Source organism: Carcharodon carcharias, chromosome 13 (assembly GCF_017639515.1).
Source record: "Carcharodon carcharias isolate sCarCar2 chromosome 13, sCarCar2.pri, whole genome shotgun sequence".
Classification (NCBI taxonomy): Eukaryota; Metazoa; Chordata; class Chondrichthyes; order Lamniformes; family Lamnidae; genus Carcharodon; species Carcharodon carcharias.
In genome coordinates, this window is record NC_054479.1 from 89,839,076 (window position 1) to 89,900,023 (window position 60,948).

Here is a 60,948-nt window from a genome sequence, read left to right on the forward strand (position 1 = left end):
CCCTCCATGATTTTACAGGTAGCAGGGGTAACATCATGTAGGTTGTCCACCCATGGCCCAATTGAGGCCCTTAATTGGGCAATTAATGGCCAGTTAAGGGCCTCATTCCACTGCCACGCATTTATATCGGGAGAGGCCTGCGCCCAAGGTGTAGCCATCCCAGTTTTGCCTCCCCATGTCCATCCTACTCCCCCACCCCCCCCACCCCGCCTTGTTCAATATGGCCCCCATCCACCTTTCTGGGGCCTGTTAGCTTGCCCTCAGGGATATCACGAACTTACCCAAATGTCCGGGTCCATCCCTGAATGCCCTTTCCTTGGCCTACCAGCAGTACCAGCAATGGCCATCACTACTGCTGGTGCTGCTGGTGTGCAAAGCTGTCAGTCTCCAATTGGCCGTCGCCTCATAGTAATTCAAGGGCCCGAAAGGAAAAATTAAAGTGGGGCAAGCTGGCTAAGCGGAGGCAAGTTCGCCCCCCAACATTTACACTGGGGTACGGGGAGCCCATCCTCAGCGTAAAATCCAGCCCCAAGTACCCAGGGAGATGCTCTGGTTTGTTCAGCCTTTGGCAGTCTCAGTTTCCACAGCTCTTCTCCACCGGACAGCCTTACCAGTTCTGTTGAAGAGTCATATGGACTCAAAACGTTAACTGTGTTCCGCTCCGCAGATGTTGCCAGACCTGCTGAGTTTTTCCAGGTATTTTTATTTTTGTTTTAGCCTTAGCAATTGATTCATTGTTGGACAGGGATACCAACTTAAGATCCAGCTGATGACCTGAGTGAAGAACCCCACCACAAAGGCACATAAGAGGTACAACTGGAGCCATCTTACCACCAGGGCCACAAAGGAACAAACTTTTGACATTCAGCATTTGCTGTTATTGGACATCAGAGCAATCCAACAACTTCCAAAGTGCATGCACATGCAGTGCCTAAATGCAGAAGTTTATGATGGGCCAACCAACGCTACTCCTGAAGTTTCATTATGTCTATTGACAAGCTAGAGATTTAAACAGCAGATAGGTAACAAGGGTGAATTTGGGCTAATTGCCCACTAATAACAATATATTTACACCAAAATATTTTAGACCTGGTCCTTCCAAGGGGCCTCCTCTCATTTTGCAAGTACTTAATGGAGGCCCACACTGGAAAGGATCTTTTAAATATGATGCTTTTGAGTTCAGTGCTTTGAGGTTGTGAAAGGCTGTACATAAAGGCAATTTTCTTCTTTCTAACTTTGTAATATATTTCCCTTGAAGTGTAGTTACCTAAGTCAATATTTGTGCGAGACACTCCCAGAAATGTTTGATCAAGCACTAAGGCCCTTTCTCCCACACCCTTAGTGGAATAAAACATAGTGTGTCACAACATGTTTTTTACTGCACATCCCTTAGACAAGAACTTAAGGAGATTCCAAAACCCAACCCATAGCTGTCATTTGGTAGCAAAAGAAAGGATTCTTCACATTTCTTCACGCCAAATCTTTCAGCAAACTGGCACCTGAAATAATTGAACTGCGAGCACAATAGGTGTATAATAAGACTTCAAAAGTTAAAATATAACATACCACCATGGATGAGTGCCAACCACGTCTTTTGACAGTTATGCCTTTTAATTGTTGACCATTGGGAAAAATACATACATTTTTCAGTGAAGTTCAATTTAACATTGTTGACATTAATGTTACAATATCTATCCACATCAGCCTTAAAATCTATTTTTGCAATGAGTTAGAAAAATTTCTTTTGAAAAGCATTCATTTTCCCGAGTAATGTGAGATATTCTTTTAAATCTGCTTGCCAGTGGCACGTTGGACTGTTCTTTAAACGTACCCGATTGAATTTTGATTCACAGTTTCTGTTCCACTATTAGAAGCCAATCCTTGTGTCCTTTCTCCTTTTTCCTTGCTCCTGTCCTGCATCAACTGTCCCACTGATTTGTGCATTTGTCAGGCTGAGGCAAACACGGCCTGGTGAAACGCACCGGAATTACACTATCCTATATTCTTCCTGTATTTGACTTCCCAGCATATTGTTTCTTTTGTCAAAACTAATACGACAACATCCCTGTAATGATAGCTCTGCTCGGCTTGAAGCCCTGCTCCAGACAGTCCCAGCAAGTAGAGGCTAGAATACGGGCTAGGTTTTTGTTCTGGGGGTCAGGACCCTGTCGGGGTCATTTCCAGGCCGACCCTGAATGGTGTCGATGTGACATGCCCGACACGATTTTTGAATGCCAGGCCAATTAATGAGCAAAGAGGGCAGGCTCGCTAAACATGGAGGCTGCGCTACCGATACTGGAGGTCCAATAGGGGGCCCTCCAGCTCCGAGAGAGGATCAGCTCCACTGTCAGATGTGGGAGCTGCTGCTGTAGGTAAGTGAAAGAGAGAGAGAGACAAAAACTTTCAAAAGTTCCGAAACTAAAACTGGTCAAATTTGCAAGAGCACCATTGTTAAGGGAGAGCCCCCTCCCAACAACAAGGTGGCCTGTAGCCACAGCTGTAATCATTTCTTAGTCGTCAGGGTTGGGGGTGGGGGGTTGTTTTAACAAGTTATTTGGGGTGTGTACTGGCACCACGTTAGGCTGCTAGGAGGCCACCTTGTTTCATTGGCAGTATTCTGGGTATTGCAGCAGGCCCACCTGCCAATTGGAAAATTCCAGTTGGTGTGGGAGACGAGACTCAAAAGGCCCTTTGGTGGGTCTAGTTGGTTATCCACTGCCTGTGGGCGGGTAACCATCTCACCCCCAAACCAGCAAATTCTAAAATGGTCCGAAGGCCGGAACATGCTGACAAATTGGCATGCTGGCTGGTGACAGGAAATTGTGGGCCACCCACCTCCCTCAAGTTCTGATAATCTGGAGGTGGTCTCTGAATCCTGGGTTTGTCCCTCCAGCAGGGATTTGCATCTGGACAGAATGACCACTGGCTCAGGGGTGGGATCCCCACTTCTGACTCCAGAGGGTTAGGTTCAAGTCCCACTCCAGATACCCCAGCAAACAGAGACTGGGGCATTAGCGGGGTTGATACCTATTGTGTCCAAAGGCTGCAGCTGCACCCGCTCTGAATCATAAAGAATGGGCGAGGCTCTTCAGCCACGGTTATAGTCCATATCACAGAAAAAACTTCAAAGATTAAAAATTGTAATAAATGCAACAGGAAATCACCTCAGCTGTTCCTCCTTGGTAAGTGGGTCAGTAAATTCAAGTTATTTAAGGACTCTTGTGCAGGGAAAGGAGATAGTTTAGGAACTAAAGTAAAAATAATCTTGAGCAGTCCATCTATTGACAAAAGCAAAAAACTGCGGATGCTGAAAATCCAAAACAAAAACAAAAATACCTGGAAAAACTCAGCAGGTCTGGCAGCATCTGCGGAGAGGAACACAGTTAACGTTTCGAGTCCGTATGACTCTTCAACAGAATTCTATTGACCGTTGCTTCATCAGGTCAGGTGTCTATCCTAAAATTTATGATCATCAATTTCTTCCAGGTTGTGTCTCAATTGTGGATAAAGTAGAATTTATATTTTTCTACATACCCAGGAATAGTCAGACTCTCAGTGATTCCATGAACCATTTAGGTGTTTCTTGGATGAAGTTGCTGTTTTGACCTGAAAAGATAGATACTTAAATAAAAGTAAAGTACTGTGGGTGCTGGAAATCTGAAATAAAAACAGAAAATGCTGGAAAATCTCAGCAGGTCTGGCAGCATCCGTGGAGAGAGAGAGAGTTAACGTTTCAAGTCCAATATGTCCCAAAGAAGAGTCATATTGGACTCGAAACATTAACTCTGTTTCTTTCTCCACAGACGCTGCCAGACCTGCTGAGTTTTTCTAGCGCTTTTTGTTTTTATTTAAGATAGATACATAGTTGAGTTGTAGATCAAAGCTTTGTGAGACTCTGTAGGATTGGAAATTGGGTAGTTTTTTAAAAATAGCAAAAGCATTTACATAGACTGTGATTTAAATTTCCCATTTAAGGGTCTCAATTGGCGGCAGGGCGTGAAGGCTGTCCATGGACCATCGCACCATAGACTTAATCAGGGTGAAGATGGGGATTCGATGGGGTTCTGGTCTGCCACCCTTCCGCCTGGTTAAATGCCCCATCACTACCAAACTCACCATGGGGGAGTGCATTATATTCTGCCCAAAGTGTCCGGTTTAGTCTGAAACCCCTCACATGGGCAATTAATGAGTCTATCAAGCTCCCTTTTGTGTGACTCATGCAGGTAAAAAATGAGTCATTAATCTGAGACCCCATCTGCCCTCACGGGTGAGCCTAAAAGACCCTGTGGCATGATTCGCAGAAGAGCCAATGAGTTCTCCCCTGTGTCCTGGCCAATATTCAACCTTCAACCGACATCACTGAACAAGCAGATGATCTGGTCATTATCACATTGCTGTTTGTGGGATCTTGCTCTGCAAAGCTTTGCTATCAGAGTTTCTGACATTGCTACATCAGTGACTACACTGAAAGAACTCATTTCAGGTCTCTTCAGGTTGTGAAAGGCAACATATAAACTCAGGTCTTTGTTCTGATTGCGAGGAAGAAATCCTATACGACATGTTCAGTGTTTGGAACTGTAAAATTACAATCCTGTGGCAATGACAACATATCCACTCACTAAGATCCCCCAGGCAAGATAACGTCATAATGAAATACTTGATGTAACATCAAGTACACAAATATTCAGGCCAACTCGGCACAAAATGGAACCTCCATAAATATAGACCGACACAGACAGAGGTAAGTTATCTCATTATAAAGGTTTGTTTTGGAAGAAAAGATTGTTTCTCCGAACAAAAAAGGCAATGTTTCATCAAACAATATATTTCATACATAACTGACCCATCAGAACTGTGCATAACTTTAAACTTGAGCATTTGTGAATTTTAGTCAACTAACGATATGGGCCATTTAAAGGAATGAAAGGTAGTCATACTGAAGGGACTCGATAGGATGGATACTGGGAGAATGTTTTGACTTACGGGTAAAACCAGAATTAGGGGACACATTTTAAGAATAAGAGGCCTCCCTTTTGAGACAAGGATGAGGAGAATTTTTCTCTCTCTCTCAGAGGGTCGTTAGTCTGTGGAATTCTCTTCCCCAGAGAGCAGTGGAGGCTGGGTCATTGAATATATTCAAGCTCAGTTAGACAGATTTTTGATAGACAATGGAGTCAAGAGTTATGGGGTAAGTCAGGAAAGTGGAGACCACAACTTGATCAGCCTTGATCTTACTAAATGGCAGAGCAGACTCTAAGGGCCGAATGGCCTACTCCTGTTCCTAAGTCCTATGTTCCTATACTCCAATTCTAGTTCCCCTGCAGTAAAGAAATGAAGAAGGGACATACGGACTCGAAAGCTTAACTCTATTCCTCTCTCCACAGATGCCGCCAGACCTGCTGAGGTTTTCCAGCATTTTCTGTTTTTGTTAAAGAATAGTGGCTTCATATTGCAATCATGATAAATAATCGTTATAACATTTTTTACCCTATTGCAGTTGAAAATTATTTGCACTTTTTGTAGAAATTGAGAAAAAGTTTTAACATTAATCTACCTGTTTTATTGTAAAGCGAAAAATATGCAGTGCCTACCAGATCAGAACATCAATGACTGGGAACACAGTTAACGTTTCGAGTCCACATGATTTGTGTTGAAGAGTCATGCGGACTCGAAATGTTAACTGTGTTCCCCTCCGCAGATGCTGCCAGACCTGCTGAGTTTTTCCAGGTATTTTTATTTTTATTTTTGTTTTGGATTTCCAGCATCCGCAGTTTTTTGCTTTTATCAATGACTGGGGACACCTGCTGGCCAATGATAAGAATTGCAACAATAAAGCTGAATAGCCCTGTGAACATAATTGCCAGATCAATTGCATAGAGGTATTATCACAAAACAGTACCGACTTTTAGAATCTTCCATGTGATTTTAGTGAATTTCCTGCATTATGAAGCAGGACAAATGCATTTCGTGACATAAGCCAACTAACTGAATTGCCTTCTGTAGTGGACCTTAAGCACTTGTTGTGAAACCCAATGCTCAAGTGATATGAAGTTTCCTGTTTGCAAACGGTGTACAATTATGTAGGGATTACTTTGTATTAAAATATACACCTTGTTCATTTATCAGATGAAAATAGTCTGAAACAAGCATGTGATGATTAATGAGGTGAGACTCCAGCTAATTATTGTTTCCTCCTGCAGTAATTAGGTTGGCAATGCTAATCAAGATGAATGTACACCCTGGCCCTTCATTCTCAATGTGGAAACGTGGGCAGTTACTGCTTTCGATTGTAATAAGATTCCGTTCTAAAGATGAAGCTAATATCGGGCCGCCAGCCTGATTACATGCCTTTGTTACACTAGGTGCTCAGAAAACAGGCGGGGATAAATATCGTCAAGTTAATGGTCTTATCATCCGCAATTTATTTTGTGTGTAACTCCTGATAAACAGCTTCCTGAGATTTTTGAAACATAGTTTTCTTTTGTAAGGAATCCAAGTGTATCCGTTTTGTTCGAATATATTAAATGATTTTCCGTTTGATATTTTAAAGCTGATTTATAATCAGATAGGACAACCCTTCAATAAAACAATTCATTAATTCCACTTCAGTTGTCTCATAAAAAATTACCGGTGCGACATAAAAATACTTTTATATAAAATAAAAACAGAAAATGCTGGAAAAACTCAGCAGGTCTGGCAGCATCCGTGGAGAGAGAAACAGAGTTAACCTTTCTAGTCCTGTATGTTTCAAAGAAGTCATATTGGACTCCAAACGTTAACTCTGTTTCTCTTTGCCAGACCTGCTGAGCTTTTCTAGCATTTTCTATTTTAATTTCAGATTTCCAACATTTGCAGTATTTTGCTTTTATCTTAGTATAAAAATGCTTTTTATTTGTTCATGGGATGTGGGTATCATTGGCAAGGCCAACATTTATTGTCCATCCCTTATTACCCCTGAGAAGATGGTAGTGAGCTGCCTTCTTCAACAGCTGCAGTTTACATGGTGTATATACATTGGCAGGATTTAGATGAAGCGATGATGAAGGAACAGTGATATATTTCCAAATCAGGACGGTGTGTGACTTGGAGATGATGGTGTTCCCATGCAACTACTACCCATGTTCTTGCAGGTGGTAGTGGATGAAGGTTTGGGAGGTGCTGTCAAAGAAGCTTTGTAGATGGTAGACACTGCTGCCACTGGAGGGAATAATGTTTAAGGCAGAGGATGGGATACCAATGAAGTGGGCTGCTTTGTCCTGGATTGCATCATTGCAGAATTCCCAGCCTCTGACCTGCTCTTGTAGCCGCAGTATTTATATGGCTAGTCCAGTTCAGTTTCTGGTCAATGGTAACCCCCTTGACATTCAATGGCATTACCAATGCTGAATTCCCCCAGTCAACACACTGGGGGTTGCCATTGACCAGAAACTGAACTGGACCAGTCATATAAATACTGTGGCTACAAGAACAGTTCAGAGGCCAGGAATTCTGCACTAAATAACCCACCTCACGACTCCCCCTCGCAAACCATCTAAAGTCAGGAATGTGATACAATACTCTCCACTTGAATGTGTGCAACTCCCCCAACAATCAAGAAGCTTGACACCATCCAGGACAAAGCAGCCCACTTGATCAGCAGCTCATCCTGCACCTTAAACATTGATTCCTTCCACCACCAATGCAGCAGTGTGTACCGTCTGCAAGATGCACTGCAGCAACTCACCAAGCCTCCTTCATTAGCACCTTCAAAACCCACGGCCTCTACCACTTAGAAGGACAAGTGCAGCAGATGCATAGGAACACCATGACCTGCAGGCTCCCTCCAGGCCACGCACCATCCTGACTTGGAACTATATTACTTGGTTACTGGCGCTGGGTCAATATCCTGGAACTCCCTTCTTAACAGCAGTATGGGTATACCTACACAACATGGACTGCAGCGGTTCAAGGCAGCAGCTCATCACCACCTTCGCAAGGGTAATTAGGGATGAGCAACAAATGCTGGCCTTGCCAGTGACACTCATATCCCATGAATGAATAAAGAAACAAACAGGAGTAGCCCATTGTATCCCTCAAGTTTGTTCAATTGTTAGTGAGGAGGACATTGCTGATTTAAATGGGTAGGCAGTGCCTAGGTTAATGCCAGCAGGTCCGTCCATTTGTATTCTTATTAAAGTTTTGTGCAGAGGTTCGATACAATCCAAGACCATTGCAGACGGAAAAGGTGTCAACCACATTTCAGGTGTGGTGTCACAGGAAGGCCAGAACAGTTAAAGACAACAGGTTTGCTTCCTTAAAAGGTTAAATGAACCAGCTGGGTTTGTGCTCTGCCTTTTACAACATCGGGATCCCATTGTGCTTTACAGCCAATGAAGTGCTTTTGAAGTGTAATCATGTTATAATGTAGGAAATACAACAATAACTTCAATCAGCTTCAATTATCTTCATCTTTGGTGTCTATGTCTTAAAAGAAGAGATAATTCAGATACAGTCAAGGCATATTCACGGGAGGGTGAAAGATAGGTCAAAGCCAGAGCTCCCTGGATGAGATCAAGATAGAGAGTAAGGAGAAACAGAAAAAATGATGCATAAGGCAACTATTAGGTTGATAATACAACTGAGACCAGGCTGAGAACAGGAAGTTCAAAAGCAAAGTGAGAAAAAAACTGTAAAAATATAATATGAGAAGAGACTGGTAGCTAACATAAAAGGGAATCCAAAGGTTTTTTACATGCTCAAAGTAAAAGAGCAGTAATAGGAGCAAGGCCGATTAGGGATCAAAAAGGGGATTTAAGCATGGAAGTATGGGCGTGCGGCTGAGATTCTAAATGAACACTTTGCGTTTGTCTTTACCAAGGAAGATGATATCAAAAGGAAGTAGATGAGACATTGGATGGGCTAAGGATTGACAAAGAGGTATTAGAAAGACTGGCTGTTCTAGTTGATAAGTCACCAAGACCAGATCAGATGCATCCTAAGATACTGAGGGAAGTAAGGGTGGAAATCACAAAGGCACTTATCATAATCTTAGATACAAAGGTGGTGCCAAAGGATTGGAGAATTGCAAATATTACAAGTTTGTTCAAAAAAGCATGCAAGGATAAGACCAGCAATGAGTCCATTCAACCTTGGTTTTGAGAAAGCTTTTAGAAATGATAATCCAGGACAAAATTAACAATCTATTGGATAAGTGTGAATCAATTCAGTAAAGCCAGCAGGGCAAAATATGTTTAACTAATTTGATTGAGTTTTTTTTCAATCAGGTAAAGTGTTGATGACAGTAATGTGATTCACGTGCACTTTCTTTTAGAAGTCCATGTAAACCACATGACGTGCTTGTCAGCAAAGTTGAAGACCATGGAATAAAAGGGACAGTGGAGCATGGATGCAAAGCTGGCTGTGACAGGAAAGAGAGATAGTGCTGAATGGTTGATTTTTGGACTGGAGGAAGGTATATAGTGTGGTTCCCTGGGGGTCAGTATTAGGACCAGTGCTTTTCTTGATTAGGTGTGTAGGGTACAATTTCAAAATTTGCAGATGCCACAAATTTTGCAAGTATTGTGAACTGTGAGAGGGATAGTGATAGACTTCAAGAAGACATAGGCTGGTAGAATGGGCAGACATGGCAGATGAACTTTAAGACAGAAGTCTGAGGTGATATATTCTTCATTCTTCCTACCAAAATGTAAAAGACAATTCTAAGGGGGTGCAGGAGCAGAGGAATGTGGATACATATGTAGGCATATTGTTGAAGGAAGCAGGATAGCTTGAGAAAGTATTTTAAAAGGGCACACAGAATTCTGGGTTTTATAAATAGACGTGTGGAGTGAGGAAGTGGGGAGGTGGTGGCATAGTGGTATTGTCACTGGACTTATATTCCAAAGGTAAATGCTGTGGAGGCTTGGGTTCAAATCCCACCATGACAGATCAGGAATTAAAAGTCTGATGGTAAAAAAGCCATCTGGTTTGCTAATGCCTTTTAGGGAAGGAAATCTGCCATCCTTACCTGGTCTGGCCTACATGTGATTCTAGACCCACAGCAATGTGGTTTACTCTTAAATGCCCTCTGAACAAGGGCAGTTAGGGATGGGCAACATATGCAGCAACACCCAAATCCAATGAACAAATAAAAAAAAAGTTAAGGTGAAGCTTTATAAAATGCTGGTTTGCCCTCAACAGGAGCATTTTGTCCAATTTTGGGCACCGCACTTGAGAAAGCATGTGAAGGCAGAGAAGTGGTTGCAGATGATGGTTCTGGGGGGAAACTTCAGTTATGGGGATAGCTTGGATTGTTCTCCTTACAGAAGGGCAGGTTGAGAGATGTAATAGAAGTGCTAAAATCATGAGGGGTCTGGACAGACTAAATAAGGGGTAACTGTTTTCATTAGTGGAAGGGTTAAGAACCAAAGGACTCTGACTTAGTGATTGGCAAAAGAACCAGAGGCGACATAAAGAGGTTTTTTTTTAAAAACGCAGCAAGTGTTTAGGATCTGGAATGCAATGCCCGAGAGTGTAGTGGAGGTAGACTTAATCATGGCTTTCAAAAGGGTTTTGGATAATTATCTGAAAGGATTTTCAGGGTTACAGGGGTAAAGACAGAGAAGTGGGATTAGCTGCATTGCTCTTGCAGAGAACCAGCATGGACACAAGGGGCTGAATGGCCTCTTTCTGTGCTGCAACTATTTTACAATTGGGTTAAGTATTGGATCCTTTTGAAAAAAGGATGCAAAAACTCTTCCTCTTCTTCAGTCTATATGCCCACATATAGATAGAAATTGCTACAGTCCTTATTGGTACTTAATTGACTAAGAATTACAATCCTTAGTGGTAATTATGCAATTTTTCCCCAAATACTTCACTGACTAGAATGCCTCCAAAGTTGCCAAGATGGGTTCTTAATTTGAAATGCTGGATTAATGCTGGACACTATCTTGGCAAAGGAGTTGAAGGTTGCAATAGGAACGACCATCATAGCATCATGAAGAGGCTGGTTGCCACTTATGTTGCCTGCTATGCTTATTAATGAGGTTGCATGGCATTTTGGAGGATAGCACTTGACCTAACATCCTCTTCCAACAACAGATTGGGAGTAAACAAGTGGTTACTGAGGATGTCCAGCACAACTTAAAAGGTACGTCATCTTTTATTGTTCACTTGCTGCCAAAGGTTTGAAGAGGACTTTTAAACATATCCAGGAAAGTTGTGTAATAGTTTGTCAACCAACACTCTTATCAACATTTAATGCTGCATGAAAATTGGCTGCCACATTCACATTAGTCTACATTACAGATACGCTTCAGAAATACTTAATCAGCGGTGAAACACATTAGGATGTCCTGAGGACAAAGTCTCAGCATAAATGCAAGTTTATTTCCTTTGACATTCATCTGTATAGGTCAATTCCAGTTCAAAGTTATTTAATTACGTAAGTGAATGTGGCAGTGAATTTAAAAGACTCCACAAACAGCAACTGAATGTGAGCTGTTTTGGCATGATTGAAGAGGTGGTGTACATACAGTTATTTCTTTTCTATTAGAAATGATCAGTTAAATTGCAACTAGTCCTTGTGATGACTACCTCTTCCATAGCTCCTCACAATAAAATCACACTATTCATGATAAGCACACAAACACAGCATAGCTTTGCCAGAATATGTACTGAAGTTTGTACAAACGGCAACAGCTGTCTGTTTCATTAGGAAGTTCAAATCTTAAAGGCCATATTTTGACATTCCCATCACCAAATTATTTTTTAAATCTCAAGATGGGCACTGTCTTCAGATGATGGTGGTCCACATTCAAAGAGCAAGTTTCTACAACTTGTTCAGAGGGCATTAAAAAGTCAAGCCATTTTGAGGTAGGCAGACCAGAGGGGGAATGAAGAGTGGAGGAGCAATAATGATAGGGATTTGACAGTGAGGGGAACAGACTGGCACTTCTGTGGCCAGTTGTGATTCAAAGATGGTACGTTGCCTCTTTGCTATCAGGATCAACGATGTGACTGAGCAGCTACAGGGCATTCTGAGGGGGGGAGGGTGAACGGTCAAAGGTCGCAGTCTATAGCAATACCAATGACTTAGGCAGAAGGAGGGCTGAGGTCCTCAAGAGTTTAGGGAGTCAGGAGATTGAAAAGCAAGACCTCAGAAGGTAGTAATCTTGGAAATACTTCTGGTGCCATATGCTAGTGAATACAGAAATAGGAAGATAGAATTGTTGAATATGTGGCTGCAGAAATTGTGCAAGTGGAAGGGTTTCAGATTCCCAAGGCACTGGGATTGCTACTGGGGGACGTGGGACCTGTACAAGCTGGATAGGTTGCACCTCAACAGGGTCAGGACCAATATCCTCGCAGAGTGTTGTGTTAGTGCTATGGGGGAGGGTTTAAACTATGTTAGCAGGGGGTTGGTAGCTGGAGAGTAGATTCAGAAGGGAGGAAAGTTAAAAATGGAAGGCAGAAAATTAGTAAACATGTTTGGAAGATAGAGGGAAAAATGATACTTCAATACATGAAGGAATAAGACAGATGAGCTGAGAGCACAGACTGACATGTGGGAGTATGATATTATGGCTATTGCTGAAACATGGCTCAAAGGGCAGTTATAGCAGCTCAACATCCTTAGTTAAAAGATTTTCAGATGTGATAAAAGATGGAGATAAAAAAGGGGTCGCGGGAGTCACAATATTGATTAAGGAAACAATTATAGCTGTGAAGAGGGATTATATGGTGGAAGGATCAAATGAGACCATATGGGTTGAACTGAAGAACAAAAAACAGGACAATCACACTACTGGATGTGTATACTGCAGAAAACCTAGAATATCAAAAGTGTAGGGGCAAAAATTAAAGGAAATTAGGAAAGCAAAGAGAGCACATGAAAAAATATTGGCAAGGAAAATCCAAATATTTTTAAAAATAAATAGATAAAGAGCAAGAGAAATGTAAGAGTAGGGCCGATTAGGCACCATAAGGGTTACCTGTGTGAGAAGATGGATAACATGCTACGCTTCAGAATGGAACTGCATCAGTTTTCACAAAACATAGGGACGATACAGACATTGCAATTAGGGAGGAGTATGAAACATTAGATGAAATTGGTATAGTGAGAGGAAGTACTGTAGCAAGGGATTTAACATCTTTAAAAGTGGATAAATCACCAAGCCCAGATTAAATATCTCCTAGGCTGTTAAAAGAAGAGAATAGCAGAGACTCTGACCATCATTTTCCAGTCCTCGTGCTATGGGTGTGGTGTATAGGACTGGAGGAGTTCCATGGTACCAATGTTTAAAAAGGAAGAAAGGGATAGATGAGCATTTACAGGCCAGTGAGCCTAATCTCAGTGGTGGGAAAATTACTGGAAAAGTTCTGAGGGACAGGATAAATCTTCATTTGGAAAGAATTTAATCAAGGTCAGCATAGATTCGTTATGGGAGGTAGTATCCGACTAACATGATTGAATTTTTTGGAGGACATAACAAGGAGGGTCGATATGAGTAGTACACTAGACGTAGTCTATATGGATTTTAGCATGGCAGACTGGTCATCAAAGTAAAAGCCTACGGGATCCAAGGCAAAATGGCAAGTGAGATCCAAAATTGGCTCAGGCGCAGGAAGCGAAGTAATTGCTAACAGGTATTTATGACTGATAGGTCGTTTCCAGTGGGGTTCTGCAGGGCTCAGTACTAGGTCCCTTACTTTGTGTTATTTATCATTACCTTAGACTTGAATGTTATGATTAATAAGTTTGCAGATGATACAAAAATTGGCTGTGTGGTGGATAAAGAAGATATCAATGGCATTAACAATGACAAATGTGAGGTAATACATTTGGGGAAAGCTAACAAGACAAAGGAATACACAATAAATGGTAGGATACTGTCCAGAGGTCCATAACCAGGAGTAAGAGGTAGGAGCATTAAGAGATTGGAGGTGCAATTATTTCACCCAGAAGATAATAGTAATTTGAAACTCTTTGCCTGAAAGGGTGGTAGAGATAAAAACCCTTTAAAAAGTACTTAGATATGTACTTTAAGTGCTGTAATCTACAAGGATACTGACAAGTATAGGGGAACAGAGGGATCTTGGAATGCATGTCCACAGATCCCTGAAGATGGTTGGACAGGTAGATAAGGTGATCCAATAACACATACAGGATAGCTAGGAGTACTATATGCAGTTCTGGTCACAACATTAAAGGAAAAATATTATACTAGAGGGTCAGAGGTTTGTGAGAATGTTGTCAGGGCTGGAGAATTTTAGTTCCAAGGAGAGATTGAATAGGCTAGGCTTGTTTTCTTTGGAACAGAGGAGGCTCGAGATCTAATTGAGTATTTTTAAAAAGTTGTTGAGTTCAAGTGAATAAGAAGGGTCTATTCTGCTTGGTTGAGTGGCCATAACCAGGAGTAAGAGGTTGAAGCATTAAGAGATTGGAGGTGCAATTATTTAACCCAGAAAGTAATAATGATCTGAAACACTCTGCCTGAAAAGGGTGGTAGAGATAGAAACCCTTTAAAAAGTACTTAGATATTTACTTGAAGTGCTGTAGCCTACAAGGCTAAGGGCCAAGAGCCAGGAAGTAGGGTTAAGCTGGATGGCACCTTGCCAGCCAGCACGTATACAATGAGCTGAATGTGCATGGTCTCCATAGCGTAAATTTCTACAATTCTAAAAAGACTTCTATGATAAGCAAAGCTGGTTTTATTCCCTGAAGGATGGAAATAAATTGGTTACGTTTTATGGCGTTGCTCCTTCACCCGAGCTCGCCCACATACTTACTGAATGGGATTTTACATGATGGGATCCAAACTCAGGATCTCTCCATTGCTGGTCCAATACCATGATCACTACTAAAACATACCTGGTGTCAGAAAACAGCGACAGAAATTGGGCCACTAATAGCAAATTATACAGAGACAAGAATTTTATTTACAAATTTACATTTAATTTTCAAGCAGGCATAACCTTCTCTATATAAATTAAGTGGTCACTTTTAGTAATCGATTTACATCACATTGTAAAGTTACTACAAAAGCAACAAATTCTGGGATGCATAAACAAAAATTTCAGCCAAAGTAAGCTCATACCCACAGAAGCAAAGTCAGAAAAGCACCTGCCTCATACTCTCCATTACCACAGGATCAATGCAAAAAACCCCACCATCTTGGTTATGGCTGCTCAGGACTTGACAGAAGCAGCAGGGGGGAGCTGAGGATTCTTTTTATGTACAAATTATGATCTGGAATGTACTGCCCAACAGGGTGGTAGATGTAGATGTATGAAATTGTAACATTTGTAAGGCTTTGGGGTAAAAGCATGGGAGTGGGATTAATTGGATAGCTGCAAAGAGCCAGCACAGGCATGATGGGCTGCATGCCCATCTGCACTGTATGATTCTATGACTTTATGGTAATAGTCTTGAATTGTGCTGCATCGGTTATGAATTTATTTTGAATTGTTATGTGACATTTCAAAAATAATATTGGTTTAAAACATCCTTTTGACAGCTGCCTTGCCATAATCTAACTACATCTTTTCTTTAAAAAGAGCTGCAGCACTCTGATGCACAAAGTGTCTTGCAGGGTGACAAATCAATGCAGCAACGTTTACATGAATTTCGCAAAAATGTATTAATACCTTTTGAGACCATCTTAGGAAACATTACATAGCTTCACTTTTGATGGTTAATCTCAACATTCTAGGCCACAAAATCAGATCCTCCAACTTTAATGTGACGGAACACATTCTCACTATCACTCAAATTAACTTTCATTGATGTCCTAAGCAGTCCCCAGCAGACTGATTCTCATTAAATAAAATAATTGGTCATATATAAATACACATATTTGCACAAGTTCTTAATTATATTTTAAAAGAAGGACGACTACTGAATTTGATAGAAGATGGTTTTCTGCACAAAAATGTAGATGTTGAAAGATACTACATTACTTAAAGCCTAATATTTGAATGTATATATTGGCTAGGTGCAAGGTGATTTTTTTTTTTAGAGGCTATTGCATTCAATTGATGCAATCGAGTTCAGTTTAAGACGGAACTGTTAAAAAGGACAATAAAAACAAATTGCAGGAAATATGAGAAACACAGTTAACATTTCAGGTTGATGCCCTTTTAACAGAACTGGATAAAGTTAGAGATGTAACAGGTTACTAATCTTAACATAAAAATGTTCAATTTCACAAACACCACAATTGTTCATTTCAATATACAAGCTTCAAGCAATGGGGTAAAACTGAATGTAGAGCCAGAGGGAAGAAAATGACATGACTTGTGAATTAAGACTATTGAATTGGAAAAAAAATTCCTATTGCTTTATTTGAATGCAAGACCAAACCTTTTCAACCAAGAGTAACCATTTAGATTTTATATCTACTCTTAAGTTTTAACATTTGGCAAAGAAATTATGAACCTATGCTTACTTCACAAGTGTTTCTTTATTTGTAACAGTTTTAGTATTCACAACAGTAATTATGTACCCATTCGGACCAATAAAAACACAGGTTTTTGGAAAACTAACTACAGGAATTAGATTCAGACTGTTTGCAAACATACAAAATGGTATCTGGTTTTATTCAAATGTGGAAATCCAACCCTTCCCCCAAATCTGCAATTTACTGAATTGATGCCCTCTTACACTTAGACTCACTGTAAAAATCCTTCAAACAAGTAACTTATTTTTCCCCATGAGGTGCAACTGGGTTTTAAGTTTATACCTATTGTTGAACAACCTGGGTGTCTAAAGGCACAGTTGTCAAGGTGGGGTGAAAGAAGTGGGGAATACACAAGAGACCAAAGTTGCAGTCAAACAGTTCTCAAAGAATTTTAAAATTGAGGTTCAGGGATCAACATAGGTCAAAAAGTTCTAAGCTAAAAATAAGACAGGATTGTAGAGAATTAAGGGAAATGGTGCAAACAGAATCGCCACTTACATATTATTTCTCTCTTCACATTGCTGCTTGACCTGTTATTTCCACCAATTTTCTGGTATATGTAAATGCTCGCAAAAATGCTCATGATGTGTATCCTCCACTATCCAATCCTTGATGGGTTACAAAACCCGCATATTGCCTCAGCAGCCAGCAGAATACTAGAGGATTCCACAAATGACTCATGGAACTATAAGTGCAAACAAGACCATTAGCCCAAAAGTCAGGTTCCTGTGTAAGCAGATGTCTCTTTAGAAGACTTAAACCGCTTTTCCTGCTATAGAAATTCCAACACTATTAATCATTGAATATCTTCCCACTTCCCCGACACAGCGCCCCTGTAACTTTAGATCTCACAATGCTTGTGGCATTGCTGAAAAAAATCTACACGCAGCCTTGAACAGGGTTTTTACCCAAGATTAGATTGGTGAAGATTTTATCATCTCTGGGAGTGTGTAAAACATTGCTTCATGATTTTGCCTCAGCACAATTATTAGCAGTGGTACTGTAAAGAACATTCACTGAGGAACCATTAGAACTTTTAGTTGCGTGTAATGGTAGTTTCTACTAGTTATTTAGAATTTAGAAAATTATCTAACATAACTAATTAGCATATTTCATACTGAATTATGAAACTGTGCCGTAAGCCACATTTTTGGTTGAGTCTCTCGTTTTAATACAATAACATGTTATTCTAGACATCATTAAACCTCTGGCATTCCAATACGACTTTGCAGTACTCCCAGTTCATTCAGCCTGTTTTATGTTCTTTCAGTAATGAATAAACTGCCGTCTCATTCAGGGAGTTTCAGGTTCATGACTTCAGGCTTCATTTTGAAATATTGGCGGAATCGTACAACTGCATACCTGAAAAGAATAAGAAAAAGATTTTTAAATTCATTTTAAATACACTAGAAGTACTGATACGTTTTCAGGACCAGATGGCATGTACCCATCTCATAATACCAAAAGTAGTCAATGAGGGAGGAGCAGAGGGACTAAACAAATTCATTAGAAACAGGAGCTGTGCCAAAGGATTAAGTTGGCATTGAAGTTACATCTCTGTTCAAAAAAAAAAGCAGAAAAGGCTAAGGCAGGCAACTATCATTTATCCTTGACTCAAGAGTAAGAAAACAACTATGGATTCCAATTACAGATAAAACAAATAAACATTTAGAATGACATGGGCCAGAGATAGTCAGTCAATGTGAATTTCTGAATGGGAGGTTAGGTTTGACTAATGTGAAAGAACAATCGAAAGAGAAGGATGCAGAAGAGGTAGTGTAACAGACTCCCATAAAAGCATTTGATAAGCATTTAAAGAATAAATACATAAAGAAACGTATGTTTGCAAATTAAGGCACGAAACCATACAGAAAAGGTGCTCCAACTGAGACTAACAAGGAGAATAAAAGGTAGAAACAAAAATTTAAAAACTCAGCAGGTAGTATTTGATCAAAGGAAGAGGTTTATGACGTTGCTAAAAATAGTAAGCCTGACAATTGGGAAGATTTTAGAATTCAGTAAAGTGGGACCAATAAATTGACAAGAAAAAAAGGGAATACGACAGTAGACTAAAAAACATAAAAGCAGGTTGTAAACGTTTCCATAGGCACGTAAATTGCATGTAAATTGGGAGATTAATGAAAGTAAAAGTGGTCCCATTTGAGGCAAAGACAGGTAATATAACAGGAAATAAGGAAACAGTAAAGCCATTAAACACAGTTTGAATCAGTCTTCTTGGAAGACGACACAAAAATCATTCCAGAAATAATGGGGAACCAAGGGTCTTGAGAGAATGAGGAACTTAAAATAATACTACTGGAGAAATTAATAGGACCAGGTGGCAATCCCCTTCAGCTGACCCCTTTCATTCCAGGGTTCTAAAAAGATAGCTGCAGAGATAGTGAATGCACTTGGTCTGCCAGAATTCTTTAGATTCTAGAACAGTTCCCAAGGATTAGAAGGTAGCAAACATAACCTCACTATTCAAGAAAGGAGAAAGAGAAAAAGAGAAACAGGGAACTATATGCTGGTTAGCCGAACACCAGCAATAGACACAAACTATTAGCAGCAATGTGGTAACAGGTCATTACAAAAATCATAATATGATTAAGCAGAATCAACTGAATGAACTTCATGAAATTCAAATAGTGTTTGACAAATCTGTCAGCGTCTTTTGAGGATGAAACTATTAAGGTGGATAAGGAATAACCAGTGGACATGCAAGACATTTGAATTTTCAAAAGCATTTGATAAGGTGCCACACAAGAGGTTAGAACACAAAATTAGGACATGGGATTGGGGGTAATATATTAGCATGGATTGAGGATTGCTTAATGGACAGAAAACAAGTAGGAATAAATGGGGCTTTTTTGGGTTGGTGTGCTGCAACAAATCAGATACTGCAAGGATAAATAATTGAGCTTCAGCTATTTATAATCTATATTAATGACTTAGATGAAGGGACTGAATGCAATGCATCCATGAATGTTGATGATAAAGTTAGACAGGAAAATAAGCAGTGAAGAGGATGCAAGGAGGTTGCAAAGGGAAAAATATATGTGGAGTGAACAGGCAAGAACATGGCAGGTAGAGCAGATAGAATACAGTGTGAAGTTATCCACTTTGGTAGAAAAGAAAAACAGCTGAATATCTTTTGAATGGTGGGTGACTGGGAAACGCTTGCATTCAGAAGGACCTGGGTGTCCTTGTGCATGAATCACAAAGTTTAACATGCAAGTAACAGCAAGCAATTAGGAAGGCAAATTATGTTCAATTTGTTACAAAGAGATTGCAGTATCAGAGTAAACACATCTTACTACAATTATACAGGGCATTGGTGAGGCCACATCTAAAGTACATAGTTTTGTCTTACTTAAGGAGAGATATATCTACCCTAGATGGAATGCAACGAAGTTTCACTAGACTGGTCCCTTGGATGAAGGGATTGTCCCATGTGAAGAGACTGAATAGTCTAGACCTAAAAACAAAAAAACTGCGGATGCTGGAAATCCAAAACAAAAACAGAATTACCTGGAAAAACTCACTAGGTCTGGCAGCATCAGCGGAGAAGAAAAGAGTTGATGTTTCGAGTCCTCATGACCCTTCCACAGAACTGATTGAATGTTAGAAGAGGGGTGAAATCAGTTCTGTCAAAGGGTCATGAGGACTCAAAACGTCAACTCTTTTCTTCTCCGCCGATGCTGCCAGACCTGCTGAGTTTTTCCAGGTAATTCTGTTTTTGTTTTAGTCTAGGCCTATATTGCCTATGGTTCAGAAAAATGGGGTGATCTAACTGAAACATATAACATGGGTTTTACAGGGTAGATTCTGAAAGAATGTTTTCCCTGGCTAGGGAATCTAGAACATAGGGACTTAGAATAAAGGAGTTGGCAATGTAGGACTGAAATGAGGAGAAATTTCTTCAAAGCATTGTGAATCATTGGAATTCTCTATCCCAGAGAGCTGTGAATGCTCACTTGTTTAGTATATTCAAGGCAGAGGTCGATTGGCTTTTAGGAACCAAGGGATATGGGGACACAGTGTGCAAAGGTGAAGTTAAGGTAGATCAGCCATGATTTTAAGTGGCAGAGCAGGCTTGACAGATCAATGGCCTACTCATGCTCCTATTGCTTATAAAGCAATGCATAAAAAATTGGTTGAGAAAATAGAGACCATGGAAAAACAGCACTATGAACAGAAAGCTGGCTGAAAGGTAGACAGTAAAATCAGTAATACTCTGGACAAAATGATTTAAGTCACATTTGAGATAGTGCATGTAATATGGAGTGTAAAGAGCAGGGATACTAGGGTAATTAATCAATAAAATAAACAAAATACAAGAATGATGGCAGGACGGGTGATGTGTTGCTGCTGCAGCATGTGGGAGCTGCTGGATACCAAGGTGATCCAGAGCAAACACATCTGTAGCAAGTATTTGCAGCTCCAGGAGCTTTGGATCAGAGTTGAGGATCTGGAGTCTGAGCTGCAGACATTGCGCCATCTCAGGGAGGAGGATAGTTACCTGGACACTTTGCTCCAGGCGGTGGTCACACCCCTCAGATTAGATAATTAAAATTTGGTCTGTGATTAGGGACAGGAGGGTGTGACTGCAAGTGAGGCAGGTATGGGGACTCAGGGGGTAACATTTGAGGAGCCACAGTCCCTACAATTGTCCAACAGTTATGAGGTTCTTGCAAGCTGTGTGAACGAGAGTGGAGACTGCAGTGAGGATGAATGAGTTGACCACAGCACCATGGTACAGGGAGCCATTCAAGTGGCAGGGGGAGGAAATAGGAAAGTAGTAGTGGTAGGGGACAGTATAATTAAGGGGATAGATATTCTTCTCTGCAGCCGTGAATGAGAGTCCCAAAGGCTGCATTGCCTGCTGGCACCAGGGTTAAGGACATCACCCTCAGGGCTGGAGAGGGACTTGGAGTGGGAAGGGAGGGATCCAGTTGTCTACATTGATACCAATGACATTGATAATACTAGAAAAGGAGGTTCTGCTGAAAGAATTTGAACAGCTAAGAGCTAAATTAAAAGACAGAACTTCCAAGGTAGTAATTTCTGGATTAGTACCTGAGCCACTGGCAAACTGGCATAGAGTAAATAAAGTTAAGGTGCTAAATACGTGGCTCAAAGATTGGTGCAGGAGGAATGGGTTTCAGTTCATGGGGCACTGGCACCAGTAATGGGGTAGAAGGGAGCTGTTACAGTGGGCTGGGCTTCACTTGAATCATGCTGGGACCAGTGTCCTGGCGAATCAAATAACTAAGGCTGTAGAGAGGGCTTTAAACCAAAGAGAGTGGGGGAGGGTTCTGTGGAGGGGATACGCAGGCTTACAAAGCAAAAGGATATGGTAGCATTGCAGGGCAGCTACTTAGGTAATGATTCCCAGAGTGTGACAGGAAGGGACAGAGTGCACAAACATTTTAAAAAAGCAGCAAATAGGGTCAAAGGGGGAAAAACTTGGTAAAAAGGCAAAATTAATGTCTCTTTACTTAAATGCATGCAGTATTTAGAACAAGATAGGCACAAACATATGTTAATGGGTATGATCTTGTAGCCATTACGGAGACACGGTTACAAGATCATCAAAGCTGGGAACTAAATATTCAGGGGTATGTGACTTTTCGATAGGACAAGCAGGAAGGAATGGGTAGTACGAGATGGAATAAGTACGATAGCAAGAAATGACCTTGGATCACAAGATTAGAATCCATAAGGGTGGAGGTAAGAAATAACAAATGGATGTAGTCTATAGGCCCCCTAACAGTATCTATACTTTTGGATAGTGGATATATCAGGAAATAATGAGGGCATGTAAAAAAGGCAGCACATTAAATCATGGGTGACGGTAATCTTCACGTAGATTGGGAAAATCAAATTGGCAAAGGAAGACACGAGCAAGAATTCATACTGTATTCAGGACAGTTTCTTAGAACAAAATGCTGTGGATCCAACCAGGGATCAGGCTATTTTGGATCTGGTAATATGGAATGAGGCAGGTTTAATAAATGATCTGAGTAAAAGATCACCTAGATAACAGTAACCATAACATGGCAGAATTTAGCATTCAGTTTGAGACTGAGAAACTTGGGTCGGAAACAACTATGCTAAACTTAAATAAGGGTAATTACAAAGGAATGAGGGCAGAATTGGCTGGAGTGGACTGGGAAAGGAGTTTAGCAGAAAAGACAGTTGATTAACAATGGCAGACATTTAAGAAAATAGTTCATGATTCACAACAAAGATATATCCCAATGAGGAAGACGGATTCTAGGAAGGGGATAAACCAACCATGGTTAACCAAGGAAGTTAAGGATAGTACCAAATTGGGAGAAAAAACATACAATGTAGCAAAGATTAATGGTAAGCCAGAGGATTGGGAAAGCTTTAAAAACCAACAAATAATGATAATAAAGAGGGAGAAAATAAACTTTGAGGGTAAACGAGCAAGTAATATAAAAACAGACAGTAAAAGCTTTTTTAAGTATAAGAAAGGGGGAAAGGCCAAAGTGAACATAGGTCTCTTAGAGAATGAGGCTGGGGTAATAATAATGGGGAATCAGGAAATGGCAGAGTTGAATAAATACTTTACATCAGTCTTCACAATAGAAGATACTAATAGCATTCCAAAAAAGCTAAATAATCAAGGGGCAAGGTTGGGGGAGGGGAGGAAATAAATATAATAACCATCACCAGAGAACAAGTACTAGGGAAACTAATGGGGCTAAAGGCCGATATGTCCCCTGGATCTGAGGGGTTGCACGCAAGGTATTAGAGGAAGTAGCTACAGAGATAGTGGATGCATTGGCAGTAATCTTCCGAGAATCCTTAGATTCTGGAAAAGTCCCAGATGATTGGAAAGCTGCCAAGATAGCACCCTTATTCAAAAAAGGAGACAAAAAAAGCTAACTTAGGGCAGTTAGCTTAACACCTGTCATTGGGAAAATGTTAGAGTCTATTATAAAGGATGTAATAGCAGAGCATTTAGAAATGCATAATATAATCAAACAGAGTTAGCATGGCTTCGTAAAGGGGAAATCACACCTGATAAATTTAGAAGAATTCTTTTGAGGTGGTAACAAGCAGGATAGATAAAGGGGAACCAGTAGATGTACTATATTTGGATTTCCAAAACGCATTCAGTAAGGTATTACACATAAGGCTACTTGATAAGAGCCCATGGTGTTGGGGGTAGTGTATTAGTATGGATAGAGGATTGGCTAACTAATAGAAGGCAGAGAATTGGGATAAGGGGGGGCATTTTCAGGATGGCAACCTGTAAGCAGTGAAGTGTCACAGGGATCAGTGATATGGCCACAATGATTTACAATATATATTAATGACTTGGATGAGGAGAGTGAATGTACTATCACCAAGTTTGCAGATGACATAAAAATAGGTGGGAAGGCAAGTGATGAGGATAACACAGAGTCTATAGAGGGATATAGACAGATTAGGTGAGTGGGCAAAAACTTGGCAGATGGAATATAATGTGGGAAAATGTGAGGTTCTGCATTTTGGCAGGAAGAATAGAAGAGCTGAATATTATTTCAATGGAGAAAGACTACAGAAAGCTGCAGCACAGAAGGATTTGGGGGTCCTTGTGCACGAATCACCAAAAGCTAGCATACAAGTTCAACAGGTAATAGGGAAGGCCTTTATTTCTAAGGGAATGGAGTATACAAATAGGGAAGTCTTTCTCTAAAACTATACAAGGCACTAGTTAGACCACACCTAGAATACTGTGAACAGTTTTGGTTCCCTTATCTAAGGAAAGATATACTGGCATTGGAGGCAGTCCAGAGAAGGTTCACTAAGTTGACACCGGGGATGGAGGGATTTTCTTATGAGGAGAGGTTGAGTGGGTTGAGCCTGTATTCATTGGAGTTCAGAAGAATGACAGGCGACCTTATTGGAATGTAAAATATTCTTAGGGGGCTTGACAGGGTAGATGCTGAGAGGTTGTTTCCCCTTGTCTAGGACTAGAGGGCATAATCTCAGGAGTAAGGGATCACCCATTTAAGACAGAGTTGAGGAGGACTTTCTTCTTTCAGAGAGTAGTGAATCTGTGGAATTCTTTACCGCAGAGGGCTGTAGAGACTGGGTTGTTAAGTATATTCAAGGCTGAAATAGACAGATTTTTAATCAGTTAGGGAATCAAGGGTTATGGGGAAAAGGCAGGAAAGTGGAGTTGAGGATTATCAGATCAGCCATGATCTCAAATGAATGGTAGGGGAAGCAGACTTGATAGGCTGAATGGCCTACTCCTGCATCTTATGCTTTGGGCTTCTCACTATAAGTGGAATGCAACAGCTGCGAAAGTGCAATTCTGATACATCAGAAATGAAGTCCAAATTACAGAACATACGAATCTTAACAGTTCGACTTATTTCTTCAGAACTCAGCGGGAACATTTGGCCTCAATTTTAAAGTACAATGAATCCGCAACTCTCAATGAATACTTGTCAGAGTCAAATTGGACCAATTCCATAAGTTATGTCTACAATTTGATCGTATCTGTGGGGATGGTTCACAGTCTCAATATTGAACTCCACTGCAGTGTAACTTTAAGGAATTGACCCAAGAAAGTCCATTCAACATAAGACTACTGGATCACTAACAACTTATATAGCATCTGTGACATGATAAAATGTCCCAAAGTACATCACAGGAGCATTATAAAACAAAACTATAACACTTAGAGTGGGTCAGGTGATCAAAGACGGTGGTCAGATAGGTTTTATAGAGTGTTGTAAATGAAGAGGCAAAGAGGTATACAGTGGAAATTCCAGAGTTTAGGGCCTAGACAAATGAAGGCATGGTCACCAATGGTGCAGCAATTTAAATCAGGGATGCTCAAGAAGCCAGAATTAGATGAGTGTAGTATCTTGGAGGGTTGTAGCGGCTGGAGGAGATTACAGAGATAGGGAGGGGCAAAGCCATTGAGGGTTTTGAAAACAAGGATAAGAATTTTAAAATCAACATGTTGCTTGACCAGGAGCTAATGCAGGTCAGCAAGCACAGGGGTGATAAGGGGACAGGACTTCTGGCATGAGTTGGACAGGTGTAGCTGCGATCTGGATGACCACTAATTTATAAACAGGAAGAATGTAGGAGACCAGTCAGCAGTGCATTGGAATAATCAGGTCTAGAGGTAAGAAAGGCATGAATGAGGGTTTCAAGCAGCAGATGACAAAGCTGGGGCAAAGTTAGAGGTGGAAATAGGCAGTTTCAGTGATGGCATCATTGTGGTTGGAAACTTATCTTGGGGTCAAACATGACACCAAGGTTGCGAACAATCGCATTTAGATTGTTGCCAAGGAGAGAGACGGAGTCAGCAGCCAGAAAACAGAGTTTGAAGTGGGGCCTGAAAACAATTGCTTCAACAGTGGTGGTGAGGTAGTGCTAATGTGATATTGTCCATCTCTCCTGAATTCTTTAAGGAGTCACAACCAGACAGGCCACTCAAGGATTATCCAGCCAATGACGATTTTCTCCCCTCATTTCCTGCTCCGCTCTCAAAGATAACTATTCCTGGGTGAAGCATAGTATCACAATATCCTACCAAGTGACTACCGTCAGGTAGACAGGAAATAACAGCGGGATCACTGCAGAAACTCCTCCTTTCCTCCGAATCAGTCTCACACGTATGTACACAAACATAGTGCCCTTCAATGATCATACAACTTTCTCGAAGACTAAACAGTTACATTACTTCAAGAGGGCATATGCCCTATAACATGCCAAAAATGAAAATCTGAGGTGCCACCCTAGAATTTAACTGCTTGGATCTTTTTTTCTTTTTAAACTGAACATCAGGGTTTGTTCCTTTAAAACATATCAAATCTGGTGCTATATAACTGTCCATCATGGAATGTTAACCAGTGGTTTTATTGTGTCTAGGTTTCTGACTAGGAAACAGGACAAAATGACACTCTCTGATGTCATTAAGAAACCATATAGGGCTGTGCTGTAGTGAACCTGCCGGTGCACCTGGATCACTCATCCTGTACTGTACAGTCTTTCATCTGGTAGTTCCTTCTAAATAGTGCACATTTACACTGGCTCATTTATTTCTTTAAATTTAGTAGAAAGTTTCAAGAAAACACCATCACTTTAATTACACTCTACTTATATTAGCCAATATCAAAGGATTAATTTCCAGTTTAAAGGATTCTGCATATACAACCTGAAAAAGCCGCCAAATAAAATATATTGCATAAGTATACTTGCAAATTTGAAGTAATTATGGTAATGCAAACAAATTAAGACATGACTTTGTATGTTGTATGGTAATGTAAACCAATTAAGGCATGACTTCACAGGTTGTACAAGAGACATATTTCCCAATTCTAATGTATGGCACAATACAGATAGCAAGTACTGCAACAAAAAAGGCGGCACATAAAAATTAGGGAAACACATTCCATCATTTTGGGGGACAGGCAAATGACAGACTAAGGAGGACTGCATCAGGAACAAAATTAAACATTTAAGTGTTTGTGTGTTTTTATGACACCAAATTTGTAGGGGGATAGTCAATATTGAGGAAGACTGCAACAAATTACAGAAGGACATTAATAAACTAGCAAAATGGGCAAATAATTGGTAAATGAAGTTTAACACATTTGGTAGGAAGAATAGGGAGGTCACTGATTAGTTGGAAGTGCAAGTCTAGGTTGGGTAGAGGAACTAAGGGATCCAAGTACAAACACATCAAATCACTAAAGTTCCGCCACAGATTAGCAAGGCTATATAAAAAAAAAGCAAACCAAGCTCCAGAGTGAAATTGAAATGTAGGGAAGTTATGCTAAATCTTTATCAAACCTTGGTTAGAACACACTGAGAACTGCCTATGAACACACGAAGGGAAAGCTAAACAACATTTGAGGGAGAAGGGAATACTGGTGATGGTGGTAGATTTAAATGAGAAAAGATGGGAGGCAGCTCAAGTGCAGCATAAACGCCAGCATGGGCTGGTTGGGCTGAATGGCCTGTTTCTGTACTATTTATCCTATGTGAGTCGAATAATGTAAAGCTTTAGGCATAAATGTAGCAATACAATACTATTGGCCAATGGTTAAAATTAATGTGAGGAGGCTACCAAGATGACAAATACCACAAACTATTTTTGCCCAAGTCATCCACTGACATTTCAGAAGTAGCACTTCATTGGATAATTTTAACTCACTGCAATCCATTCAAAACATTTGCTAACAGCTTCATCCCAATTCACTTCTACAGAAGTCATTTTTTCCCTGACATTCACACTCGCAATAAAGTAATTCAAGGCAGCAAGCTGAACATCAGTGCAATACTTCCCCAGAGGTAGATATCTTACCAGCAGGAGCAATGCTAAAGTAATGGATGCAGACAGAAGCAAATAGTGAACATAATAAATCAAGTATATAAAATGTAATAAATAAAGTCACAGTACCAGACTAAAAAGGGATTTGACACTATATCGTTACCCATCCCCTTAGATTTTAATCAACTCTTGCACTTCAATTACAAGAAAGACAAAGAACGGAATACATTTCATGTTGCAAACTGATTTTATAGCTTAACATCGATAAACAATATATCATAAAACAGGCATCTCTTTGGCAATGAAGCAAGTCCCAAATTTATAAAAATGGTATATCCATGGACAAATGCATATATGCAAGCAGACTTTAAAGCAAAATCATTATCAGATGTGAGAAACTTAAATGTTTGTCAGTCAAGTTGACTGACTGATTTGTGAACCAGGAATACGAGTTAGAAATGAAACAAATTACCAGCAAATCCATCCAAATCCCTGTCAATATTTAAATTAAAAAATCTAGTTCTATTATAGGAAAACAGAAGACATTATTCAAAAAAGTACATAAATAATTTGTCCTTGTCACACCTCATTAGCATTTGCATAAAATTAATGCTCCCCTTCAGCATTCCTCTGTATTTCACACACTTCCTATACATGTCAATATGCTCAACTAACTTGGCTGCCTTCTGCAACTGCACTTTTCAATACATAATTTTGGGAAATTTGTCACTCCTTGTAGTGATATTTTAACTCATTCCTATAACTTTAAATACCAAAGGAAACTTTAAACTGAATTTTCTGTTGCAGTCTCTGTATAATCAAGTTAGTGCAGGGTTAAAATTGTTCACACCTCTGCATTGGTTTCCAACTATAGTAAAGCCTGTGTGTTGTATAAAATTTACACCAAGTCACACCCTTGCATTTTTTTTTACTGTCATATCCATTATTTAAAAAAAACAAAAGCTACACATTTAAATATAATTTGAAGTATGCTATACAAGGCATTTGATTTAAGGTTATGTATGGGGGAAAAATGGAGAGGAAATTGAAACATCTTAAGATTGACTATTATTTCTCCCAAAGTAAATTTTCCAGCCAGGTAGGTTTCCTTTCCTTCTTATAATTAATGTCACAAGAACAGCATATAAGGACTGTCACATGTGTCCTACAACAGTTCTGTTAAAAACTGAGCAGGGGTGGGGCTATATGACTCCAAACCTGCCGAAGGGCTTCTCAAGTCTCCTCAACCAAAGAAATCACATTTGAGATCACTGCAAATTACCAATCCCAATGAACAGGTCAACTCTCTGATGCAAATGGCTCCAAGTTCTAACTTCCATCATGGAACTGTTTGCACAGAGTATGCAAACTGTTTGCACAGAGTATGCAAACTGTTTGCACAGAGTATGCAAACTGTTTGCACAGAGTATGCAAACTGTTTGCACAGAGTATGCAAACTGTTTGCACAGAGTATGCAAACTGTTTGCACAGAGTATGCAAACTGTTTGCACAGAGTATGCAAACTGTTTGCACAGAGTATGCAAACTGTTTGCACAGAGTATGCAAACTGTTTGCACAGAGTATGCAAACTGTTTGCACAGAGTATGCAAACTGTTTGCACAGAGTATGCAAACTGTTTGCACAGAGTATGCAAACTGTTTGCACAGAGTATGCAAACTGTTTGCACAGAGTATGCAAACTGTTTGCACAGAGTATGCAAACTGTTTGCACAGAGTATGCAAACTGTTTGCACAGAGTATGCAAACTGTTTGCACAGAGTATGCAAACTGTTTGCACAGAGTATGCAAACTGTTTGCACAGAGTATGCAAACTGTTTGCACAGAGTATGCAAACTGTTTGCACAGAGTATGCAAACTGTTTGCACAGAGTATGCAAACTGTTTGCACAGAGTATGCAAACTGTTTGCACAGAGTATGCAAACTGTTTGCACAGAGTATGCAAACTGTTTGCACAGAGTATGCAAACTGTTTGCACAGAGTATGCAAACTGTTTGCACAGAGTATGCAAACTGTTTGCACAGAGTATGCAAACTGTTTGCACAGAGTATGCAAACTGTTTGCACAGAGTATGCAAACTGTTTGCACAGAGTATGCAAACTGTTTGCACAGAGTATGCAAACTGTTTGCACAGAGTATGCAAACTGTTTGCACAGAATATAAGAGCAGGGAGGTTATGCTGGAACTGTATAAACGATGGTTAGGCCACAGCTAAATTATTGCATGCAGTTCTGGAATCTGCATTGTCGGAAGGATGTGATTACTAGAGAGTGCAAAGGAGATTTACCAGCATGTTGCCTGGGCCAGAGAGTTTTTGTTATGAGGAGCGATTGGATCGACTGAGGTTATTTTCCCTGTAGCAGAGGAGATTGAGGTGCACAAAATTATGAGGGGCTTAGATAGGGTAGACAAGAAGGAGCTTTTCCCTTTGGTGGAGGGATCAATAACCAGGGGCACAGATTTAAAGGGGCAGGAGGTTTTGAGGGGATGCAACAAGTTTTTTTCATTCAGAGGGTGGTGGGAATCTGGAACTCACTTCCTGAGAGGGAGGTAGAGGCAGATGCCCTCATAACATTTAAGAAGTATTTGGATATGCACTTGTGATGCCATGCATACAAGGCTATGGGCCTAGTGCTGGAAAATGGGATTAGAATAGTTAGGTACTTGTTTGACTGACGTGGACTTGATGGGCCGAAGGGCCTTTTTCTGTGCTGCAGACCTCTATGACTCTATGGAACAATGGAGGAGAAAAAAAACATGCATCTGTCACTATTGGGGTGCTGTTGAATTTTTCAAACAGATAAAATATATTACATATTTTTGGTCTAGACATCAGAATTTGACTAATTCAAGAGCAATGAAAAGATTTCAATACATACCTAGACATGTAAACATGGAAGGCTGACATTCAAGTGTAACACTAATTATTTCCACGTTATCTTACATATCCAAGCATAGACAAAGTCAGCCACAAAGCAAAGAAAACTCTGTGAAGGACAATGACCCCTAAGCTTGGTTGGGAGAGAGGGGGAAAAGAGCAGGGGTTAGCCTATTGTCCAGTTATTATTTCAAAAAGAGCCTCAAGGGCCACACAGAAATGTTTGACTCTATATTCCAAGTAATTCGTATATACCTCAGGTTGCTGACAATAATAACCAGTTAAAAAAAAAAGACTTGGCTGCTTAGACTTCTAGAACTGAATTTGAACACTGGTTTTGAGAAAGACTTCAAGCGGGGACCCACACATGTAGGTATTGTCTGGGGGAAGCAGGTGCGAATGGGCGAAGCAGGCGCGCCACAGTTAATACAGGGATTGAACCCATGTTGTTGGCGTCATCCTGCACCACATTCTAGCCAATTGAACAAGGAGGAAAATTAGAACTTTACCATATACTGTTTTACAGAAAATACTCTTAAGTCTGGTACTGCTGTTTTTAATGTTTGTAGTGGAAAATAAAATTGGGTGAGGGGGTGGGAAGAACCTGTGCAGCTACATTTGACATGGCTATGCACTTGCAATGCTCTACATGATCTGTTCCTGAGCATAGGAGGAACTCAGCACAGCAGGAATTACCTTCCACCCTGCCTCAGAGGAACTGAACACAGCAAGCAATCTTCCACAATGCCACTATTCATAAAACTATTTTTATCTTATATTGCAAGCACACACAAATGTGAATAAGCTTGTTTTAAAACACTGAAATGAGGAGACAACGATGAAGATTGTTCAAGTTAATAAAATGCAATTTTCTGTGATGAAAAGGTTTCATGTGTATTAAATATATTTTGCTCATTGCAGGCCCACTGCAATTTACAATGCCATCTTGTGGCTCTCTGGTACAACAAACATTCAAATTATTAAACAAAATCAACCTGGAGCCAAGTTAAAGAAATTCAACTGTACAGATCCAATTGAAGTCATATTCAATAAATGTGTAAATGTGATAAATGTTCTTCCATACAGCTTTTCTTTTCTAAAATATGTATTGCTATCCTACAAGTACATAATGTTCCACTAACAGATTATACTTAAATATTTATATTATCTTTTTAATTGTGACATCCAGGGAAATTTAAAACAAGAGGGCAAAAGAACAGAGCAAAAGAAAGAGAGAATGTCAGGATATTTAATTAGGTCAGGTTTCAATTAGTATGCAGCACTTTCAAGTTACTGAATAAATAACTGATAGCATAAAGCATTCAATATAATGCACATATGACAAGTTCAGAGATTATGTCACTATGTTTAGAAGAGGGGGTAAAAGCTAACCTTGTATTTTATTTTCTCAGTACACATTAAAAGCTACAGCAAGTTTTTTTTTTGTTGCAAGAAACATTAAGATTTCGAAAAGGTGCCAGCTATTTTGACTTCTGTAACATTCTTTTTCGCAGTCCAGACTAGTTTAACATGCTAGTCAAATCAGGAAGATGGCATTTCTAGATGCAATTGAAACCTATTGTGTATGTCATATTCAATTCATTTCAGAACAAAACATTCTCTTAAAAGACAGGTGTAGATTTTTAATTTGAAGGGAATTCACTCTGTTCAGTAGGTAAATCAAAAGAGCAAGAGCGTATATAAACAATTGAGGGACTCTACAGGGAGCTGCGCGTCACCATCACCTTCTCATGGGCAATTAGGGATGGACAACAAATGCTGGCCTGGTAAGTGATACCCACATCCTGCGAAATAAAAAAAAAAACATGGAATGCACTGAGATAATCTCCAAGAACTTTTCTCAAATTGGTGCTGGAATGAGGGACAGCTTGTGTTAAGGAAAAACCCATGAACCATTTATTACTGAAGGCTTAAAAGTTCAAAGAGCTGTATGATTATTAGCCAGTTAACTGTGCAGAACTATACAATTCTGTGTGCGTTTTTACTCATCAATAGTAATTTGGAGCCTAAAATTAACTGGAGTGCAGTGCATTGGCATTTCAGTTTCCCAGTGCGACTGGAAGCAAAGCAAGACTGCTCGTTATATTGACAACTAGGATCTGAGAGAGAATCCTAATGGTGCCACATCTCAGTAGGGACAAGAATCTAAAAAGGCTGTTTCAGATCAAGAGATCCAAGGTCTACATGTGGGAAATGAAGCAAGGCTTCTGAAAGCTCATTAAAAATCTAAGCACAGTATATCTCAAACTTTTTTTTAAAAAAAAGAGACACTCAAGCTCACAAAATAAGTCACTCCATTCCAACATAATCACTAAACATGAAGTTTAAAACTGCAGTCTTATTATGGAGAAACTTACCGAGGACATAGGAATGCCTCAGACGATAAAGAAACAAATTTTGTCCAACCAAGTTAAAGTCAAGTTTCCATAACACCATGCAAAACAATTTTTAAACAGAAAAAAGTTGTTCTCCACAAGAATATACACAATAATTAGTTATTTTAGCCAAAGTTATATCACCGTTACCTTTGATAATGGCACTGGATTTTACAGCAAATTAAAAACTCTTAAAACTTACCCCAAAAAATCAAAGTCAATTATTGAATATCTTGACTGAATTAATGCCCATAGACCCCAGAAGAAATGGGAAGCCTAAATAAACAGGAGAGAATAAAAAAAAGTTCAGTTGGTTGATTTTTTAAAAATCATTGTATATTTTTAACAAAAACAAAAATAGCTGGAAAAACTCAGGTCTGACAGCATCTGTGGAGAGGAAGACAGAGTTAACGTTTCGAGTCCATATGACTCTTCGTCAGAACTATTTTTAAGCTGCTTCAAGCTCAGTAATCCTAAGCTAGTGGAAGATAGAAAGCAGGAAACTACAGGCCAGTTAGCTTATTGCTTATAGGGAAAATGCTAGGATTTATGATTAAGGAGGTTATAACTGTGCACTTAGAAAATCTCGATGCAATCAGGCAGAGTCACCATGGTTTCGTGAAAGAGAAATAATGTTTGACTAATTTATCAGAGTTATTTGAGGAAATAATAAGCAACTTGGATAAAGGGGAACCTGTGAATGTGGTGTGCTTAGATTTCCAGAAGGCATATGACAAGGTGCCACAGTAAAGATTACTACACAAAATAAGAGCTCATGGTTTAGGGGGTAACATATAAGATTGGTTAGGTAACAGGAAACAGAGAATAGGCATAAATGGGAATTTTCTGGTTGGCAAGATGTAACAAGTGGAGTGGCACAGGGGTCAGTGCTGGAGCCTCAACTATTTACAATCTATATCAATGATTTGGATGAAGGGACCAAATGTATGGCTGCCAAATTTGCCGATGACACAATGATAGGTAGGAAAGTAAGTTTTGAAGAGGACATAAGGGGTCTGCAAAGAGACACAGATATGTTGAGTGAGTGATCAAAGGTTTGGCAGATTGAGTATAATGTGGCAAACTGTGAACATGTCCACTTTGGCAGGAAAAATAGAAAGGCAGCATATCCCCTAAGTGGGGCAAGATTACATAACTGTGAGGTACAGAGCATATGTCCTAGCATATGAATCACAGTTAGTATGCAGGTACAGCAAGTGATTAGAAGGTAAATGGAATGCAGTTGTTTATTGCAAGGGGAATGAAATTCAAAAGGAGGGGTGTTTTGCTGCGGTTGTACAGGGCATTGGCGAGGCCACATCTAGACTGCTGTGCGGTTTTAGTCTCCTTATTTAATAAAGGACATGATCGCATTAGAAGCAGTTCAGAGTAGGTTCACTGGACTAATTTCTGGGATGGGGGGGTTACCTTATGAGGAAAGGTTGGACAGGTTTGGCCTGTATCCATTAGAGTTTAGAAGATTGAAAGATAGAAACAAAAGATTCTGCGGGGGCTTGACAAGGATGCATGCTGAGAGGATATTTCCCCTTGTGGGAGACACCAGAACTAAGGAATAGCGTTTGGGTTTCCCATTTAAGATGGAGATGGGGGAAATTTTTCTGAGGGTTGAGAGTCTGTTGAACTCTCTTCCCCACAGAGTGGGAGAAGTAAGGACTTTGAATATTTTTAAGGCAGAAGTAGATAGTTTCTTAACTAACAAGAAAGTCAAAGGGTATTGGGGGTGGGGGGGGGTAAGCGGGAAAGTGGCGATGAGGCCTCAATCGGATCAGCCATGATCTTACTGAATGGCAGAGCAGGATTGAGGGTCTGAATGGCCTACTCCTAATTTGTCTGTTCGTATGTTCACTGCGAACATGTCATCAGGGATGACCAAAGGCATTCCAAAGCCATATAAAACAGAAGGTGTTGGATTCAATTCCTAGTTTGCACTGAGTTAGCTATCCGCAGCTGTGTCTGAAATTAAGCTTCCACAATTGGTTCAAGTTAAGGAAGGAATAAAAATTAGAGTTCCCACTTCTAATGTCCATCTTAAACTAGCTAGAAAGCATGCACATTGGCATGCTCATGTCAAGTCAATGGTTTGGACTTTTAAAAAATTTATTCATGGGATGTGAGCATCTCTGGCAAGAACAGCACTTACTGCCCATCCCTAATTGCGGTTGTGGTGATGGTGAACTGCCTTCATGAATCACTGCAGTCCATCTGGTGTAGGGACACAAGTGCTATTAGGAGCTCCAGGTTTTTGACTGCAGTGAAGGAACAGTGATATAGTTTCAAGTCAGCATTGTGTGGGGCTTAGAGGGATGCTTACAGGTGATGGTGTTCCCATACATCTGTTGCCCTTTTCCTTCTACTGGAGGTCGTGGGTTTGGAAAGTGCTGTCGAAGGAGTCTTAGTGAGTTTCAGTAGTGCATCTTGTAGTTGGTACATACTGCTGCTACTGTGCACGAGTGGAGAGAATGAATGTGTAAGATGATGGATGGGGTGCCAAACAAAAACTGCTTTGTCCTGGATGGTGGAAAATATCAAAAATTTTTCTTTTTAAAAAGTCATTTACCTCGTAGGGACTAAATTTTTAAAATGAAAGCATCCTCAACGTACATCAAAAGTATGCAAAGACTGGCATAACTGGAAATTTACTAAGATTTTGTACCTATTTAAGAATTTATTGGATCCCATCCCAACAGAGCAGCTCCCTCTTTCCCCAGTAACGTAGACCATGACAGCTAAATTGTTCTCCCTCCCAGGCCAATAGCTTTTCCAGCTATGAGATGTCATTCTTAACCCTGACACCACGAAGACAACACAATCTTTGGAACTGATGGTTGTGGTTGAAAAGAACAGTATCTAATTATTCAAAGTTTATGAATTTAATCAACAGCTTTTTTTTTAAAAACATACTTGATCAAGTTTAAATTATAGGCAAATTATAAGTATTTATTTGTAATTTACCCTGCCAACCCTCTTCCTGCTGTGATGCTACTTTGAGTTTGTTCTTGCTCTCAGGGCCACACTCTCAATCTCTCCTGCTGCTTTATACTCTTGGGGCTACTTTCTCTCTAACTGCTTTGTATTCTCGAATTGCGCTCTCCTAAAAGTGCTATATAAATGCATGTTGTTGTTGTTGTTGTTGAGGCGCTCTTAGTCCAAACAACATCTGTACATTCAAATTAGACCCATCAAATCTTTGGCAAATATATAATAAATGTATCACCATCATTGGATTTTCTTCTCATCCCCAGTTATTTCTGAGTCCCTCAGAATTTCAGTCGTACTTTCCTCTTCTACAACTCATGGAACCCCCTTGACTACATCATTCATAGATCCAGGATCAGCTTCTACATTTAAACTGACGATACCCAGCTCTATTTCTCTGCCAGCTCTCTTTCTGACCTCTCTTAGCTCTCAGTCCTGCAACATCTCAAAATTTAAATTCTCGCCCTGGTGTTTCAAACCCTTCATGGTTTCATCCCTTTCCATCTCTGTACCCTCCTCCTATCTTACAACAACAAGCCTCTCCACTTTCCATTCACTGACTCTGGCCTTCTATGTACCTTCTTACACTTGGTAGATATGCTTTCAGCCACTGAGGCTGCACACTCAACATCCCCCACTAAGTACTCGCATCTCTCCAACTCCTCCTTTAAAATTCTCTTTATGGCACATCTCTTCGACTATACTTTTGGTCATCCTTACTTTGGCTTGCCGTCAGCTTTTGCCCTATTATTCTGTTGACTTTTTTGTGCACTGTTTTTAAGAAATACCAACGTGAAGACTAGCACTTAAATCAAGGAAAAAGGTACTAAACATTAGAGCTACAAATCAGTTTATTTCATACACTGAAAATATCAATATTTAAGTGGGTTGAAGACAATTTAATCTCAGTTTATACACTGTTGAAGTGATTAGGTCATCAGAAATTCTATTAAATTTGACATGAACATTCCTGCCCTTCATCTATTCGCTTTACACAAAACCTACATATAGAAAGGCTGAATGAAAATATCTACTCCTAATAAATGTGAGAAGTCTATCACACCTTACTCATGGTTGCTTATATCCAGGGCCTGGGAAAGGAAGTTACGCACTGAGCTAATCACCTAGGTCTGTGCCCAAGGGGATGTCTAGGCTCATTAGCCGAACAGCTCGTCAATCTGGATGGGTGCCTTGGACACTGGCGCATAGACCATCCCAATTGACAAGCTACTTGGCCAATGATTGCTGTTATTGAGAACAACAGCATTCATTGACCAAGTAGGACGTGCCAGGTTTCCCAGTGCCTCCTTTTGCACTTACCTCATGCGAGGACTGTTCTATTTCTGTACTGTTCGAGGTTTCTTCTCTTCAGACCTGGCTGGAGGAAGCTGAAACGTCAAGTAATGTAAAGCTACTGTGCCTCACCTCTAGCCCCAGGAGACCCTTCCCGACCCAACCTCCTCACTCTCAATGGTGCGGCCCCTCCCCGGCATCCCCCCGCACATCCCATCCCGGCCTCCTCCCTCTTGAAGATGCGTCCCTGACTCCATTTTGCCTGCTGATCAGATAATAGAGTGCCCTTCACAACCTCACAAAACGTGCTTCTCTCAGGAGTCTCAGCTACAGTAAAGCAATTTTGTAGTCAATATTGTTATGTAGGGAATTCTGAATCCAATTCGCACTTAGCAAGATTCACAAACAAAAAGGACCAAATGCTGGGATTGGGGGTGAAATTTGATTATTGGATGTTACGAGACACCTTAAAGTTCTGAAATGGAGTTTGCGGCATATACATACACTTCTGATGCAAAGTTTGCTGGCCAGCGGTTGGATGTCATATTAGTTGAGGGGCTAGCGGCAAACACCTAATGTTTCCCAGAAATATACAGTAGGCAGATCATGTAAATTAGTGAGTAACCCTGATCTGACGGCAGCGCTGCCACTTTAGAGCAACAGGCTTCAAGACGTGTCCTCTCTTAACCCTGCATGCATGGTTGAGGGGCAGGGTTAAGGGGGTGGGGAATAAGGAACCCAGAAACAGGAGTAGTGCCAGGGCCCATGATTTCTTTCCCTGGCCCAGCCTATGTATAGCTTATACAACAAACTCAAGCTTTAATTGCATGTTTCACACATTAAAGTGTACATTCATTATGTTACATAATAGAACTTGATCAGATTATTCATAATAGTACTTAAGATGTTATTTGCTATACTTGAGCATTAAGCTTACCAGTGCAAACAGATTAACTTGAAAATAAAGTACTTCCACTTCTTTATCAGTTACATCTGTGCCAAGTCCTTTATATTCTTTTAAGGCTTCAAGGTAGGACTTCAACCACTGCAACTGGACATTTTTAGCTGGATACAAACTGTAATCAACTTCATTTACACCTAAGGTAGAAAAAGGGATGAGAAAATAGATGTGCTACGTAACTGTGGACCCGTAGATTACAAAGACAGCCAGAATTTTTAGGTGTCTTACCTGCAAATTCATTGAAGTGGTTCCCAATGTCAAATGCCTGATAGTTGTAGCCTGCATATTCATAATCAATGAATCTCACATGACCTATTCAGAGTACAAAAATAATTAAATCAATGCGTGGACAAAATATTAGATGAACAGGCAAATTCCTAGATGTCTTTCATAAAAAAATGGAATCAATTACCTTCCCCTAAGTTTTAATGTGAGCTGTGCAGTGCCACATATGATAACATAGACTTTTGGCCCATCTGGTCTATGCCAGTGTTTATGTTCCACATGAGTTTCTCCCATTCTCCTTCATCCAACCTTAGTGTATATTTTCTATTCCTTTAACATTTCGAGTCCGAATGACTCTTCATCAAAACTAAAAAAAATAGAAATGTGGTGAAATATAAGCTGGTTGAGGGAGGTGGGACAGGTAGAGCTGGATGGAGAGCCAGTGATAGATGGAGGTAAAGAAGAGATCGCCAAAGATGTCATAGATAAAAGGACGAAGGGTGTTGATGGTGGTGATATTATCTAAGGAATGTGCTAACGGTGACATTAAGGGTAGAAAGCAGGACAAACAAGTGGCAGATGTCCCTAGTGGGGGTGCACCTCATCTTCCGACTAGGCACTCTACAGCCTTCTGGACTTAATATCGAGTTCAACAACTCCAGATAATGAATTCTCTCCTCCATCCCCACCCCCTTTCCGATCCCCCTTTTTCCAATAATTTATATATTTTTTAAAATATATTTTTATTTTCCCACCTAGTTTTAAATTTATTTCGATCTTTGATTTATCTCCACCTTTTAGCCCATTTCGATCCCTTCCCCCCACCCCACCCCGACTATGGCCATCCACCGCTTGCTTGTCCTGCTTTCTACCCTTAATGTCACCATTAGCACATTCCTCAGAAAATATTATCACCATCAACACCCCTTTGTCCTTTTGTCTATGACATCTTTGGCAACCTCTTCTTTGCCTCCACCTATCACTGGCCCTCTATCCAGCTCTACCTGTCCCACTCCCCTCAACCAGCTTATATTTCACCTCATTTCTGTTATTTTCTTAGTTCTGATGAAGAGTCATATGGACTCAAAACATTAACTGTGTTCCTCTCCACAGATGCTGTCAGACCTGCTGAGTTTTTCCAGCTATTTTTGTTTTAGATTTCCAACATCCGCAGTATTTTGTTTTTATTTTCTATTCCTTATTCCCTCATGTTCTTATCTGCTTCCTCTTAAATGCATCTATGCTCTTGTCCTCAACAACGCCATGTGGCACCAAGTCTCACATTCTAACCACTCTGGGTGAAGACGTTTCCCCTGAATTTCCAATTGAATTTATTAGTGACTACCTCATAATTATGGCCCCTATCTTTTGATTGCCTCAAAGGTGGTGATTATTGTATTAATTCCACCTAACTTCATCAAGAACTGACTTTAGTAAATTTAAATCAATTTTAATCTTCATACATTGGTGAGTTCCTTCTGAATCAGTTTCCTGGCCATTAATAATTCTTTTGACAATCTTAATACTTGAGACTTTGCCCATCGGCCAGTAATGACCATATGATGATGAGTGCAAACTAATGACAGTAAAAGAGATGGCAGGGATACAGCTTCATAGGTTTCCAGTTCGTAGTAATGGTAGCTGGCTCCCTCTCAGCCTTAGACTCTGCTTCAACACACTCATGTAGTGGTCAGTCACTGCCTCTACTGCTCTTAATTTAACTCTGACGATGTCTTTTCCCCCTAGTGTAAAGTTCCCCTCAGTGTGAAATTCTCCACTGTCTTCCTAGCAGATTCACCACCTCTTCCCAAAGCTTCCACTGACATTTTCTGTGCCACTGTCCGATTAAAGAAAACCAGCCTCTGCCTAATGCGTAACATACTTGATGGTACAAAATTCATATAGAGTACAACCTATGCTGCAGAGGTATGACATACACAGGATGAACAAGAGAGCCAGCAGCTGCTAGTTATGGAAAATTAATTGTGTTGATGCAGCTCTATTTAATCAATGATGTTGTAGGGCATTAACATAATAAATTTTGAAACAAAGAGATCAAAAGTGATTTTATGCCCTATAGCATCATAAATCCATGCCAAACAAAAGTCAAATTCTCCCCAATCTAAGGAAAATAGGGTGAGGGAAACCCAAGTCACCTAGACTATTCATACTGCATCAGCTGAACAGTGCCATTGTCACAGTTCAGAGAATTTATCAACTGACTTCCTGCTTGACCAATATTTCAAGTGGATGGGGTGAAAGAAATAAAAGGGAGAAAAAAAAATTATGAAATCAAATTGCTCAGCATACAGCATCAGTTACTTAAGTTGATCAATAAGCAAACTTACTTAATAAAGACAAGATAAAGACTTCAAAACAATTAAGAGTGAAAATATGTTTCTGATAAGTGTGTTCACCAAGACGCTGTTCAGGAATCTTTGGAAGAAGATGGCTTTTCTACTTTAGATGTTGGTATTATGCATTCCCGGTTCAGGAATGGTACACAAGGATGCAGAGCAGGGGTCACTGTGACTAACACTGTCCCTTACCTTGCAATTCAGGGGACATTTAGCCTTTAGTAAAAGTGTCAATTTTCATAGCTTGGATTGTCAATTTAGTGCCATTCTGTAAACCCAGAGCCATTAGGAACTCAATTACAATTTTTACAACTTGGAATCTTACAGCCAGTAAAGAAGAAAATAACAAAGTTTTCATAACCTTCAGTCCAGGCTGGATTTAAAATTATTAGAAGGGAACAACAGAATAGTAATCTACTGCACCCATTACCCATAGACTACATCAATAGATTCTTGCTGTGAGAAACATATTTAATCCTCAATTCGTTAGACAAATAGAAACTGCATGCAGATTCCATTTTCAATACTAATAAAATGTTTTAAGAGTTTAAATTACACACACACAAAAACACTACATTTAAAAATACTGCACAACTGAGTAAAATGCTATGGTATTTTATGCTGTTTATCAAAGAAGTCATAAGCAGTGCCTTGTATCAAAGGCATTGCAGCATCGTAAGTGTTATGATAACTTGACTATTTCAACATTTTAAAATTCACAATAAAATCCCTGATGTGTTTAACATTATTACTGTACCTGTGTTTCACAGGTTCCTGTTTTGTGCTGCTTCCAACTTTATAGTTGCTTGTTAAAATGTCAAAAGACCTACAAATTAAATAGACATCACCCAATGCAGAAAAGGTTTGGATATAGCTTGGCTTCAAGAACATTAAAGGGCTAAAAAACAAAAAAACCCAATGTGTTTTTTACAAAGTGGCAAACTGCATTAATTCGCTCACCATGTCTGTTCATTAAGTGTTCAAAATCATGCACTTTAATGGAGGCAATTTAATTCTTTCCCACTGCATTTTAGTGATTCTTATTCTAAGGCTACTGATAGGAACTTTGCAAACAGTCCGAAAAGCTTAATCATCGTTCTACATCAGTTTCTTAAATATGATAAGGCTAAGCTGCTTCTAGCTACATTTCCTATTTTCATACTTTTAGAAAGGAGAACCATAAAAGGATGAGTCAATTATACAAACACAAATACCTATGAAGTGTCAAATTCATGAATAATTGTAGAATGGCTGTGTTGAAAAAATTAAAGTCAAGCTATTTTTACACTCACGAAATATAATGCTGGAAATACATGTAAACTGACAGGTACTTCAATGTTAAGTATTTTAATGATTTTTGTGATTTTAATTAACCAAAGTATATCCAACTTTTGAAAATGATCTCCTCTACTAGAAAAATCTTAAATTTACTATAATGCCTAAAATGGCAGGAGGAGATATAAACAAAGTTGAATTTAGGCGAAGTAACTTGTCATTCTTCTTAATTACTTGGAGTTGATCCAAAATCCAAATGAAGGAACTGAACATAGTAGAAAGTAGTGTTCCATTTAGAAGAATGCAGAACAGTAAGGGCTTTTTTGTAGGTTAATAACAACACGATGTACTATTTTTTCGAATTTTCCTTCTTCCTCTGCTTGCCATTACAAAGCAGCCTTCTCATCAAGTTACATTAAGATTGTCAGAGATTTGTTGGTGAAAATATCTTACTATCTCCTTTCATATTTGCATAGTTTACATATCTCATCTAATATTTTCTAAATACTCAGGTCATTTCAATTCTGTAGGTTGGCCAAGGATTTATGCAGATCTAATGGAAAATTTATTACATCTAAAATAGTATCTGCTGAAATCAAATGTGGCTTTATCCGATATATAGTTTGTTCAGATTAAAGTGACCTAATTCAAAACGGGGACCTTTATCTCACAATATAAACATCAACTCAAAAAAAGTCTTGTTACTGATCTTAACAATGATAGTGCACTCTAGTTTAATGGGTATAATTTGTTTAAAAATTAGAAAAGTTTAAACACATTACCTGGTACTGGCATTTAATTCGGTTGAGCTGACCTACAGAAATAAAACCTTATTTGCAAATTTTATAAATTTACAGCTGTAATAACCAAATGTTATAACTGACAAGTAGTTTGTTTGCACACTGAATACAAATTTCTAATGTAAAAGTAAACTGTCGAAGTTGAAAAACTATAGAAAAAAATAATGCATTTCAGAAAAGAATTAAACAGTCTGACCTTTTGACTGACATCTTCAGATAGGCAGTAAATAGGCATCTGAAATATGGACATAAAACTTAGATCATACGACACAATGAAGCACTGATCAACTGTTACCAGATTGAGTGCTCTCCCATGGGGAATTGTGTATGAACAAGTGTGCAATTAACCTCCAGCCAATGCACTAAAACGGTACAATGTAAACCACAGCTTGGGCAGCATACCTAATGTACAGCAAATGAGAATGACTTGGCAAACTCAAAGTCAAAAGGCAAAATTTGATCGAAACAGTTGAAATGTTTTCCGCAGCATTTGAACAATGAACAACTAGTTTAGATGAAAAGACAATAAAAGGAAATTACCTCTGCACAAAAATGTATCAAATTGCAACAATGGAACAAGTTAAATCAGCCACTTTGCTACCAAATCCACATTAAATGTACAGGTTTGATAACTGGAATTTGACGGCACTTAAAAGAACAGATAAAAATTGCAATGCTGTAGTTCTTCCATCAACTGAACTGCTCTTTCCTGGAGATGTTCTAGCTTCCCTACTTTGTTAGAGGAGCTCACCAATCATCTGGAGACATCTTGCAAGTTAAGGTGTTTCTTGCCAGGAACTATGAATAAATACATCGGAAATAAATGTTCCCTACGTAAATCTGGTTCCCTGAGCAAGATCGGGAATGATGGCATAACAAACCAGCAACATTCTTTTAAAAAAAGGAAATAGTAGATTTGAAATTAACAGTGGGTTTTTCTGCATTTTTAGTTTTGCTTAGATTCATCCTCTTTCAGTTATTCAACAACATATTTATTTATTTTTACAGATTGCACCACTATAGAAGATTTCCCAGAAGTAGCAAGAATATGGAGGTCTCAAAGTTGGATCTGAAGTCAATTTGCTGAAACACAGAACTAGTGGAGCTGGGTAAGGGAAGGCTGATGAGTGTGAGGGGTATGACTTGAGTCAGTTTCAGAGCATTTGTAATATGGTTACAAGTCAACTTGACTCATTTATTTATCAAAACAGGAAGGGTCGTCAACAAATCCACTTGCTGCCAACCCAAGAACATGTAGGTCTGGTAGCAGCATATAAAGCCTGCCAGGATTAATAATGTGGCACTAAATGTGCCACATTTCTAAAATCTCATACATTTCACCATTGAGGAGGGGCAGGGGAGCATGTCAAGTGCTTCTCTGCTCAGATGGGCATAGGTGGTTTTGAACATCTTGCAATCAGTTCAACATAAGTAGACAGATATTTGATAGTACATCATCCACAAGCTCAATTACAATTGTATTGTAGGGGGCAGAAAAAATGAAAATTTTAAACTGGTTTGAAAAATGTTCATATGAATGATGCAAATGAGCTAATAATACATTACAGATATGAAAGCTGGTTATTTAATTTTAGATCAATTTGGCAATAGCAGACCAAGGAAAATTAAGCTGGCTTCATATAGGGAATAGAATACACAACCTCCCTTACAATTGAGGAAAAAACTAATATATAATCTAAACAACTGATTGTTCACCAGGCGAGACTAGGCATTTTTAATATTTTATAGTAAGTCAACTGCAAATCCAGTGACCAAACCCCAGAAATACACTGCATACTGGAGACTTTTTTTAATGTACAGATGGACATGACTTTCCTTTCTCTCCCATAAAATCATATATACAATAATTAAGAATGTATACACAGCAGTTACCTTCAGCTCTCAATTATTACAAGCAAATGCTTGTAAACGTACCAAATCTTTCTATTTTCATCCCAGCCTGCCTGATCACACATCAATGATGTCCTGCCAACATCATTCTGAACCAACTCTAGGAGGTGGTCAATTCAAGTTTCCTCTCCCCTTATGGGATTGTGCTGAATCTCCACTCAGTACCTCTCCATAACAGCACAAGTAAAATCCAATCTGCATTTCTACTAGTGTAGCAGCACACTATAAAGTTGAATCAATGCAAGTGAATGTCACTCAGTGATTACTCGTTTTAACTCCATGCTGTTCTTCAACTGAAAAACAGGCTTTCAAATATGCACCATACTAGCCCACAGGTGGCATACATTTTCAGCAATGGGTCCCAGCAATAATTCTGCAAAGCATTTCTTCCAGGAGCCTGGCAGAGAACAGTTAGACACTGAGTGGAAAGGGTGAAGTGTTCCCCATTTAAGACAGTAGATGAAGTCTGAATATTTGCAGACGTTAGGATAACAAACTAAAGTCTCCAGAAAGTGAGTCCAATGGTTTACTACTCTAACAGTTAGTCTCTCTTACCCACTGTTATTAATTCAGGACAATTCCTTCTTTGCTCTTGCAAGGACGATGCTGCCTCACCTCTATACAAAAATTTAATAGTGGCGGACACTGCTACAACTATCTTGTGCCCCTTCTTCCACAGTCACTAATAAAATTACTTATTGTTAAAAACACAAGTTACATGAAAGGTACAACAAACCCTTTTAATAGGGAAAAAATTTAAAATGTATAATCTGAACAAAGTGATTATTTACTGAACAAGGATCAATTGGATAATTTATTTTGTGGTGCTCTGAGTTTTCCTTTGAGCTCTTCTGCTTCCAGGGAAACATGAAGCAAACAAAAAAAGACATTGTAACCAGGGGTTCTTTTGCTTATCGAAAATATTCATAGAAGTAAAACTTTTAAAACACACCCAACTCTCCCTGCACAAAAATAGGAACTTTACTTTTTTTTTGCTCCCATCAAGAACCCACCATTTGGAACATCTTCCTTCTACACACACACCCCAGGCTGCTGATTATGGAGAAGCACGGCATCTCTCTTGAAGCTTTATTTGTTTCCATGGGCAAGGTAGGGCTCTGGTATTTTGTAACCTACATGGAGCTGTCAAGTCCAGAACAAACAAACATGCCAGCTGGGACATACTCAACTGGTAAAAGGCTTTTCTACAGTTCCAGGCCAGTCTTCATGCCAATGTGTGGGGTGCTATTCCAGGAAGTATCCTCTACATCACCAAAGTGATTAAAGAGGGCAGTGAGTGAGTCAAAATGATGAAGCTCTATGAAATGCAGTGAATTAAAAAAGGTATCATATCTCTAATCACCTCCCTGCTCTTCCTGACTATTGGGAGAGGAAAAAGGTACCCATTTCTTCCCCATTAACTTCCAACATATTCTTTGCATAATTACTTGTTTCAATATTTACATATTCTTCCATGATCATTCAATAATGACCTATCAATATTGGGTTCCATTAGCAACTTTATTATATTACAATTTTTCCTTAACTGGCGAATTAAGAAGTATAGTTAATACCAGTCTGTTAGGATATGATTCACAACTTTAATACATCCTGTTTTCTTGCCTTTGAAAGTCTGAAGAACAAAAGGCGCAACAAAATCCAGATAAAAATGGGGCAACTTATTTGTCATCAGGCCATCTAAATTAAAAAACTTCAACTATATTCATTCCTTACCCGATGTGATTAATTTATAGGCCAATTGAAACCACATTTTAGTTTTGGAACTTTACCTTCTTTTTCATTGTAGATAATATTTTTACACAACAAATCATTGTGGCAGAGCACTATTGGGGAGCCAAGACTAGAAAGATGTTTCTTCATCCAGGCTAATTCCTGTTCAAGCTCCTGATGAGCAGGGACTCCCGTTAAGAATCTGCAAGAATTGGCATCAAATTAGAAAACAAGCAGTTAGCAACATTTTCAGATTTAGAAATTTTGTATTTACATTTTAAATGGGCCAACTAGCTAGGACATTGTATTATTCTAGATGATGCTATTCTTGCAACAAATTTCATTCACACCTGGGATAGAAATACAGACCATGTAAACAATTCAGTATCTTCTTCTCATACCAATACAAAGTAAATCGCAGAGAGTCTAAAGCACAGAAACAGGCCACTGCAACCCAACTATTCTATGCTGGTGCTTATACTATACCTTTCCTTCACTCCAATTACCTCACCGCACTCTGCCCATGCATCTCTCCAATTCAGCCTCTTTCAAACATGCATCAATCCTCCCCTTACAAATGCTTTAATTCTATCTGCGTCAACCATGTGGCAGTGAATTCCACATTCTCAACATGCAGTATAAAGAAATGTCTTCTAAAAGCTTTGTGAACTGTTACTGCACTTAGATTTGTGTGCTCCTGTTCCAGAATTACCCACAAGTAGAAAGAGTTTTTACACTTCTATCCTCATTGAAGCCCTTCACAATTTTCAGATGAGAGCCCCATTCTGCTCAATCTTTCCTGATAGGATGCAACAATTATAACTTATCACAAACAGCATAGAAAGAGGCATTTGGCCCAACAAGTTAATGCTGGTATTTATACTCCACACAAGCTTCCATCCGCTATTTCATCTCACTCTCAACATATACTGTTGTTCCTTTCTCCCTTGTTTATTTAGCTTCCCTTTAAATGCATTTATGCTATTCGCCTCAACCAATCCATGCGGTACAAAATTTCACAATTTCACCATCCTCTTAATTCTGGTCAAAACCTTGTAATTAATTTTTTGGACTCTCAGGTGCTTCATTATTACTTTTGTAGATTGTACACAGCACTTCAAGTGTGGTTAAATCAAGGTTTTATGTAAGGCTTTATTATATTCTTCTAGAAATTAATCACAATATTTTGCCCATTTTTAATCTCAATTTGTATCTCTACCTCCAGCAATGTATCTGCACGTGCAGTTCTCTTTGATCTCAATATCAATAGCATAAAGATGATCAACAGGGGGATTAATTTATTAAGTGTTAGGAAAAAGAGACTATTTAAGTAAGTTATATTGCTATTTATAGGTGTTAGGAATGAGGCTTAGCTTTAAAGTTTAAGTTTGATTTGTATTTCTGTACGTGTTAAGAAAGGTCAAATTGAGTTTTCGTTTCACTTTAAAAGATGCTTGCATTTCTAATGAGTTTTACCACTATAAGCTAAGTTAAGCAAAGAGGAGGAAAAAAGTGCTGTTGCTAGCAACAGCGATCCAGAGAGGCAGGTCTGACACAGACACACACACAGCAGTTTGGTTTTGGAAGCTGTTTTGAGTTCAGTTGGTTTTGAAAGTAGCTACCAGAGAGAGACTAGAGCAAAGGGAACAAATAGCCAGTCCCAAGCTAAAGGAAAGACTCCAAAATCCAGGGGAGCAGAACAGGGGGAAGTCCAAAGCAGACTTTTTTTTATTCATTCAAGGGATGTGGGCTCATTTATTGCCCATCTTTAATTCAAATCAAAGGAAGGACAGGAATCTGGAAAAGGTCCTGTTAACCAAGTTAAGAGTGAAGGGCTGAGAGAAAGGCTCCAAGCTTCAGATTTAAAGAGACAAAAGCTGCAGAAAGCAGATTTAAAGGCGAGAACTGCTTGCAAGAGGCAAGAAGGTCCAAAGAGACAACTGAAGATCTGTAACTCCTGGCTATGAACACGTGAAGCAGTGGTACCGTTGACGGCTGAGTCGGTGAGAGCATGTGGAAGACAGCTTGAATGCATGTGGTGACCCAGGGAAGAGGAACATCAGTAGGAGAGTTCGAAACCCTGGAGGTGAACCCTTGCGGAAGGCGCCTAAGAGAAAGCGTTAATTTGGGAAAAGATTCCAAGGTGAGGTCTTGGGGTGAAAATTGGAAACCCTCGTGTGAAAGACGGAGTGCTGTGAGACCGGTTGGGGCTCATGGTGTGACAAGAACCTGGAGTGGGTGGGGGGGGGAGCTGAGGAGTGTTCCATAGCATCTGGTTGAGGTGGCATCTGTCACTTGGTTTCAGGGTGTGGTGTGTCTGACCACAGGGTGCCTATTGATACCTGGACTGTGTACATTAGAGTAAAAGATAGCTTTTGGAACTTGCGTTATCCTTACAAATCTGTAAAAGTATAGTTGTGGGTGAAGGAGTATTGTAATATAGTTTATCTTTTCTTGTTTAATAAATGTTTTATTCTTTTGATACAGGTTCATCAGCTGACTCCTGTGACTTTGTTTAGATACTTGGAGAATAGCTACTGAACAAACAAATAAAAGTTGGGATCAAGCTTGTCCAGGGATAACCTCAACTGGGATCATAACATAAGCAAAAAAGGTCACTTTAACCAGGATCATTGGAAATCAGCTCAGAAAATCTTTCATATTCTACAATTTTAAAATAATAATTACACTGAAATGTATTTTTAAATAAATATACCTAATGGCCTTAATTAGGGGGAGGTGATGGTGTACTGGTATTGCCCCGGACTAGTAATCCAGAGACCCAGGTAATGCTCTGGGGACATCTATCACGACAGACAGCAGAATTTGAATTCAATAAATAAAAATCTGAAATTAAAAGCCTAATGATGACCATGAAACCGTTGTTGATCGTCATAAAAACCCATATAGTTCACTAACGTCCTTTAGGGAAGGAAATCTGCTGTCCTCACTTGGCCTGGCTTACACGTGACTCCAGATCCACAGCAATGTGACTGACTCAATGTGGCTCCCAAAATGGCCAAGCAAGCCACCCAGTTGTATCAAACCGCTAGAAAGTCAATAAGGCCCAAACAGCAATGTGGATGTACCTGCACCACATGGACTGCAGCTGTTCAAGAATGCAGCTCACTACCACCTTCTGGGCAATAAATGTTGACCCAGCCAGTGACGCCCATATCCCATGAGTGAACGAAAAAAAAAGAAACAGGATCTTAATCAGAAACAGGTTCACTACTTTAGATTTAAATCTGCCTTACATCTCAGCTTTCAAATTGCTTCCACAAATTTAAAAAGTGCTCTCCTATTACTTGTAGGTCAATCACAAACACGATATGGCTTCTAAGATTACCAAGTTATCTACTACAGAAGAGGTTCATATGCTACCACGGTTTTTAAATGTAGTTTAAGTTCTGCTTGCAAATCAGCTAGCATCTACTAACTAGGTTGAAGCTATAAATAGAAGATGCTTTCTCCAAATAGGAGGACATTAAGCAGTTGGCTTTTTATTACTCCTCTAAAAAGTTTCTTTCTTGAGATAAGCCTCAAAATATTGAATGTCAGTGATCCCCAACTTCCCAGACCAAGCATCCTGGAATTGAATCATTTAACCTGTACAATGCAACAAGATTACTCATCTGGAAGCAGTTTAGCTGCTCAATTTACTTGTCAGCAGCAATCAGTTCTGAAAGTGAATTTGATGTTGATGCCCAAGGTTAACCCTGTTGTATGTACCTATGATACAACTCTATTGATCTAAAGAAATTTTTAATTTGCTGGAAGACCAACTTTAAAATCTAATTTTCATCCAGAGAAAACCTTTAAAAAGTTGCTCCTACCTCCACAGCAAGGCGGGAGGGTGGAGAAAGAACAACTGGAGACAAGGAGGAGGAAATCAAGACAGTTCACACCTCAATTTTTTTTAAAAGTTGTAAAATTCTGGATAAAGTGAGAAACAGTGATGATTGGATGTGCAAAGATAAATTGCTTACATTTAAAACATAAGTTGGAGTTTTGTTTAGGGTGAGTATACTAAGATTATTTCAGATCAAGACACCTGAAAAATCATAAGCTATTGTTTCTCTTTATAGATACTCAATGTGTATTTTCAATCCTTATTTCAAAGTTCAAGCATTTGGAGTTTTTTCTTTTCATTGAACTACTTCTGATATCTGAAGAGCGAAGAGTGTCTTTTCCAGCATAAACAAGTTTCCAGCTGAAAAATTCTCAGGGAAAAAAATTGTTTTGCAAAACCAACCATGTCCTAGGGTTAATTATGTTATACCAAGTTACTAAGAAATAGCATATAAAATTGTTACTGGTTTATAACAGATTAACTATTTGCTTTAGCGATGTCACATGCTTTCAAAACATATAAACCATTACAATATTTTTCACTTAATTTTTCTATTAGATGTGCAAAAGATTACCTCTGAAATTGAGAAAATTCAGAGTTCTGAAAAATCTATCAAGCTTGTACAAGATTGCAAAGATAGTAATCAGGAAAACCGAGCTATATCTAGCCACCCAGATAGATCCTGTGGTTTCCGCACTGCAGCAACATAAAATGTCTGCAGGATTTTTACCTCCACCATTATCTGGAAATCCATTCCAGGACAAAAGTTAAAACTTGAATAGGAGCATAAAGTGAGTAGTAGTGGATCACCTGTTATATGCCCATTAAAGTTAATGGATAGGAAAATCAGCCAAGGTATATAACAGGCCTCAAATCCACCACCACACGTTTCACAATCCCTGTCCCACCTGTTAAACACTCAAATTCCTAACATCGATTGAAATTAGTGAAAGTTAAATTTAGGTCAATGTACCCTTATCCTATTTTCACCATTTTAGGCCATATTCTGCATCTACCTTTTCCATTTCCTTATCTATATTTTATATAGCTCTAGCAGACTGGCCTTCATATGCCTCCTATTCTGGCTGAAATCCACCAAAAATTTTCTTACATCTTATTTATGCTGCCTGTAGCATTCAAGGTACAGTTTAACCAGATCATACAGTCTGATCACAACTTCCTGACACAAATTCTGCTGTTTGGGCTTTGTACTTGAACATTCTGTTGGTGTTCTGCATTGGACACGTTTAGTGTCAAAGTTCCTCCTAAATTCATGCCCATCTTTCAATCCTTCAAACCAGGTTTTTGCTCCAGTACAAGTCACAAATGCCATCCTATTGATGAGGCAAATTATCCTCTTTGCCCTTCTCAACCAATTTGCAGCTTTTGACACAGTTGATAACCTCCTCCCCCAACAGCTTTCCATTGTTGTCTAGCTAGGTGGTGCTGCACTAGTCTGTTTCTATTCTTATCTAATGGTGACCATAGAATTATCAATGGCTCCTCTTTCCATTTCCATAGCTACCGATGATGCTTTCCTTGGCCCCGCCTATTTCTCATCTGTGCGACACCCCTCAGTGACATCAAAAATACATCAGTTTCCACATATGCTGACAACACCCAACTTTACCTAACTACCATTTTTCTCAATCCCTCAACTGTTTTTTTTTAAATTGTCACACTGGTCATCTGCCACCCAATATTGGATGAGCTGAGATTTCCTCCAAATGAAAATGGAAAGACTAAAGCCACTGTCTTTGGTCCCCACCACAAACTCCACTGTTTCTATACCACTGACTATCTCGCGTCCTGTCCGAAGCTGGATTCAACTGTTTGCAACCTGGTGTCATTACTGACCCGAGATGAGCTTTTACCACATATCTGCATTGGTAATGAGACTGCCTATCTTCACTCCGTAACAGATTCCTCCCCACTTCACCTATTCTGCTGCTGAAACCCTTATTCAGGTATTTGTCACCGCCTCACTTGACTATTTTAATGTAATCCAGGTCAACTTCCCATATTTTCCTGATGTAAATGGAGGTCATTGAAAACTCTGATGCCTATGCCCTAACTTGCACCAAATCCAGTCACTCACGTACCACCCCCACCATGCTGACAGACATATCCAGTTAAGTGACACCACAACTTTAAAATTCTCAATCTGATCTTCCAAAGCCTCTAACAGCCTGGCCCCATTCCCCTCCCAGCTCTGCAAGATATCTGCATCCCCAATTTTAATTGCTCTGCCATGGTGGCTATGCCTTCCGTTGCGTAGGCCTTAAACTCTGGAATATGCTCAATCTCTGTGCCTCTCCACCTCACTGTCCTTCTTTAAAGCACTCCTTAAAGCTTTTTGGTCATCTGCTCTAATATCTCATGCAGCTTGGCATCATATTTTGTTTTATAATGCTGCTGTGAAGTGACTTGGGGACATTTTATTGCACTAAAGGCACTATATAAGTTGTTGCTGATGTCCAAGACCATAGGTTTATTCCAGCTTCTTCCCTCAATTATTTCACTACCAGTACCTGATGACTGAAGTTTCTATTTCCGGTACAGTGGGTGGAAAGTTGCTTCAAATTATACTGGTTATGTTACAGTTCAAGTTTCTGCTAAAATTATTTTGCATAATCACAATTGGAGCCACTGAAACCACAGCGTCAGAGGTGTGAGCTGCTGCTGTAGATATGTGAAAGGAGGCATCTTGTGATGACTTTTTAAAAACATTAAAAACACAAAGCGGCAAGGTCATCACTGGGGAGGGGAAACCTGCCTAAGGGATAGCCAGCTGACACACGAGATTGGTAGACGAAGCACTGGCCCAACACTTAAAATTCCTGATCATTTGCACCAGTTCAGCCATCCAATTTCACCTTAATTGTGCCAATTAAACTAGCAGCAGCTCTACCCACTACTTATGTTGTCTATTTTTGTTGTGTGTGCACTGTACCTTGCACTTGACTACAAATTTCAGCTGTCATCCTGTATGTCCACAGCTCTGAGATTAAATAGCCTTTTTTGTACAACTTTATCAAATGATGTGTTATCTTAAATGGTCAAATATTTTCCTCAGAGGACAGTATCATTCTCCTAACACAAGGAACAAGAGCTTCTAGTTTCAATCAGAACAGACATAGGTGGGATGTAGAATTTTAATAGACTATGGCAGATTTTCACAAACACTTTCAACGCTGCAAAATGCAACTACTGTATAATCTTCTACGACACAAGTGTTCTACGACACAAGTGCTAACATATGAAAGACTGTGGTTTCACTCTCAACCCAATTCTGAGAAACGTGAAAAAGTTTGAACTAACTTGTGTTAACTTGGGGAAAATGGTGGCACAGCTGTAATGCTGCTGGACCAGTAATTCAGAGGCCCAAGCTAATATTCTGGGGACATCAATTCAAATTCCATGACTGCAGCTGGTGGGACATAAGTTCAAGTAATAAAATCTGGAATGGAAAGCTAGTCGCAGTAATGAGACCATGAAACCTTTAACAATTGTCGTAAAAATACATCTGGTTCATTAATGTCCTTTAGGGAAGGAAATCTGCTGTCGTTATCCAGTCTGACCAACATGTGACTCCAGATCCACAGTAACGTGGTTGACTCTCAACTGCACTCAAACGTCCCGGCAAGCTACTCAGTTCAAGGGCAATTAGGGATGGGCAACAAATGCTAGTCTGGCCAGACACACGAAAGAAAGGGAAAAAAAATAAAATGGAATATTTCTTCATGAGGACAGAGAATTGCTGCCTGCAAGAATGGAGACTAAATTGTTTGATCTGGTAATCAGATATAATCTGATCACAGGTGTATACTTACATTAAAAAGTTTAACAAAGGACTCAGTGTTCCACATATTTTTGTACTGGTCTCAACAGTGAAGTATCAGAATAAGTTAGTTTTTTTGTATCTTTGTAATTTGGTCTTTTCTGTCAATAAATTTTAATTAATAGTTCCAGTCTGTAATATGATCTGCTAGTTTGATGCTTTTCACCTATTGTAGAGGCCCAGAGTGTGTAACAACTTGTATTTATACAGCAACTTGAATGTAGTAAAATGTTGCAAGGCATTTCACAAGAGCATTATCAGCCAAAATTTGACATTAAGGCACATGAAGAGTTTAGAACAAGTGACCAAAAGCATTTGAGGAGGAAAGAAAGGAGGTACTGTGAGGTTTATGGAGGAAATTCCAGAACTCAGGGCCTAGGCAGTTGAATGATAGCATGATGGAAATCAGGGACACACAACTGGAGAAGCAGAGACAACAGCAGGTTGTCCAGAGGAGGTCACAGAGATGGTGCTGATGCACACTATATCTCATTGACCGCATATATAGTTACATTTTGTTCACAGCTGCCATAGGTGTCTTGTCTTTTTCTGCTAATTACAAATTTGATGTTACTTGCATGGTGTAATACGGATTACAATGCGGAACTTGAATGAATAAATTGTACCTTGCATGCAAGCATTCGTCTGCAAACTCTGTGGGAATAAGAGTGAAATATTTTTCCAGCTTCAACCATAGATTTGGCCTGGGAACCCAACCATTATGAGCATGAATCGAATGAATCTTTGCCAGCTGCCTGCTTATAAGCCTGAGACATAGAAAACAGCGACACAGAAGACAGTGGTATTTTAAATGGAATTAAATTAAAGGTAATAAATAACACTGCACTATTCTGCAACCTAAAATGCATTCACTTACTACTGTTAACATTGCCATTTATTTTCTTTAGAAATCACTTAAAAGTCAGTGCTATTTTCAACAATATAAAACGCCCTTCTCAGCCTCTTCTAGTTTAACTTGACAAAGACATAGAAAAGAACTTCAAGGACCAGAATGAACTGATACCATTTGAAGAGGTAATTTTCCATTACATTAAATGAACCAGAATACTGAAACATATCTGGACATTTCTGCTTCAGATACAGATCTCATAGCCAAAGACTTCTCTAAAGAATTGAATGACTGGATGACTTTTATAAGGTTTATAACACCAATTGCAAAAAAAAATTTGCAGAATATTTAGTCAATAGTCAAGGTAGCTTGTCTTCATTTTTGAAGTGTTCACAGAAACATTTTAACAATTGAGAAGGGCAGAGTAACCCATTCATAGTGACAATATATAATGGCAGTTTAAAAACTGAATCTTTACACTTAATGAACCCTAGTGCAAGCAGAAATGTTCTTGAGGTATAGATTTCCTTCTACACAAGCTACAGGGAAAAAAGTGGCTCTTCACAGCTAAAACTTCAATGCATCCTCTCAGCATTTGTTAGTTTTCTTCCTGATTGTATGACTGAATCAATCTGCAAATCAAGGTCTCTGGCTTTTTTTGTTGTAAAGTATCCAGTCAAATCATTATCTTCTTCAAAAAAAAAGGGAAGCAGGTATGCATGAATAAGTAGTACTGGCCCTGGACTTTCCTTGCCATTTAAAGGATACAATACATTTGCATTTGTTTAAATAATTATTATAATTCATGAAGTGTAAATTGGAGCAAATTTGATTAAATTTGCACGGTTTAAATAATTACTCACTTCCAAACCAAGACATAACTGGTGCTCAGCCCTTCAAATGTACTACAAAGTAATGGCTGGGAACCTAAATGACAAGCGGTTATTTACAACTCACAACAATGACAAAAGCAGAAAAATTGCCTGCCACTGGACAAGAAAACAGTACAATATGCTCACAAAGAGGCATCTTACTTACTTTAACTGCCCTAAAACTGAAATGTTTAAAGTTAGTGCCCCAACTGTCTGTTCAAGTTAAACCATAAATGCAGTGGAATAGTATTTATAAAAGCTTAAAAAGAAAAGCAAGTACCTGAAAACGGATGGGTTCCTGACATGCTCCGGATCCAATGCACTGCCTTCCATAAATTTATAGCAGAGCCCATTCTGAAAGGTGCAATATAGTCGTGGTGCACAGCCATGGGCATGCAGTACATGAAAGCTCTTCAGCTCATTTTCACGATCAACAAACAACTCTGTTTTGTTACCATATACCCTCACCAAGACAACATCATCTAAGGAATCACCAACATAACAAGCAACAAGCTTGTTTGTGATACCATTTGTGAACACCTGTTGAATCAAAATAAAGATTTATGACAAGGCAAAACCTTAATGGTATCAACTGGGTAAATAACTGATTACATAATGTAAGCTGTTGTTCTGCTAATATTCTCCATTCTGGTCATATTATAGTAGTACCACTGTTAAAAGTGGAGACAAATACAATCAAGCATGTAGCATTCTGCTAACTATCAGATATTCAGAAATTCCTCCAATAACTACTGTTGTTCATATTGGATAGTTGATGAATGCTAAATACTTCAGTTTATTTCCAACCTGTGAGCATACAAAACAGATTTCTAAAGTTTAAATCTGAAATCCTTTGACGGAAACCAGGTATTTATCCATGCCAAGAAATCCTAAAACATAAATTGCACATTTGGTTTACAACTGATGACATTCAGTACTTTCAACGAAATGGCATGAGAATGGATATTAAGAATAGGAAATGGAAATTGACTCCTACCACAGCTGACTGTTCCAAAGTCTAATCTGTTTTAGCAGCTACTATCTATTCCTGTCAATACAAATTACCTGATAGCTCGTAGTAAAAATCTAAATGTAGTAAAACAATGACTCATATTTTGTTACTACATAGCTGTTCTAAACAAACCCATAAAAGATTTAAGTTTTCTGAATACCAATGACATAAAATGATATGGGGAAAGTGTGGGAAAAAGACCTTGAAGTGGATGATCAGCCCTGATCATATTAAATGGCGGAGCAGACCTGATGGGCTGAAAGGCCTCCTTCCTGCTCCTATGTTCCTATCCCAGTGGATTTGTAACAGGGCATCAGAACTCCGTTAGATCCTTTCAGATGGATTTGTCAACCGAGCTCCACATATTTAGAAAATCTGTCCAGATGTTAAGAATCCATTGTGGATATCTTCTGCTGGATCAGGACTAAGAGCACAACTTATAAATCTGCAACTGAGATACTATACGATTTTTCTTAGTCCTGTTGGTTCCTCAACACTCAGCTATAACAACTTGTGCATAGCACCTTAAAAGCAGTAAAAGACAATTCCAAGGCACTTCACAAAGGGTTAAACAAAGTTTGACTATATAGGGCCACTTAAAGATATATCAAATGACCAAAAGCTTGGTCAAAAAGCTTTTTAAGGGACATCTTAAAAGGAGGAAAGAGGGGGAGAGTAGCAGCAGTTTAGGGAGAAAATTCCAGAGCAGCTGAAAGCTCAGCCACTATGGTGTAGTGATTGAAATCAGAATGCTCAAGGTTAGAACACAACTATCACAGAGGGCTGTAGGGGTTGAGAGGTTAGAGATAAGGAGCAGCAAGGCCATGGAGGATTTTGAAACAAGGATGCGCCTTTTTAAAATTGAAGCGGTGCTTAACTGAGAGCCAATGCAGGTTAGCAAGAATGGAGTTGATGTGACCAAAACTTGATGCATTGTGGTTGATTCTTAACTGCCTTCTGAAATGATTTAGCAAGCCACTCAGTTCTAGAGCAATTACAGATGGGCAACAAGTGTCGACCCCATCAGCATTGCTCACATCCCGTGAAAGAATAAATTTTAAAAAGTTAGAATATTGGCAGTAGAAGGCAGAACATGGGAGACCGGCAAGGCATCTAATGGAATAGTCAAATCTGGAGGTAACAAAGGGATAAGTGATGGTTTCATCAAATGAACTAAGATGGGTGATGTTAAAGAGCTGCAAATAGGCAGTCTTAGTGATGGTACAGATATGTGGTCAGAAACTCATCTTGGGGTGAAATGTGACTTTTAAGGTTGCAAAGAGTCTGGTTTAGCCTCAGACTCAGCAGGGAGGGGGGATGGAGTCAATTGCTAGGGAACAGAATTTGCAACGGGAACCAAAGATAGTCGCTTCAGTCTTTCCGACATTTAGCTGGGGGAAATTTCTGCTCATCCAGCGCTGGATGTTGGTCAAGCAGTCTGACAAATTAGAACATAGCTGACTGCAGATGAATCTCTGGTTCATTTCAACAGAATGCAATTGTTATACATTAGCCCATGGGCCTGTTACTGCAGTTCACAGGGAAGTGGGTATCAGAAACACCCAGAAAACTCCTGGCTCAGCCTGAACAGGACATGGAATAGTTCAGCCTCAGAGTGCATTAAAGCCATAATTAACACCCACCTAGATACTGCCTTGAACATCAGAATACCCCAAGTCATTCCACTGAGGCATAATTGAAAACTGGACACCAAGCCAGAGGAGGAGGAAGCAAGGGTGCAAATCAATGTCAATGGTACAGAAAATTAACTGAAGAAAATCGCAGTCTATTTAATAAACATGCTGATACACAGACAGTGGAGAGGTCAGGAAAGGTGGTGGGAAGATGGAGCTGGACTTCGTCAAGGTAAACAGGGAGCTGACTACCACGTCTACAGATGACATTGCCAAACGTCAGTACAGAGATGAGGACTAGTAGGATGCCAAGCCTAAATTGTTGGGGGTCTCCAGCAGTAACAGTTTAGAGACAGGAAGAGAAAACTTTGCTTGAAACTCCATAGCTACAATGGACAGCTAAGAATGCTAGCAAAGGCAGCGGAAAGCAGAGCTGGACATGGACAAGAGACACTGCAGAAGATGTTACGGTTGATCAAAAATAGTTGCAGGGTGGATGAGGAAGAAAATGCACTCATGTCGCAATCTTAGAGGGCACCATCTGAGACTTCATTAAGGGCTGTTCAATACCATGGCAGGATAAGACACCTGATTCAAAAGCAAAATATTGCAGATGCTGGAAATCTGAAATAAAAAGGGAAAAGGCTGGAAATATTTCTGCTGGCCAGGCAGCAGCTGTGGGGAAAGAAAAAGTGTTAACATTTTAGGTCAATGACCTTTCATCAGAATTGTTCATATTTCAGAATCCAGATCACAGATTCAAACTTGGGAGTGCAACTGAATTACACAGGAATTTCAGAGGGCACGAGAGGAAAGAAGAAGGAGGCAAGGCACGATAGTCCCATTTCCACAGTTTAGTCCACTTTTCACCTGTGCCCCCAACCAACACTCTTCACTTGAAGATCTGAAGAAGGGTCATACAAACTCCAAACGTTATTTGTCTCTCTCTCTGTCCACAGATGCTGTCAGACCTGCTGAGTTTTTCCAGCATTTTTTATTTATGCAACACTCTTCCCCACCCTCTTTCCCCAGCCCTTGTTACCTTATTTCACTACCAAGTACCTAGCCCCACACCCAACCTAGCCCAAAACAAACTCTACATTCAGCCCCAACGCCTATCCCAGTTTAACCCTAATCCTAACCCAACCCCAATCTACCACCCCCACAACGACTCCAGACCCAACCCCCTCAGCCCCACCCCCAGCAAGCAGCTGCAGAATGTGGGTGACGCAGATATTTACGGCCCGAACGAACAGTAGAACGAAAAAAACGCATAGACAAAGCCTCTTGTTACCATCATCCTGGGTACCCCGTCCTCATTATAATAAATTCCACACACTGGAGCGACCGCCGACGGAGACACGCCCCCCCCCTCCTGACATTTACCTTCAATTTAACCTGGGCCGGGTCCCAGTGCGGCCTCACTTCTTTCATTAGTCGCCTGGAGCCCGCTTCCACGTCCTGCTGATCGACCGTGAGGTGCACCTTGGGGATAGCTTGCACCGCAGACGGGACATGAATATAACTGGCCATTTCAACGCCGCCGATGGACTCGACGCTCGGCTGCTGGAAGCTTCTAGGTGTCGCGCATGCGCGTGTCCGGCAACGTCCTGACGTCACTCAATGCGTCCCGCCCATCTGACGGTGAGAGGTGTCGAGGAGCACGTGGCTCTGAGACATGCTGCATCATCTGGTGGCTGCCCTAGGCTTGCATTAGGGCTGAATCAAAAGTGGGGTTAGCGAGAGGAAAAAAAATCCATATAATCACTACAACAATAACGTATATAGCCCCTTTTAACGTAATGAAACATCCCAAGTCACAGGATCAAAATCCTGGAACTCCCTAACAGCACTATGGGTGCTCCGACAACACATGGACAACAGCAGTTCAAGAAGATGGCTTTTCACCACCTTATCAAGGGCAATTAGGGATGGGAAATAAATGCTGGCCTAGCCAGTGACGCCCAAATCGCAAAAATAAGTTTCAAAAAAGTATGACACTAAAAGGAGATATTTGAAAGAGGTAGGTTTTAAGAAATGTCTTTACAGAATCAAAGTCTTTACAGTGCAGAAGGAGGCCATTCGGCCCATCGACTCTGCACTGGCTCTTTGAAAGAGCATTCTGCCTAGTCCCAATTCCCTGACTTATCCCTTTTCAGATAGCAATCCAATTCCTTTTTGAATACCTCGATTGAACTTGCCTCCAAAACCCTCTTGGGAAGTTTTGTCTACTCGGCAGTGTTTTTTCTTCTTTCTTTCCCATTTAGGTCGATGAGGCTATGTAAA

The 60,948-nt window shown here is 39.7% G+C and overlaps 1 protein-coding gene across 3 annotated transcripts; it reads right to left on the reverse strand.

Annotated features, from left to right (window-relative positions):
- Positions 1–14,902: 14,902 nt before the first annotated feature.
- etnk1 (ethanolamine kinase 1) lies at positions 14,903–60,242 on the reverse strand. 3 transcript variants are annotated; one of them, XR_005944897.1, is made up of 9 exons: positions 60,049–60,242; positions 56,297–56,556; positions 54,921–55,061; positions 46,660–46,802; positions 38,530–38,613; positions 38,278–38,438; positions 37,368–37,425; positions 33,253–33,326; positions 17,780–17,804 (listed from the first exon to the last, which is right to left on the reverse strand). XR_005944897.1 is itself a non-coding variant. In XM_041203144.1 (8 exons), exons 1-8 carry the CDS (start codon positions 60,193–60,195, stop codon positions 17,732–17,734), a joined length of 1,083 nt encoding a protein of 360 aa, XP_041059078.1. In that variant the 5' UTR covers positions 60,196–60,242; the 3' UTR covers positions 14,903–17,731. The 3 variants fall into 3 exon arrangements, 2 of the variants coding, with proteins under 2 accessions (XP_041059078.1, XP_041059079.1); XM_041203144.1 differs by lacking the exon at positions 37,368–37,425 and having other exon boundaries at positions 14,903–17,804; XM_041203145.1 differs by lacking the exons at positions 37,368–37,425; positions 54,921–55,061 and having other exon boundaries at positions 14,903–17,804.
- Positions 60,243–60,948: the final 706 nt, after the last annotated feature.

What these genes read in the sequence shown, in the direction of transcription:
- etnk1 (XM_041203144.1), bottom strand. Translation starts at nt 60,195, where the DNA reads ATGGCCAGTTATATTCATGTCCCGTCTGCGGTGCAAGCTATCCCCAAG. An exon ending in GACGAATGCTTGCATGCAAG is followed by an intron (nt 46,803 to 54,920) that starts GTACAATTTATT and finishes CAATTCTTGCAG; the next exon opens with ATTCTTAACGGGAGTCCCTG. An exon ending in ATTGACTTTGATTTTTTGGG is followed by an intron (nt 17,805 to 33,252) that starts GTAAGTTTTAAG and finishes TATTCTTTTCAG; the next exon opens with GTATGCAGTTGTACGATTCC.